The sequence below is a fragment of the Asparagus officinalis genome, chromosome 4 (assembly GCF_001876935.1).
Source record: "Asparagus officinalis chromosome 4, Aspof.V1, whole genome shotgun sequence".
NCBI lineage: Eukaryota > Viridiplantae > Streptophyta > Magnoliopsida > Asparagales > Asparagaceae > Asparagus > Asparagus officinalis.
In genome coordinates, this window is record NC_033797.1 from 94,116,141 (window position 1) to 94,180,018 (window position 63,878).

A 63,878-nucleotide genomic window follows, 5' to 3' on the forward strand; every position below is an offset into this window, starting at 1 on the left:
GAGATCGAACATCGTTTTCAAGTCCTTGATGTGATCTTCTTTATTGCGGCTTTTTACAACCAAGTCATCAACGTAGCATTCGACTGTTTTCCTGAGATGTTCTTGGAAGATCTTAGTCATCGCTCGTTGGTACGTGGCGCCTGCATTCTTTAGACCGAAAGGCATCACGGTGTAGCAAAAGACACCGAGGGGCGTTCTGAACACTGTATGCTTCTCGTCATCTGGGTGCATCTTGATTTGGTTATATCCTGAAAACCCATCCATGAAAGACATCCTTTCAAATCCGCATGTATTGTCGATAATGACATCCGTGATTGAGAGAGGAAAGTCATCTTTTGGACATGCCGTATTCAGGTCCCTGAAGTCAATGCAAATCCTGATTTTACCGTTCTTCTTCATGACTGGAACGATATTGGCTAGCCAATCTGGATGTTGCTCCTCTCGGATAAATCCTGATTCGATTAATTTCTTAACCTCTGCCTCGATGGCTTCCATTAATCTGCGACGAAAACCGTCTTTGTTGTGTTGACAGGTTTGGCATCCGGCTTGATATCGAGGCGGTGCATTGTCAGCATTGGGATCGAGCCCTGGCATATCTTTCATAGTCTGCAAGGCAAAGACGTCAATATACCTCCCTGATGCAGAGCAATTAACTCCTCTCTTCTCATTTGGGGGAGGTCTGTCACTCGATGAATATAGGCTTCGGGTTGGCCTCGTCACCGGCATGTTAACTTGGACTATTTTATCTTCAGTGGGGGGTTCCCTCTGTTCGAACCTATCACCATACTACATGTTCAGGTGATGAACCCACGGGTCTTCCCATGTTGGTATTTGATCGTCGTCTTCCATTGTGGACGGATCAGCTGTAGCCATGTTCGCCATTAAGGCTTTGAAGGCTTTCCCCAGACTTGTATCGGAGTCCCATTCTGAGGCATCTGGCGAATTTCCATTTTTGTATTGCTTAGATGATTGGTCATTAATTAACCAGCAGCATTCGTCTTCTGAAGAAGATTCATACCCTAACCCTCGTCCGTATTTATAATAATCATCGGGTCTCCCTTTTGGTACATATGCCGCTTTGGCTGGAGTACGAGGACCTCGATTGAAGTATAGACCTTCTCCGAGTGTGAAATCATACCCCTGCTTTTCCATGAGCTTGCGCGCTTCTGGACTATACTTGGATAGATGCCGACCAGGTTTGTCATCATCCTCATCTTCGCTTAAGAAATGATCTGGTAATGGGGAGCTTTTTCCTTTACCGTAAATCACCTCTTTAGCACCTCTTACTTTGTTCGGGATGACCATGGTTGTTCCGAAAGAATGCTGGAGGTGTTCCTTCGTTACATAGGATGATCGGATCGGCATATACAACTCAGGATTGTCGTACAGCTCTTTTATCACATCATCAAGAGACAAGGAGTACTCTAAATCATCTTTTATTGCAATATCGGCAAGTTGCCAGTTACAACCTCCATCTGACGATTGTTCATCGTCAAGATTGATTACAAAGGGTACAATGTCATTTAAAACAAAACCACCATTGTAATCGAATCCGGCTTCGGAATCAGCTTCTTCTCCGCTGTCCGTGCCTCGTTACCATAAAGGAGAGAATCAGTGAAATAATTCTCATACCCTTTGAATGGTTGCTTATCCGCGACCACCATCCTAACCTTATTATCAGTGTCGACATACTTTAAACACTGATGGAGTGTGGAGGGGATTATAACGTTACTATGGATCCAAGGCCGACCCAATAGTAAGTTACATGAAGTTTCGGCATCGATCACATAATATGTGACTTCCGTCTTAAAATCTCCCATTTGACACTTTATCCGGATTTTACCTAAAGGTCTTGACCCGCTGGTATTGAACCCGTACATAACAGTGCCTGTGGACGCCAACTTGCTAACTGGAATACCGAGGAAATGCATCAAGCGAAGCGGCATAATACTCACAGCAGAACCCGGATCCACTTGGATTCGGTTGACTTTGCTGGAGCCGATGTACCCGATGAAGTATAGCGGTCGATCGTGGTTCGAATTGTTCGTCTGCATGTCCTCTTTGGTGAAAGTAATGCAAGGAAGGTTTTTAGTCGCTATGTTGCACTATTGACTCAGCGGTTCTGGCTGTTCAGGCACCGGCTTGATTTGAGTCAGAAACACCTCTGAATTGGCCAAAGCTTCTTGCAAGGCCTCCCTGGTTTCCTTGGACAACCGCAGCAGCTCATACAGCGTTATCCGTGCTGGAATATTGGCTAGTTGAGCCATTATATCGAAGACTTGCGGAGTCTTCGAGCTTTCCGGTTTGTCTCTTCCAATCGGGCGACTGAAACGAGACTGCTTCGGATTCTGAACCTCCTGGGGATTCTTCTCTTTCGGTTTATTCACTGGCTGTTGTCGAGCCTTTGCGCCCGGTGTAGGACTCGTAATCACCCCCATCTCCGTGAGAGTTTTGGCTGGTCCCCGTTTATTCACCCCCTGCTCACTAGGTGGTGGATAGTTGTAGTGATACTCATTTCCGCTTCGGGTCGCAAAAACTTCTTGTTCTTCTTCAGAGAGCGGGAAAGCTAAGATTCTTTTGTCATCTTCTCCTAGGATAGCAGAGACTCTGCAGCAAGACTTCCCTTTCCCTTTGGACTTCTTCTTGGATGACGACCCGGCCCATTGTTCATCTTCAATCAGGTCGGGGTGAACCCAGAGGATTTCACCGTTTGGGGTTGTATGTGGCACAAGTCCTTTTTGGCGCTGTCCGTGCGGGTCATCGTTCACTGTCTTCACCCCTACTTTGGTGATGCGCTCCGGTTTGAACCATGTTGTGGGCACCGATCCAAAGCTGATTGAAACCGCGTTTGCTCCAACATTCTTTGACGGCTTCGGGGTTATGACGCCTACATCAATTAGTGCCTGGATCTTGTCTTTGAGGTGGTAGCACGACTTGGTAGGGTAATGGACTGCTCTGTGGTATGCGTAATACTTCGGATCCGTCACTTTGCTAGCCCCTTCTTGATCTACAATCGCCGGCAGATGGATTTTGTTGTTCTCCAACAGGTACTTAAAGGTGCCAGGAACTTCGTCATCCTTGAAGGAGTACACTTTAGGAAACCTCGGCTCCGAAGATTTCTGCTTCTGAGGCCGTTGTTGCCATTGCCCCCGAGGCTGTTGTGGTGCTTGTTGCTGCTGCTGTTGCTGAGGTTGCAATTGAAAGGTTTGATTAGCATCAACTGCATTAGCATGTGCCTTACCTTTCCCCCGTGGGACGAAATTCTGTTGCGGAGCATTATTCGCCTGTTGGCCTCTCTCCGCCTTCTTTCTTCTGAGGAATCGCTCGGCTTGCTCTCCTCGGACCTTCAGATCCTTCCATGTCTTGGACGGTGCTGTCCCCATTGCTTCCAACACGTCCAGTGCGAGGTTGTTGTGGCAAGTCTGGAGGATGAATTCCTCGGTGATCGGGTCCCGACAGTTCATCGCCTTGTTCCGGAACCTCTTGACGAAGGTGTTAACCAATTCATCGTCATTCTGTTTCTCATCAAGCAACGACCCAATGGATATCTCTGTATCGTCGAAGAAGAAGTTGGCGAGGAATTTGGTCTCCATGTCGTCCCAGCTATTTACGCTTCCTGGCTTGAGGCGGCGATACCAATCGAAGGCGGCTCCACGAAGAGTGCTGACGAATGACCGCACCATCAGAGGCTCATTGCCGGAGATAACCCCCAAGAAGTTAATTAGGTTGAACTTCGCCGGATATGGGATCGATTCCCACTCTCTTGGGTATGGACAAGGAATGCCTGTTTTCTTCATCTCTTGAGCGGAAATCAACGTGTTGATTTTGCTCTCGAGATTTTTAATCTTCAAGTTTTCACCTGTGTTTTCGCTAGCATTCTCGTTGCCACCCCCTGTATTGACCGGAGGATTATTGGCATTATGCGTCTCATTCGCATTTGTGTCCTCATCTTCCAAATTAACCGGGTTACGACGACTTGGCTCGCCTTGCTGGTTTGTCATTGCTTGGATTTGTTGGTCATGCATTTCTCTCATGTTTTGCATGGCCATCTGCATTTCAAACCTGAAGGTTTCCTGTTGCTTAGCTAAGGCGTCTTCAAGCATTTTGGCCACTTGCTCCGCACTTATCATAAGTGCCTCGCGGGGTTGTCCCTCGCTGGATACCATATTATCTGATGCAACTGCAGAGCCAGCATCAGATTCTTCATCTTCTGAAGGGATTCTTGTTCGAACCCTACCATAGGTTGTTCGCTTAATGGTTCCGGACTGCAGACGGGTTCTAGGCCGGGATGCTTTCAGAATCGATTCGAGATTGTCCCGCGCCGATGTCCCTCTGCTGGTCATGTTGGTGGTAACCCTCGGAAATTCTCCCTCTTCAACCACCGTTCTTCTTCGGCGGAAACGCCTAGGCCTTGGTTTTGGCATTTCGGTACTAAGTCTTTCAAAAACCGAAACTCTTTCGGGGACCGCCTTGATGCAGTTGCACTCAGACAATACTGCCCGAATGAGTTTGGAACAAGGACATTGAGTTTCCTGTTCTCGGGGATTCCTCTTTCTGGTTTTATTCGTACCCCCAGCACGATAGTACAATTCGTCTGCTTGACCTATCGTGTGTTGGCACGACTTCTCAGGTATAACATTATCGTCATTAGATGATAATGTTTCCTTCTGAGGGCGAACTGCCTTCTTTGGGCTTTCGAAAGTTACGCGCCTCGAAACATGCCTTTTTGGGCGTTAGTTCTCGGCGGGCTCCTGGACTTCAATGCGCAAGTTGGTGCGCATGACTGCCTTGGTCTCTTTGTCGTGTTGGAGGTGACGGCGACCCCCAGCATGTTGCGTCGTCCGGGGCTTTTTCATCGGGCCCAAACGATCTTGAACAGGAGCTTTGCCTCTCTCGTCGGGAATCGGACCGAGGCGCTCCAAGACTGACTTTTTCCTTCGGGATGATTCTGCATGATCTCCCGGAGAAGCTATTGGAATTACCGGCGACTTTGGTTGATTCACCGGAGGTTGAACTTTGGTTGGAGGCTGCTTCGGCCTCCACACTTGGCGGGTTGATGGCGGCTTCTTGGCCACTCTTTCTTTCTTCAATTCTTCGGCCTTCTGCACAAGGATTTTTGCTTGGTGGAACTTCACCTGACGCAACTTTGGCGTCAGCTGGGGTGAGAGCTTCGTTGGCGTTCTGAACTTCTTCAAACCAACGAGCTTTTCTCTTGGAGGAGAACTTCTTGGACTTGCGGGGGGAGGTAGATCCGGACGAGGATGAAAGGTACTCCTCGAACTTGGCCTGGTCGAATTCATACTCGACCTCCTCCTCGACCGGGATTGAGATCCGCGGCTGTGACGTGACGATCTCGGCAGCGAGATATGTGGCTCCCACTGTGGTCGCCAGATTGTTCGCGGTGAAAATTGCCTTCATTGAATTCATTATTATCTCAAGTAATTACTTTTTGGTTACAAAAGATCCGGTCTTTTTTAGATCCGGTTACAACGAAATCAAAGAAAAAGAAAAAGATTACAACTTTCCTTTCGAACAAATCACGAGCTCCTGTTTTGCGGTCGCTCGCTTGTGTGGGTTCTTTGCCAACGTCGGGGTTAATCCGTGGACCACCGTGAGATTTAGATTCGGTCGGATCTACACGATTTGACGGGTATTATTTCGCGAAGGAAATAATAGCCGGGGAGGATTATTTCACCAAGGAAACAATCGTCCAAATCTCGGGATCAAAGGCCAAGCTTTGATCCGGAGTATGATCTCGTGTAGATCTCAGATCTGATCTCTCTCTCGAACTCCTGCCTTTTGTGACGTGGATGCTCGCCGGGAACCAGATCTGAATATTCAAGTCCTCAAGTCTTCAAAACTCCAAGCTTGATTTTCAATTCGGCAGAGTTTTGTCTCTCAAAGTTCCAACCCTTTCAAATGAACCAAGGGGGGGCCTATTTATAGGCTCTCTGAACTGTGCCCACGCACAGAACTGGGTCGGCCACCTATGGGTGGCCGGCACTGGGCCGAGCCACCTATAGGTGGCTCGGCCTTAGCCGAGCCCCCTTAGGCATGGTTTTCCATTTTCGGTTCAGTCCGTGATCCGGTTCTGTGGTTTGATTTATCCGGACTCGTGATCCGGTTCTATGGTTTGATTTATCCGAACTTGAATCGTTAACCTGATTTGGCAGTAAATCCAATTCCTGATTTGGCAGTAAATCCACTTCTGATTTTGAGTCCGAAACTAATCTTGATTCGATCGTGATTCGTCCGAGTCCGCCCTTGTTGGTTCATCGGTTTGTGCCGAGCTGTGCTAAGGGACCTATAAGCAATTTTATACGCCTACAACTATTGGCTCCCTAGTTTGGTTCGGACACAGGTTCTTTAGCTTAGCATTGTAGAACCCGGGCCGGGCCAGGTCTGGGTCGGGCTTCACTGAACCAACCCGGACCCGGGCTTGGAGCCTGGCATGGCTCGATTTTCCAGGCTTTTCTCATGCCTGAGCTAGGGATGGGCTTGGTAGGTTCCGGGTCAGGTCCGGTACATAGGCCTAATTGGATAGCCTTACTTTGCCTTCTTGCTCACCAATAAAAAAGTGGAAAGGTGTGACTTATATACCCACATAGATTTATATTGGTTAATAATTATCCTTTTTACTGCTTGACTGTTTACACTACATACTACATTTGACAATTTATTGAAACATGACCATTCTATCACATAAAGTACATATAGTAGAAAATACATTTGAGATGAATGTAAAAATAGTTAAATTGATTCCTCTTACCAAAGAATGTTAAAACTTTTTATATTTTTCTAAAAATGAATAATCTAGTCCCGTTTTCGATTTTGCAAATCATTGATTGGAAAAGACCATGTTTAAACCTTTAGAACCCAAAGAAAATTTTTTCACGACCTATTTCAAATCACTATTTTTAAATTTTAATTACTCATTTTTGAAAACTATATTAGTGCATCGAGTTCCAAACTTTGTTTATTTAAAAGGCAACTCACAGGAAAGCTTGTTTATCCTATCAACTAATTTTTTATTCCCACAAATTTTATTAGTTAATTATTTAGATAAATCACAATTCACGACTCTATACTTGGAACATTATATGTATCCAAAAGAGGTATTTTTACTTGCATTGCTGGATGTATTCAATTCTAAAAAAAGATTTTCAATTTTATCACTCAAGAATTTGTTATCCTTATTTAAACTTGAATTTGTCTTTTTAGCAACTTTGTATTTTCTAGAAAGTTTTTCAAATTGACCCAATATTTTATTATATTTAGAATATAAATCAATGTATATAGGGTATACCTCACTATCAGAGCTCTCGTGTTCTAATTCAACAAAATTACTATCCTTTAGCCATGAGACAATAGTGTGCTCTTTTATCATCATCGTTTGAGCTACTCTCTGACTCGTTCCATGTAGTCACTGTAAAACTTTTGTCCTTCCCTTTATAATTCTTTTTATTCAGCTAACAATTTTACCTTAAGTGACCGGGTTTCCTGCACCGAAATGGTTTAGTATTAGAAACACTAGAATTATGTTTACTTATCATGCTTATGTAGTGATCTTCTTTGTCTTGCAAGAATTTTTGACCATCCTTTGATTTGAGGAAGGATTCATAGCCATTAAAATTTTGATCAACATAATTATTTTCATCCTTAGAACTTGAGCCTGACCCTTCCTTCTTTTTAGATCGGGATTTCTCCTTTTTAACTTTTAGGGCTAATGATTTCTTCTTGATATTATCTTATGAATCATCTTCTCTTTCTTTTAATCACCCTTCATAGGTAAGAAGATACCCTATAAGATTCTTAACAGATAGTTTAGAAAATTCTCTCTTTCGAGCTCTTTTCAAAGCGCCATGTTAATTTTCTTCAAACAAACCCTAGAATTCCTCTTTCGAGCTCTTTTCAAATTCCTAGAACCCTCTCCTTCAAATCTATCTTTTTCAATCTTATATAGCCTCTAATTGATTAGGAAATATATATTCTAATTATAGTGGAAGTTGAAGATAAAAGGATCAATGAACGGCTGTGATCAAATCAACAATTCTAGAATTTGTCGCTGTCATCATCAATGAGCCTTCACCAACATCTATGGATCCTTGAGAACAATCGATGGATGCTTGTAAATCATTGATGTGTTGGATTCCTATTTCTGGAAATCTATAATTTGTTCTTGTACACCATCAATGACCTCAGCCCCATCAATGGGTTCTTGATCTCATTAATGGGTTCAAGGCTGAAATCACCTTTTGTGTTGATTTTTGTGTTGTGTCACCTCGTATTCTTCATATACTAATTTTCACTAGTACTATATCATCACAAACAATTATTAGTACCAAATGAGAGTTTGTTATTGCTCAAAAAGGAACTATTGCACGGACTACATCCTTACATTGTTGCCCAAAATTTCTCATGCGAAAATGATCATCAACATTTTGGCTTAGAAATCAATGGCTTTTTGATTATTTTTCTTCTCCTTTTCTACCCTTAAATTGGTGACTACTAACATCATTTTGTTTATAAAATTAGGATTCTCTTCACTGCAGAAACGTAGTGGAGAGGCTACTATTTTGGAACAATAACCCTTGCTTGTCTAGAGTCTAGAGGATAATTATGATTCATTCTAGAGCATTATTTCTTTTAAGTAATAGAACAAGTATGACTAAACAATTATTACCTAAAATTTCTCTTGTGATAATGATCATCAACATATTTCTTTAAAAATCAATGGTTTTTTTAATTCTTTTTTGACCATAAAATTTGCATACCAATACCCTTCTTTTTATTAGATTTAGATTTGCTACACTGCAAAAAATAGTAAAGAGACCAGTACTTTAGAATAATAATCATTCATTGTCTAAATGATTATTATGATTCATTCTAAATATAGCATTCATCATATTCTTTGAATTGTATTAACTCTTAATATTCGTTCAAAGACAAATCACAACTATTTATTTAAGCAATCGATGATGATATTCAAGTGCTGACCTCTCCACTATTTTTTGACCATGGAATGGATCTGAAATCCTATTCAGTACTCTTAAAAGTTCGTTAAAGAATGAAAAATATGATTACGACTTTCAACCCTAACTTTTGAAGTCAGTCTGTGACTTGGACAAATAATGTGCAGAGACTTGGCACAAGAATCTAGCTCTAAGTTGGTTCAAGTTCATGCTATGCAAGAATGCTAGGATTAATTTGTAGCAAGAGATTCGTTAAAATCAACAAGCATGCTATTCAGTCGTAATGGAGGCCCATTCTTAACTCGGATCTAAACGCACGGTGCATTGACCAGACACAGTCCGACCCAATTGCAATAGAAACCTTGGAGGGTGTTTGGTGATTACAAAATTAAATAAAAGTGCCATAATTATTGGGAGATTCCCTCTTCAAATTTTTATTTATATTTGATATTTAGAAAGTGGAATTGAAAAGTAATTAAAATGAAGATGTTGTCATATTTAATAACTTAATCATTCTTTAATTAATATGTTTTAATCACTTTAATAACTTAATCATTATTTACTTAATTTGCACGTTTTAATCACTTTTCAGTTTTGAAATTCATTTCATTTTTAAACTGGTTCAGTCAAAAAAGTTGGTTCCGGGTCATATATACTGGGTTGAGCCGTTGGTATCAATCGAAACCTCATACCTTTTAAAATATTAAAGAATTTAAAATTTTAGAAAACGTTACCTTGGTAATTGCTTTATGCTAAGAGCAGAAAATTTTCAAAGACTAATCTTAATATTGTATGTTTTATTAGTAGGCAACAATGTAAACCACATGAAACATAATTCTCAAGAAATAAACTCATTATTTTATCATATTTTTTGGTAAGCTTTTCCATGTTCTGTTCTATGCTCCTAACTTATCTGATTCTATAATACTATAGTACATATATGTATGCATACATACATATCTGCATTACATATTACGTATAATGGGCTTATAGTAGCGATGCCAACAAGAGCTCAAACCGCCAGGGAATAAACCAGGATCGTACACATGTTAAGGCTTATGGGCTAAGTTACTGATTGCTCGGCTAGAATCTAAACACTTGGATACTTGGATATTATGCATTCACAAATTCCGACTTATGGGCTAGGGGTGGGCGTCGGTCAAGCCGGTTCAGGCTCGTGACCCAGCCCGATGGGTTCAAGGCTGGACCGAGTTTGACTCGGGTCAGAATTGGCCCGACCTATTTCTCTCATCTCGGATCTGGGATTGGAGCCGGCCTGGCCCACGACCTGCCTAGGGGTGGGCCTGTGACGCCCCTGGTTTTACACATATCTGCAGTTCAAGGTGAACTCAGAGATATCAAACATGTCATGCACCAGCACTGTGTACAAACAAGTTTCACCAATCACAACAATATCCTCTAGTGGAATCAAAAATAAAGTACAGGTACAAACAGACGAAAGAAAGAAAATAACTGCAACTGACATGATATAAGAAAAAAGTTCTCATAAATAAATCATGTCTCATGTCTCAATGAACAAGTCTGGAATACATCTGTCATCATGAAATATATGAATGTATCACGACATAGATCAACTAAGAATGTATCAAGGCTCACTGCCTTTATAAAATGAAAAAAATAAAGAAAACTCTAATAATTGAATATAAGACATGTCTACTGTGGAGTCTCATCTACTAGCTCATATGACGGTGACTATGCAAGCACTCCGTCATCATGCGACTCTCCGACACTCTGAACCGCCTGAAAGGAAAATAAAAATAAAAATAAAAAAGAACAACAACAAAAGCGTCAGAACGCTAAAGCAAGATCACCTCCATCCGCCCCAGGAAAGGGCTACTACATGTAGTGGATGCTCTATCTATTAAGTATAGTACACCTAAATCATTTTTTTCGTATCTAATGGAATTAATAATTAGAAATCTACAACACGAGACGTAGTACGTCGAGCGAAGTAATCCAAACAAGGAAACCCTAATGTATATATCATATGTCTTAAATAGTAGATAACTAACTATTAATCCCAAAGTAGAACTGAAAGCAAGAAATACTGGAAAGTAAAGCCTCATAACCGACGACAGCATATGTATTTCATGCACTTGCATAACATAATATTTCGGTTATCAATTATCTCAACAATGAGTCATGTCTCATTTAGCGTCCGCTAAATAATTAGCTATCAAGTTTTAAAAGTCATCACTTTCCTGAAATTCTTAACTAATCGCACTCCATGCAAAACAACAAATAGGTATATCAACCTTTGCGCATAACAATACGAAAACAAATTGGTATCTCAACCTCTGCGCATAACCATGCGGAAAATAATAGGTATATCAACATCTGCGTATAACCATGCAGAAACAAATAATATAGGTACATCGACCTCTGTGCACACTCTAGTACGGATACCATAATATAGGTTCACTAACCTCTGCGCATACTCTAGTGCGGATATCATAATATAGGTTCACCAACCTTTACGCACACTCTAGTGCGGATACCATAATATAGGTTCAACAACCTCTGCGCACACTCTAGTGCGGATACCATAGTATAGGTTCACAAACCTCAGAGCACACTAGTGCGGATACAAATATCAAGGGAAAAGTGTACTCGAAATAATACTTAACAAAATCCAACTCTAGGGTATCAACACGTGTACTACGACACTATTCATGTATAATTATGATCACATATGTACTATCATGTAACTCGAGCCTCGAGCTCGCATGTCAAATCAAAACAACACAATGTTAAGAAGACCAGCCTTAGTAGTCGACTACTAAGCTTAGTAGTCGACTACACTGAGTCTACTCAGACTTTGTAAAACATGAATCAATATTAGTAGTCGACTACACTATACACTAGTCGACTACTCTATAATCAGACAGATTCTGTAAAAACCAAACTAGACATTAGTAGTCGATTACTACTCTTAGTAGTCGACTACTAAGCAGAAACATGCATAGCTCCGTGTACATACAACTCTTAGCAATCATCACTTGTAAATCATATTTTAATACATTGTAAAAATAGTAATTACAAATCAAAAGAATCATCTCGATTATTATTTAAACACTTAATTCAACAATTTAGGTTTAATTTTCTCATTTATCAAGAAATTGACATGTAAGCCCTTTATATAACAAGTTTAGGTTTTAAGCATGATTAACACATATAAATCAAGTTACAAACGAAGATCTACACAACCCAATTGATCATGGTCATATTTCTATTATAAACAGCAAGATAAAACATCAGATCAAGCATTTTATTAAGATCTATCATCAAAAACCTCATTTTTAACACATCAGTTTTTAAATAAGCATGCAAAACATCGATTTAAACACTTTAAATAATTCATTAACTAAGGGTGCAAGTTTGGATGCAAGTGATCTTGCCTGAAACGTCGTGTCGAGCCTCTAGACATGCGTGCAAGATCCCTCCTCTACCTAACGCATGCGATCTCACCCTCCGCTCAATGATTTGCCTCGAATCTCCTCGAGGAACATCAAGAATAAGCTCTAGGGTTTGAGGGGAGATGACGGCTGTGTTCTTTCGTGAAATATCTAAGAAATTGGGTTTAAAACACACGTATATAGTTAGGTTATCAATAGGCTCGAAGAAAAATGAATTTGACCTAAAATCTACAACCTATCAGCCCAGGAAAATTCCTGATAGTCGACTACTCTGAGTAGTAGTTGACTATTAAAAGTTTCTAAAAATTATATTTAATATTTTGGCTGTAATTTTCACATCTAACCTCGGAATGAGGTGATTTAAGATTTGTTAGAAAGCTGTTGAAGATAGCTACAACTTTTTTTTTTGACTTTTCCCAGATTCTAATTGTATTGGTGTGAAAAATATGTAAACTCTTAACTGGTTATTTTTCCAAATTTCTTCTTCGTGCATGATTTGTGCATTTGCACTCATATATTCACACATATACATTGAATTGATCTCAAGTCAATTTCTACTATAATTATTCTGCAAACGTATTACAGAAGTATCTACATTTAACAATCTAGAATGTTAGTGCTCCCACTTAACCTCTAACTAAGCAGAACTAGTACGTCGGGTGAAAAATCTAAACAAGAAACCCCCTATATATATACCATATGTTCCAAGTGATTAGGAGTTAAGTCTTAATACCCACATTCTAGTGTTAAATATAAATATGTACGCTTCGACAATAAGTGTATAAACAAAACATAAACAAATTAATCAAATTACTTGCTCAAACAAGTGTGTGTAGTCGCGACGCATATCCTCCTCGTGCTCCCAAGAAGCCTCCTCAGATCCTTTCCGGTTCCATTGAACCCTAACCAACGGTATAATCTTGTTTCTAAGCTTCTTGTCCTCTTTGATAAGGATACAAATAGGAATCTCTATTATAGACAAGTCATCATTAAGCTCAATCTCTCGGGAATCTAACACCCGCTGCTACTCCTCATCATGTAAATGCTTCTTAAGCATCGAAACATGGAAAACATTGTGTATACCCAACATCGATGTTGGAAGATCTAGCCGATACGAAATGGCTCTAATGCGCTCAACTATCATGAACAGGCCAATATATCATGGGGCTAGCTTTCCCCGCCTACCAAATCGCTAAACTCCCTTTATCAGAGATACTCTTAACAATATATTGTCCTCAATTTGGAACTCTAACGGTCGTCGCCTGTAATCTACATAACTCTTCTGACGACTCTACGCTATAAGGATGCACTTTCGAATCACTCCTATCTTCTCTGTAGTTTGTCTCACACGTTCCGACCCAAGTAATAAGCTATCCTTTGGCTCTGCCTAACAAATCGGGGATCTACAAGGCCTCCTGTGCCTCATACGGATCCATATAAAGCAAACTCAATCAACAGAATGTAATCCTCCAAACTACCCTGGGAATCAATAACACATGCTCGCAAAATGCTTTTCAACACTTGGTTAACTCTCTTTATCTACCCATCCGTCTGCGGTTGAAAAATACTAGAATAAGATAGCTGACTGCCAAACGAATTCTGAAAACTCCTCTAGAGATATGAAGTAAATAACAGAGTCTCGATCTGAATACAATCATCTCTGGGATTTCGTGTAATCTCACGATCTCTTGGATAAATATCTTCACATAAGTCTCTTCTTTATAGGTGGTCTTAAATGGTAATAAGTGTGCTGACTTCGTCAGCCAATCAACTATAACCCTAACTGAATCGTTCTCCTTCTTCGATCTTGATAATCCTACAATGAAGTCCATAGAAGTATCTGCCCATTTCCACTTCAGAATAGGTAAAGGCTGTTGGCTTCCTACCGATCTTTGGTGCTCTGCCTTTACTTACTGGTAGGTAAATCATTTAGCCACATATTCTGTAATCTCCCTACGTATACCGCTCCACCAAAAGTGTCATCCTTTTACATCTTAGTTGTGCCTGGATGCACTATGTATCTGGTACGATATGCCTCAACTGTCATAAAATATAAGCCATACTCTCTAAGGTCTGCATCAAAAATACTTCCTAGACATGCTAGTGACGTGTCCACGTAGACGACAAAGGTCTATCACTTATCGGAATAGCCAACACCGTTGCTGTTATCAATTTAGCCTTTAAAGTCTCAAAGGCTTCCTGGCACTCCGTGCCCTAAACAAACTGTATACCCTTTTTCGTAAGGTGTGTCAGTGGCATCACAGTCTTCGAGAAGTCTTGAATAAACTTCTTATAATAACCGGCTAAACCCAGGAAGCTATGAATCTCTGTAACTGTAGTCGACGACTCCCAAGCAAGTATTGCCACAACCTTAGTAGGATCCACTGCAATGCCCTCTCTGTGACATGGCCAAGAAATCTAATCTCAGATAGCCAAAATTCGCACTTGCTAAACTTGGCATGTAACTGGTGCTTTCGTAGAGTCTGTAAAGCCAGACGAAGATGCTGCTCATGCTCTACCTCCAATCTCAAATAAATATGAATATCATTAATAAACACTATCACAAATTGGTCCAAGTATGGATGAAAATAAATCTGGTTCATAAGTTCCATGAATACCGTGGGTACATTGGTCATCCCAAATGGCATGACGAGAAACACTAAGGACCCATAATGAATCAGAAAGGACCTCCCGAATCCACAGCCGATGAAGAGCAAAATTAAGATCAATCTTCGAGAAGTACTGGGCTCCCTGCAGCTGGTCGAACAAGTCATAAATTCTCGATAGTGGATACCTGATCTGGATAGTGACCTTGTTCAACTTATGATAATCTATACATAATCATATGCTACCGTCCTTCTCCATGAAGAGGACCGGTGTTCCCATGAAAATAACTCCAAAGAATGAAACTCTGAGATAACAACTCATCTAGCTGAGTCTGTAGCTCCCTCATCTTAGTGGGTGCCATACGATAGGGTGCTCGAAATATCGGTATGGTGCCTGCTGCAACTCGATGTAGGAAAATAACCTCTCTCACTGGAGAAAATCTAGGTATGTCCTGAAAGACATCTGATACTCTGAGATAACTCCGATCTTATTTAAATCTGGACCCCAATCCTGGATCATCACCTCCTCTATGTATGCCAGCAATGACTCCGCATTCTGGTTTTCATATGAGGTTGTTACTATCTAAACAAACCCAACAGATGCTCACAACCTGTCTGCTTTAGCGAAATAGTCAATACGGACATGGTAGGATGATAACCAATCTATACCAAGAATGATGTCAAAATCCGACATCCACAAAACGATCAAATCGATGATGAACTCGGACTCATCTAGTCTGATGACACATCTCCTATAAATACTCTCTAATAGGGACATCTTCCCTAGTAGAGTAGAGACTAATAACAGAACATGTAAGGGTGTGCAACAAGCTGAAACCTATCCATAAAGGCATGAAAGATAAAAGAATGCGTAATTTCTGAATCAAACAAGATATAAACTGGAAAGGAAATCACGAAGAAAGCTCCATTCATACCATGATCACACAGTACGACTGCATAAACTCTGCCAGTGGCATGCGGATGCTGCTGCCGGTGGTGGGATATAATAGGACCATCTGTCCCTCAGGAATCTTCAGGATATCGCAAATCTAGCCTTCTAGCCCCTCAATCCTCGGAATAACATGTAGTACCTCTATCCCACGCTGCTAGTCGTAATCGTGGCCTTGAGGCTGTTGACCTTGACCTCTGTCATGCTGGTCTCCTGCTAGTGTACCACGACAATCCTTCATCCTACATCCGATCTTGTTACAATTGTAACATGTATCCCAAATCCTGCGCCACTACAACACTCACAAATCATGTTGTGTTCTCTTCTTACACTATCATTGATGCTGATGGTAAAAAATCTTTACCCCGCTGCTGGGTTTCTCTAGATCTCGCAATAGGTCTCTTCCCCTTGACATTGTCACCACGCTAATCATGACTCTATAATTAATTACAGGCATATCTCCCTACTTTAATCTGACTAGCTCCAACTGCTTGTCGATGAAGTAAACAAAATTCTCCCAGATAAGTGATATCCGCTGCTTCAGTGAAAATCTAAAATCGATGCCATTCTCTGATGCTATCCTCTATGCTGAATACATCTAACTTCTGCTTTGGTACTGAGTTGACGTTAGGAAATTTTCACATATTTCTTCTATTTATAGGCTGCACATGAATCCGGTGTGCTCCAAAACTATGATGCTCTTAGTGTCTGATGTCTTTCTTATCTTACAGAGCCAAGCCTCCTGCTCTGCAGCTCTATCCATAACTGGTTATGGTGATGGTGTCATCATTTGTATTACCTCTTCAATAGGCACGACTGATACAACTGGTGGTGGAACTCTTGAAAGTGGTACTGCTGGCGGTAATGAATATGCCACTTGCTCTTCGAGGGTGGCAAAATCTTACTGCAAACAGCGCCATGAAGTTGATCAGATACTGTAGAGAATAATGCGGCTCGGGCTCTGCTTGCCTAACTCTCCAAGTACGAGTTTTACCTCGACTACATCCTCATCCCGATATTTATAATATCAAGAGGAGAGCTTAATTGTCACAGTAAATGAGATTATATATATATATATATACATACATACATACATACATACATAATGTATCATAATACATATTCATAACACATAGTATTCACGCAAATACTTTAAATTAATATAAAATAATTATCCTAAAACTTTTTTTCGAAATTTTATGATATATGCATATATGGTCCCAACTCTTTTAGGATTTCTTAGCAGACTCTATACATGAATCCTAGAAAATTCTATTCTAGCTCCACGACTCTATATAGGAATGATCCTAAGGATACTAGAACTAGAGCTCTAATACCAAATGTGACGCCCCTAGTTTTACACATGGCTGCAGTCCAAGGTGAACCTAGAGATGTCAAGCCTTCTATGCACCCACACTGTGTAACAACAAGCTTCACCAATCACAGTAATATCCTCTAGTGGAATTAAAAATAAAGTGTAGGTACAAACAGGCGAAAGAAAGAAAATAATTACAACTGACATGATATAAGAAAGAATGTCTCATAAATAAATCATATCTCAATAAACAAGTCTGGAATACATCTTTCATCATGAAATATATGAATGTATCATGAAATAGATTAACTAAGAATGTATTAAGGCTCACTGCCTTTACAAAATAAAAAAATTAAGAAAACTCTAATAACTGAATATAAGGCATGTCTACTGTGGAGTCTCATCTACTAGCTCATATGACGTTGATTATGCAAGCACTCCGTCATCATGCGACTCTCCTACGCTCTGAACCGCCTGAAAGGAAAATAAAAATAAAAATAAAAAAGAACAACAACAAAAGCGTCAGAGCGCTAAAGAAAGATCACCTCCATCCGTCCCTAGTGGAAGGGTTACTACATGTAGTGGAGGCTCTATCTAATAAGCATAGTATACCTAAATTATTTCCCCCGTATCTAATAAAATTAATACTTAGAAATCTATAAATCGAGATGTAGTACGTCGAGCGAAGTAATCCAAACAAGAAAACCCTCATGTATATACCATATGTCTCAAATAGTAGATAACTAAATACTCAAACTAGAACTGAAAGCATGAAATACTAGAAAGTAAAGCCTCATAACCGATGACAGCATATGTATCTCATGCACTCGCATAACTGTTTGTGTCAAAAGTTGATTTCATTGCCAACGAACTCATTACAACCATTTATCGATTACAAGTTCAAAAGAAAAAAGAGAAAAATCAATGTTTTTATAAGATTGACTTATACAATAAAAATAAAATATCACAACTCTTTTCAAACTACACACAACAGCAGTTTATCTCTTGTTGTTTGTGTGGGATCTTTGCCTGTGCCGGGGACGCGTTAGTCCATAGACCACCGCGGATCAGATCCGATTAACAGAAAAAGTTAATCAAAGCTCCTACTTCATAAAGGAAGTAATCGCAGAAGTGGTAATCCCAACAAAGCGAGATTACAACTCTTCTTAAGATTAAGACTAAGCTTAATACGGAAGAAAAGTGGAAAAATAGGTCTCAGATCTCTTTTTTTTTATTGAAGAACTTCGCTAAGATCTGCTAACCCTCTGAAATTCGTGCTCCACTATCCAATTTGACAGCACTTCAACCTCTTGATTTTTAGCCCCAGAGAAATGAGCCCCCAGGCTTGTATTTGTAGGCTTCGGTTTTGGGGGTTTTGGATAAGAATGATGGATTCAGCCTTATCTTCAGTTAATAACCGTGTAACCACGTTTGGAAATGATATCTAGGTAGTTAGGAACTTATAGAATAGAAAAAATCTCATGAAAACTCGTCGAAAACCGCCAAAACACGTTTTAGGATAAAATCTACGCGAGTCACCCTCTGGTGGCTCGGCCCTAGGCCGAGCCACTGGCTCTGGCCGAGTTCGATTTGGTATGAATCGGTATGACTCGGCCGCCAGCGGCTATTCTGGTTTTCGAGTTCTGACTTGTTATGTCATTACGCGTATTTCGTCGTTTTGTTGACTTGTACGCTTCACCGATTCGTTTCATGTGTTTCGGTAGCATGGAGATGGCCGATGTGCATGCAGGCCACTTGGTTTACCATTTTGGTGGCTGACGAGCATACAGGCCACTTTGAGCTGACTGACGAGTGCGCGGGCTATTTGGAGGTGGTCGGTGAACGTACGGGTCACTTGGTTTACCATTCTGGTGGCCGATGAACATGCGGGCTACTTGGCGGTGGCCGACGAGCATGTGGGCCACTTGGCGGTGTCCATTCTGGTAGTTTGTTGCTACGTCATCAACGTTCGCCGATTCGCTTCATATGTTTATCGACATCGGATAATCTTCCTTGACTCGGATAATAACGTTCATCATCTTCTCTCTGTCTCGAATTGTGTTCGAGGACCTATAAGCAAATTTTGACATCTACAGATACCCCATTCAAAGTGTTTTAGTCTCACTTCTTTTATAAAAGAACCTGAAATGCTTTGGATGTGATAGGCCCAACCTTCAGTTGGTATAAAAGGGCATGTAATTGGCTTCAGTTCTTGACTTCTTCAGTCTTCAACCTACTAAGTATTTTGTAGAATAGATGAAGTTTTTTCGGTACTGCATTTATTGTCTGACCGTTGTTGAAGTAATGAACTAAAATTCGTGTGTAAGTTTCTAAACTTAGCTCGTGCCATTGAGTTGATTTTGAACTGGTCATCTTTTTCAGGAATTCATATATGAATGTGATTGAACTCCTTGGCATCATTTTAACCCGATTTTTTTTTCCTTAGCCTTATTTTGGCGAAATTATCGATGCGTTGACTGGCATGAACCTTTAGTGTAATGCGTTGACCGGCATTAACACAGTTTATACTCGTGTGTTTACTAGAATCTATACAGTTTAAGCTCTTAAGGTGTTGGAGCGTGGTGGTCTCTAATGTCGAGGTTGCAGGACCAACTTTTAAAGCTGATTCATCTGCATGTATGGATCTTATTCTAAGGTTGTTGGATGCTCAAGTTATGAGACCAACTAATGAAGCTGGTGCGTCAATGACTCTTGCATTTATAGGATTTTTAGCAAACCCTCAGCCATCAACGGGTTTGATGAGCCTTTACTGACTACCGTTTGAGTCGGGCTAACATACAAATTGTTTAAGTCTGTTTCGCATGTAACGTTGTGCTAAATGAGTTAACTCTTTTAGTGTTATGATATTGAATACGTAGACTTCGTCTTTCTTACGAGAATAAACTACCCGGCAATACATGTTAGGCGCTGACTTATCCCTTCTTAGGATTCGGAATAAAATTCCCCAGACTTGGATCCTGGTATCTTCTTCACTCGGTGAAAGACTAAATCGACAACGCGTGTACGCGTTAGGCGTTGACTCATCCCTACTTAGGATTCGGGATAAAATTTCCCATGCGTGCAAGGCACGGATTATGGTGTTATTAATAACAACCTACCATAATATCGAATATGTGGGTTTTTATCATTTTTACTGTAAAAGACTAACCGGTAACGCGTGTTAGGCGCTGACTTATCCCTTCTTAGGCTTTGGGACAAAATTGTCCAGACTTGGATTCTGGTGTCTTCTTCACTCGGTGAAAGACTAAACCGGCAACGCGTGTTAGGCATTCACTTATCCCTACTTAAGATTCAGGATAAAATTCCCCATTCGTGTGAAGTACGGATTTTGGAGTTGAAAGATGGTGTCTTCTCTTAGGGTAAAGACGAACCCAATACTAGAGAGGAAGAATTTTATATTCTATCTCCAGTTCTTCTTTTGGGGTAAAGACAAACCCGATGTGGAAGAGGAAGAATTTTATATTCTATCTCCCAAAGCTGAAGAGGAAGAATTTTATATTCTATCTCCCAAAGGAATTTTATATTCTATCTCCCAAAGCTGAAGAGGAAGAATTTTATATTCTATCTCCCAAAGCTAAAGAGAAAGAATTTTATATTCTATCTCCAGTTACAGGAAGAATTTTATATTCTATCTCCCAAAGCTAAAGAGAAAGAATTTTATATTCTATCTCCAGTTACAAAGAAAACTCAAAGTGGGATCTGTACTTCAAGAATCCGGAAAGGTGAACCTAAGAGTGGGATCTTCACTCCCAGAATTGAAAAAATTTGGATAATCCTAACTGTCGGAAGGTTTGATAATCGAACTAAAGGTGGGTTTCTCGTCTATCGAGAGTGAATTATGGTTTTGGCCCTAACTGTAGGAATGTTTGACCAAATGAAAAGTCTAAGACGATCCTAATTGTAGGAAGATTTGACCAATCGATTTAAAAGTGGACCTCTCATTCATGGAAGGAATCGAGGGGGGATTTTGGCTTTGGCCCTAACTGTAGGAAGGTTTGACCGAGTTAATCAGTGGGAGTGGGAGTACAAATCACAGTAGGGGTGTTGACTTGTACAAATCACTCGGTAGGGATTCTTGGCATCAAGTGATAATAACTTAACACGAAGGGGTTTGACAATTGTTAATGATTAGCAGATTAAAATTCCAAGCATTATAACTGGACTCTAAACATAGGAGTGTTGAGTGCATAGACACAGCGGGAGTTTAAGTGGATTAAACCAGGAAGAATTTTAGTGAACCCACCGTCAATTAATTTGATCAGTGCGAGATTTTTGTGGTGGAAAATTATGAATCGTCAAATACCAGTGGGAGTTTTTTTTGTGAGATTGATCCAACGAAGTGATCAAATCCCGTCTTAGCAAAAGAGTGCTTGGAAGTTGGTGAGATTGATCCTGATAATTGGATGCGTTTCACTCTTGGAAGCATTTAGAGTCCAAGTGGGAGTTTCTTATTCATCAATATTTTTTATAGTGACCAGGTTATCCCTAGGAATACACAATATAACATTCTTCCGGGAACTTCCCGTTGAATGAATTATCCACCCCCAGCTTTCTTTGCGAAACTGAGTCTATCATTGTACTCAGTTGTATGATCGGGTTATCCTTAAGAATATTATGTGTAATACTCTCCAGGAACATCCCGTCAAAGGTAGGAAATAGTTTAGACTCGTATACCTATTGGAGTATGCAGGGAGCAGTTAAACCTTATGCACCTGTTGGAGGAGTGAGAAGCAGTTTATACTCGTATACTCTTCGGAGTGAGGCGTTCTCCTTTGGCTTATTCCAATGTTATGACGTCGGCTTCAACCAATACTTGGATACTATTTTTAAGAGCGAAGTAAGTCTTGGTGGGATGAAGGATCCTCCTGTGGTACGCACAGTACTTTGGACCCAAAGTATTATTAGCTTCCTCCTGATTTGTGATAGGTGGTAGCTTGATCTTGTTATTTTTAAGAAGGGACTCAAAAATGACCGGAACGTCTTCGTCATTGAAGGAGTACTCTTTTTAGAGTCTCGGATCCGAAGTCTTTTGTTGTCTTCGGGGTTGTTGTTCCGACGTCTGATTAACATCAACAACTGTTGCAGGTGCCTTCCCCTTACCACAGGAGACGAAGCTTGAGTTCGGAGGGTTAGCCGTCGGTTGGCTTATTTCTGTTTTCTTCCTTCTGAGGAAGCGTTCGGCCTACTCTCCATGTACCTTCAACTCTTTCCAGGTGTTGGATGGTGATACTCCTATAACTTCCAAAGTATCAATGGATAGGTTGTTATGACAGGTTTGGAGGATGAAGTCCTCTGTGACTGGATTTTGACAATTCATCACCTTATTTTTGAAGCGCTTGATGAAGTCGTTGGCCATCTCTTCGTCTTCCTGTTTCTCCTCAAAGAGTGTCCTGATGGATACCTCTGTAGGCATATAAAATTGCTTATAGGTCCCCTAGCATAGCTCGGCACAAACCGACGAGCCAACGAGGCGACGAGATCAACGAATCGCACGGAAGCGACGGAATGAATCCACCCGCGTGCAGAATCAAGCTAATGAGTTGAGGAATCAACGAGTCATCCAACCGAGAGCGGACTCGGACGAATCACGATCGAATCAAGATCAATTTCGGACTCGAACTCAGAAGCGAATTTACTGCCAAATCAAGAATCCAACTTACTGCCAAATCAGATCATCAAATCAGAGTCTCAGGTCAACCGAAACACGGACAAACGAGACAACGGAAAACGACTCGGAAAAGTCGGAAAACACCGCCCGCGGGGGCTCGGCCAAAGCCGAGCCACCTCAAGGTGGCTCGGCCAAGGCCGAGCCACCCTGAGGTGGCTCGGTGGCCGTAGCCACCTCGGGTGGCTCGGCGCCAAGAGCCACTCTCGGGGTGGCTGCGCGCAAGGCCGAGCGGCACGGCCGCAAGGTGGCTCGGACCAATGCCGAGCACATGGGTGGCGCTCCGTGGCCGAGCACCTTGGGGTGGTCGGCCCATGAAGCCGAGCGCACCCAAGGTGGCTGGCACAGTGCTCGCCACTTCCCGAGGTAGGCGACAGTGGCCCGAGGTGCCGAAGTGTGCGCAGAGGTGGCGCGACAATTCTCTTTTGCAGCCACTGTCGCTGAGAGCCTATAAATAGGCCTAGAGATGTTCCATTTTGGCGGTCGAAACTTTCAGAGCCGAACTCTTGCTGGCGATTGAAGAGTGAACTCGAGCTTGAGACCAGAAGACTTGGCACTCCTTCAGATCTGATCCCTCAGCGACGGCATCCCACGTCAGAAAAGGGCAGGATCTCGAGAAGGCGAAGAAAGAAACGATCTGAGATCTACACGGGGGGGGGGGGCTGGGGGGAAGCTACCTCCGATTCTAAGCTTGGTCTTAGATCTGCGAGATCCGAGGCGATTATTCCTTGTGAATTATCCTCCCTATTATTCGCCTTCGTGGAATAATACCCGCATACTCGTGTAGATCCGACCGGATCTAGATACGCGGCGGTGGTCCACGGATTAACCCCGGTGTGCAGGGCAAAGAACGCCACACCAAGCGAGCGGACCGCAAAACAGGGAGCTGCGTGATTCGTTGCGAAAGAGCGGAGAGTTGTTAATTTTTCTTATTATTATTTGATTTAGTTGTAACCTGGATGCTATAAGACCGATCTTTTGTAACTCAAAAGTTGTTACTCAGATGACAAATTATCTCACTTATGAAGAAAGCTAGCGGTATTTTCGCACCCTCACGCTGAACCCGAATCGGCTCGGGCGACAGCGACCAGTGGGAGCCGACGATTCTCGCCAAACGAGATCGTGCGTCGCAGCCATGGGCGGATTGCATCCCGGTCGTGGAGGAGTCGAGTAGCAGTTCGACGCAGCAAGTTGAGGATGCTACGTGTGCCTCATTACCGCTCTATCTCCCCCCGCAAGGTCCAAGAAAGTTCCTGCCTCGGGAGAGAAAAGTTCGTTGGTTTTGACTGCATCGGGAAGCCACACGAAGCTCTCACGCCAAACTGACGGGAAGTTGCGTCGAAATGAAGTTCGCTACCGACCTCCAATAGGTCAACCCAACTCCGCGGAACGCCTGCTACTGTTCAGTGGCGTTGTGACTCTCTCAAAGAGAGGCCGCGCAGAGGCGTCGTACAACGCCCTTGCGCGCAATTCGCTAAAGGTCGATGGAGTCTACGGACGGAATTCGCGCCTACCGACGCGGAGTTGAAGAAACAGAAGAGGCAAAACAGCCTCAACACCATAATGAAGGGGGGGGTGGACGACTCTCAAGGCCGCCAACAATGGAATGGATCCGTGTCAAAACGGAATGCGTTCGACCGCTGGGAAGAAGCGCATCGCAAACCGCCGGGCGCACTATCAGCGCAGGCACGGGCTCAGACCGAAGAAGCCGCGTAGGGAAAGTTGGCAGAAAGAAGTGGGGCCAAAAGAAGGCCGCCACCGAACTCGCAGTTCTTGGAGCCAAGTCTGAAGCGCGCGTATCAGACCGAAAAGGCAGGCCAACTGCAGCCCTCCTAACCGAAATTCCCTCCGGTGAACAGTAAGTCGCCGAGGAATTCCATAGCTACTCCCGGGAGATCATGCGAAATCGCCTCCCGAAGAAGGAAGCCAGTCTTGAGCGCCCTCGGTCCAATTCCCGGATGAGGGCGAAGCAAAGCTAGCCGATCAAGAAACGGTTGGGCCCACTAAGAAAACCCCCGGAACGATCAACGGCCTGGGGCGTCTGCGCCGCGCACCTCACATGACAATGGAGGCTCAGGCAACTGCGGCGCCTATACTTTTGCAGCATTGAGCGTCCAAGATCCCGGCTGAGAATTCACCGGCACAAAAAGGCAAATGTCTCAAGGCCGCGTGACTCTTGAAATGTCCAAGGAAGGCAATTCGGCCCCTCAGATGGAATACATATGCATCTGATAGTGATAATGTTTACCTGAGAGTCGTGCTCCACACACGATAGGTTATCCGACTGTAAATATGACGAGTTGTACTAATCGTGCTGGGGGTCAGCGAACAGAACCGAAAGAGAGTCCGCCGGAGAAGCAAGAAACTCAGTGCCTTGTTCAAAGCTCATTCGGAGCGCGTACTGTCTGTCAATGCAACTGCATCAAGGTAGTCCCGCGAGAGAATTTCCAGTGTTCGAAAGGCCGGCACCGAATAGTCAAAACCAGGTATAGGGCGTTTCCGGCAAAGAAGAACGTGTTAAAGAACGGAGAACTTCGCAGGGTCACCGCCCGAACTATGAACAGGCAAAGAGACATCGACACAGATTGATTCAAATCGTTTCTGGAAGCGTCCAGCGTGTAAGCCCCGTCTGCAAGTCCGGAGGCCATCGCACGAGGAAGCTTATGGTAGGGTTGCGGAGCAAGATGTGCCGCTTCGGAAAGATGGAAGAATGCGGATTCTGCTCTGCTGTCGGCATCGGACAATACAGTGTCGCAGCGAAGGACAACCCCGCGAGTCATTTATGATAAGCAACGGAAGAAATGGCCAAGATGCTTGAAGACGCTTTGGCTAAGCAGAAAGAAAATTTTCAAAAATTCGAGATGAGATGGCCATGCCAGGGCAGGATGAGAGAGATGCATGAGGCAGGCAAAATGCCAGGCAATTCAGGACACAGCAAAGTGAATCGAACGCGCCGTAACCCGATTGTCAGGAAAGACACAGCAGAAAGGGGATGAAGCTCACAATGCATACCCTCCTGTCAATACAGGGGGTGGTAACGAGGCGATTGCAATGAAGATACAAGTGAAAGACTTGAAGATCAAAAGATCTGCCGAGAGCAAAATCAAACAATTGATCTCCAGCTCAAGAACGAAGAAACAGGCATTCCTGTCCGATACCGGCACGAAGAATGGGAATCGATCCCCCTATCCGGCGAAGTTCAATCTAATAACATTCACACGCCGTTCGATGGAAGGTTCCCCACCACCAGCATGTTTGATTTTATTTCAAAATCCGGCAACTTGGTATTATCTGCCGGGCAATGAGCCTCTGATGGTGGGTCAATTCGTTGGCACTCTGCGGAGCCGCCTTTCGATTGGTACAACCCGCTGCAAGCCAGGAACGTGAACGAGCTGGGATGACATGGAGACCAAGTTTCCTGGCCAAACTTCTTCGACGACGACACCGAGATATTCTAATCGTGATCGTTGCTCCGCGGAACAAAAAAGGAGCGGGAGAGATAGTCGACACCTTCCGTCAAAAGGTTTCCGGAACAAGCGATGAATTGCCGGACCACGATCACAGAGGAGATTCATCCTCCAAACTTGCCACAACCATCTGGGCGTTGGACGTGTTGGAAGCAATGGAACAGCACCGTCTGACACTTGGAAGGATCTGGAAGGTGGCGCGGTGAAGCCAAGGCCGATGTTTCCTCCCGAAGGAAGAGGCCGAGAGGAACCAAACGGCGACGGTTAATCCGGCTGGACTCAATTTCGCCTCTCGTGGTAAGGGCAAAAACACCTGCAGCTACTGGTGTGCAATCAGCGTCACAACAGCAATCCCGAAGGCAGCAAAGACTTCGGGTCGAGACTGCCAAAGAGAGTATTCCTTAAAGGACGAAGACGTTCCAGCCATCTTTCGAATCCCTCCTTGGAAGGTACAAGATCAAGCTACCGCCTATGACAAATCAGGAGGAAGGCTGACAACACTACGGACTCCAAAGTACTGTGCATACCACAGGAGGGTCGTTCATCCAGCCAAGGATTGGCTTTGCTCTCAGAATAGGCATTCAGCCGCTTGGTTTGAAGCTGGCGTCAGTAACGCTTGAGGTAAGCCAATTGGAAAAAAAAGAAATGGCAGACTTCCGATAAAAGTATAAGAGTATAAACGGCTTCTCAAAACTCCAAAAAGAGTATAACGAGTATAAGACTGTTTCTCATGCCCCGGCCGGTATAAGAAGTGTTAAACTAACTCCCTGATAGCTCAACAATAGGTATATGAGTCTAAACTGTTTCCCCCCACTTTTGACGAAGTTCCTGGAAAATATAGGCTAATATTCTTAAGGATAACCCGGTTAGGTAAGCTATAATAATGTCCGAACCAAAGTTCCGCAGAGGAAACTGGGGGTGGACAATTTATTGTAAAGCCGGGAAGTTTCCCAAAAAACACAACAATGTAATGAATAAGAACTGCCCAATTGACAAATTCTCACCGTTGTCTGTGCACTCAACACTCTCTCTGTTAGAGGTCTGGACGTAAAGTTCCCAATTGGTCAAAACCACTTCTTACAAGTTAGGACCACAATGCAAAACCCCTCTCGATTGCTCCCGATGAACGAGAGGTCCAGCAAATCAATGCGATCAAACGGCTTCGCACAGTTTAAGGATCGTCTTTAAATCTTCCATTCGGTCAAACTTCTAGCAGTTAGGACCAAACAAAATCCGCCTCCTCGATTCTCCAATGAACGAGAGGTCCACTTTGCAAATCGAGTGATCAAACCTTCCACAGTTAGGGTCACCTCAAACTCCTGTTTGCCAAACGCTTCCTAAGTTATGGGTCAAAACCATAATTCATCATCTCGATAAACGAGAAAGTTCTCTTTAGTTCGTAAATCAAAACCTTTCCGACAGGTCAGGGTTATCCGAAATCTTTTCGATACTCGAGTGGAGATCCGCACTCTCAGTTTCACCTTTCCGGATTCTTGGGGTGGAGATTCCGCACCTCGAGTCTGCCTTTCCAGTTGAAAGATAGAATATAAAATTCTTGCTTCTCTTTCATTGTCGGGAGATAGAATATAAAATTCTTCCTGCTCCCATTTCGGGTTTCGTCTTTGCCCCAAAGAGAAGACACCACCTTTTTCAAATCCCAAAAATCTGTGCCTCATAGGTAGCATGGAAGTTTTATACCGAATCCTAAAGGCAGGGAATAATCTGCGCCTATACACGCGTCCGGCGTTTTTAGTCCTTTTCCGTAGGCAAAAAGAGACACCAGGCGTTCGATCCATGGGTTATTCTATCCTAAAACGGCTAAAGTAGGATAAGTCTGCGCCTAAGAACACGCGCTGCCGTTAGTTTTCTTAACGGCGTTAAAAAGAACAGCTCGTCCCGCATATTCAACATTGCCGGCCAGGTTGTTATTAATAACAGCCAAAGAATCCATGCCTTAACACGCAATGGGGAAATTTCATGCCTGATCCTAAGAAAGGATATCCGACACCTAACACGCGTCGCCAGGTTTAGTCCTATTTACCGATGAAAAAGACACCAGAGTTCGATCCTGGGAGAAAAAAAAAAAAAATAAAAAAAGAAAAAAAAAATAAATACTATCCGCGAAGTGCCGGGGTAAGTATGGGATAAGTGCAACAGTCTAATACACGTTCTGGGTAGCCTATTCCCATAACAATGGTAAAAGCCTATGTATTCAACATCATAGCACAAAAGTCTAAGAAGACATTCACTCTCTTAGCAGCAACGTTACATGCGGAAGCGGATTTGTTGGACAAATCCGCATGCTTAACCCGACTCAAACGGTTATCGTAAGGCAATCAAATCCGTTAAGGCTTGGGTTAGCCAAAAATCCTAAAGTCAACACCTAAACACCGGTCGCGCGGGTAGTTAATTCCCGTTGAGAAAGACGAGTCTATCGTAATTCGAAGTCGTAGCAATCAAGTCTAAGGGAGTTCAATTCCTTTAGCACAACGTCACATGCGGAACGGACTTAAGACAATCCGCATGTAAGCCCGATTCAAACGGTAATCGGTAAAAGCATGACAAATCCGTTGAGGGCTGAGGATTTGCCAAAAAATCCTAAGTCAACGTCTGATACACATTGCTGTTTAGTCTTTTCACAGGAGAAAGACGAAGTCTACGTATTCAATATCGTAGCACTAAAAGAGTTAACTCTTTTAGCATAACGTCACATGCGGAACGGACTTAAAACAATCCGCATGCTAGCCCGACTCAAACGGTAGTCGGTAAAGGCGCATCAAACCCGTTGATGGCTGAGGATTTGCCAAAAATCCTATAAATACGAGAGTCACTGACGCATCAGCTTCTTTAGTTGGTCTCGTGACCTGAGCAACATACGACGTTCAAAACCCTAAGGTCTACGCCAAACAACGCGTAACCTTAGGTCAACGCCAGTCAACGCGTTGCGATCAAAAAGTCAACGTACGACGGTCAAAACCCCAGGGTCAACGCCGGACAACGCGTAACCATAGGTCAACACCGATCAAATGCGTTGCAATCAAACAGTCAACGTATGACGTTCAAAACCCTAAGGTCTACGCCAGACAACGCGTAACCTTAGGTCAACGCCAGTCAACGCGTTGCGATCAAAAAGTCAACGTACGACGGTCAAAACCCCAGGGTCAACGCCGGTCAACGCGTAACCCTAGGTCAACGCCTATCAATGCGTTGCAATGAAAAAATCTCACTCCGAAAAGTATACGAGTATAAACTGCTCCTTACTCCTCCAATAAAGTATATGAGTATAAACTGTTCCCTAAATTTTGTTGAGAAGTTCCTGGAGAATGTTTTTTATAAATATTTTTGGTTTGAGAAGTTCCTGGAGAATATTGTTTATAAATATTCTTAAGGATAACTCAACCACACTACGCCGGACAACGCGTTGTGCATAAAGACTCGACGCCACAATCAATGGTCAGCTCAAAGGAATCGACTTCAAGTTCAGAAAATTCCGACAAACGGTCAGACAATAAATGCAGCACCGGAACTCTTACAGACTTTCGACAAAGCACCGAAAAGCCTGGAGAATTGAAGGAGTCAAGAACAGAAGCCATTCCGAGGTCCCGTTATACCGACTGAAGGTAGGGACAATCATATCCAAAGTATCCCAGACTCTTCTATAAAAGAACGAGACTGAAATACTTTGGAGGGGGTATCTGTAGGCATATAAAATTGCTTATAGGTCCCCTAGCATAGCTCGGCACAAACCGACGAGCCAACGAGGCGACGAGATCAACGAATCGCACGGAAGCGACGGAATGCATCCACCCGCGTGCAGAATCAAGCTAATGAGTTGAGGAATCAACGAGTCATCCAACCGAGAGCGGACTCGGACGAATCACGATCGAATCAAGATCAATTTCGGACTCGAACTCAGAAGCGGATTTACTGCCAAATCAGGAATCCAACTTACTGCCAAATCAGATCAACCAATCAGAGTCTCAATCAACCGAATCACGGACAGAACCGGAAACAACGGAAAACGACTCGAAAAAGTCGGAAAACACCGCCCGCGGGGGCTCGGCCAAAGCCGAGCCACCTCAAGGTGGCTCGGCCAAGGCCGAGCCACCCTGAGGTGGCTCGGTGGCCGAGCCACCTGGCCGACAGTGGCCAGAGGTGGCCGACAATTCTCTTTTTGCAGCCACTGTCCTGAGAGCCTATAAATAGGCCTAGAGATGTTCATTTTCGGAGGTCGAACTTTCAAGAGCCGAAACTCTGCCGGATTGAAGAGTGAACTCGGAGCTTGAAGACCAGAAGACTTGCACCATTCAGATCTGATCCTCGGCGACCATCCACGTCAGAAAAGGCAGGATCTCGAGAGGAAGAAAGAACAGATCTGAGATCTACACGAGGCTACACTCCAGATCTAAGCTTGGTCTTAGATCTCGAGATCCGAGCGATTATTCCCTTGGTGGATTAATCCCTCCCGGCTATTATTCCCTTCGTGGAATAATACCCGCATACTCGTGTAGATCCGACCGGATCTAGATCGCGCGGTGGTCCACGGATTAACCCCGGCGCAGGCAAAGAACCCACACAAGCGAGCGACCGCAAAACAGGAGCTCGTGATTCGTTCGAAAGAGGAGAGTTGTAATTTTTCTTTATTTTCTTTGATTTAGTTGTAACCGGATCTATAAAAGACCGGATCTTTTGTAACTCAAAAAGTTGTAACTCAAGATGACAATTATCTCATTAATGAAGAAAGCTACGGTTTTTCCCGCGAACAACCTCGGCGTCATCATCAAAGAAATTATCGAGGAATGAGCTTTTCATGTCGTCCCAGCTATTGATACTTCCAGGCTTGAGACGATGGTACCAATCGAAGGTAGGCCCGTAAAGGGTGCTAACAAATAACCGGATCATCAAAGGCACGTTGCCAGAGATCACTCCTAAGTGGGACTTGAAATAAATCAAGTGTTGAGTGGGGGAGCCCTTCCCGTCGAATGGCGTGAAGTTGATCAGGTTGAACTTCGCTGGATACGGGATCGACTCTCACTCTCTTGGATAGGGACACGAAATACCAGTCTTCTTCACCTCTTGAGTAGACATCAGAGTGTTGATTTTGCTCTTGAGGTCTTTCATCTTCTCGTCCTCATCTGTATCGTGCTTTGGACGATTTCTAAGAGGAACAACGCGGCCACCCCCGGCATTGTCATGTTCGGTAGGACCACCCCCAGTGTTGTTGTCTTTAGTAAGACCACCTCCAGCATTTTGGTCAGCTGGAGGGTTTTCTTCATCGATGTGCTCATCCATATTTGAACCACTACCTGCTTGGTTAGCAATGTTGCGACGGCTGGATTTACCAAGTTGATTGGACAAAGCCTGAATCCGTTGGTCATGCTCTTCCTTCATCCGCATCATGGTCATTTCCAATTCGAACTTGAAATTCTCTTTTTTCTTAGCCAAAGCATCCTCGATGATTTTGGCCATTTGCTCAGTGTTGATCATAAGTACGTCACAGGACTTTCCTGGGTTGGATACCGTATTGTCAGAAGTGATTGCAGAGTTAGCATCTGATGCTTCATCATCTGAGTATAATCACCTATGCATTATCTGATAATCCCTTTGTTTAATGGTTCCCAATCGCCACCGGGTTAGACGATGCGATATAAGCGGGTTAGAACTAGAAGGTCGAGTTGACTTTCCTCTACCAGCCATGTTAATTATAACTTTTGGAAGTTCGTCATCTTAAACAGCTGATCGTTTCTTACGAAAACATCTTGGTTTAGTATTTGATGCTTCAGAGGAAAGCCTTTGGAATACCGAGACCCTTTGTGGAGCGGTCTTGGGGTAGCTACACACTGATAATACTACCCTGATAAGTTTAGCACACGAACAGTGAGAATCCACATCCCGGGTACTTCTCTTCCGAGATTTATTCGTGCCCCCAGCCCGATAGTACAACTCATCGGTATAATTACCAGAGCAACCTATCGCATGTTGGCATGACTTCTTAGGTACAACGTCATTGACTGATGAACACGTTTCCTTCTGAGGACTTATTGCTTTGTTGGCATTCCCAAGAGTCGTGCATTTAGAGCCACGCTTTCGTGAGCGTGGGGTCTTAACGGGCTCTTGGATTTCGACTCGCAGTCCGATGCGGTCAGTTACTAGAATTTTCCCTTATGAGAAGGCTTCATATTGTTATGAGGGCGTGAGCGACCCCTAGCTCATTGAGTTGCTCGGGGTTCATTCACTGGGCCCAAGCGTTCTTTGATCGAAACTTTACATCGATCCTCGTGCAAATGACCCAGGCGATCTGCCATCCTCTTCTTGAATTAGGATAAGTCCACGCTATCATGAGGCTCCACCGGAGGTGCGGGATTCATCGGGACAAGAATAGGTGCTGTCGGAGACTCGAAAATGGCCGTGTGAGATGAACCGGGGACAAAGCGAGCCTTGGTGGCTTAGACCTGGCGCGAGCCAGCATTTGGTGGCTCGGCCTTGGTCGAGCCACTCCTTGGTGGCTTGGTTTTGGCCGAGCCAGCAAGAGGTGGTTCACGCTTTTCGATAGTTCCAAGCGTTGTCTGAATTGTTCTTGATGCCATTTTAGACTTTGGCCTCCAGACTTGGCATAGTTTTGGTGGTTTCTTGACCACCTCTTCCTATTTTACATTTTGTGCTTCCTGCACAAGAATCCGTGCATACGCAAGCAGTGCTTGACGCCTCCTGTTGAATGGGTCCTTTTGACCTGGATCCATTCATTCGTTATTGGTTTGGAGGAGGGGCAATTTGCTTGCTGTTGGGGCCCTCTACGCCTTTTGAATTTTAGATCCGCTTTGTAGCAAATCCCATCAATAGGTTCTAAAGCATTGGCAAGTTAGAGCACAAGACGTTGGCACTGCCTTTAGCGAGCTCTTTTCGATAAAGTGTGCGCGCCTCCAGTGACTATCTCCTTGATTGAGAAGGAGTCCAGATCTGCAGATCTGATCTCGTTAGAGGTGGGAGGGGTGTTGCAAGGCGAGATTAAAATAGTAACAGGGGCCTTGATCTTCTTGCGCTTGCGAGGGGCAGAGGATCTGGAGGAAGAGGACGATAAATACTCCTCGAATTTCTGTTGGTTGAACTCGTACTCAACCTCTTTACTAACCGGGATCCGAATCCGTGATTGTGGCACGACAGCTTCGACAGAGAAGCTGTTGGCTCCCACTGTGGTCGCCAGCGTGTTTGTGTCAAAAGTTGATTTCATTGCCAACGAACTCATTATAACCGTTTATCGATTACAAGTTTGAAAGAAAAAAGAGAAAAATCAATCTTTTTATAAGATCGACTTATACAATGAAAATAAAAGATCACAACTCTTGTCAAACTACACACAACAATAGTTTATCTCCTGTTGTTTGCGTGAGATCTTTGCATGTGTCGGGGACGCGTTAGTCCGTAGACCGCCACGGATCAGATCTGGTTAACATAAAAAGTTAATCAAAGCTCCTACTTCATGAAGGAAGTAATCACAGAAGTGGTAACCCGACCAAGCGAGATTACAACTCTTCTCGAGATTAAGACTAAGCTTAATCCGGAGGAAAAGGGGAAAAATATGTCTCAGATCTCTCGAACTCTCTCTTTTTTTATTAAAGAGCTTCGCTAAGATCTACTAACCCTCTGAAATTCGTGCTCCACTCTCCAATTTGACAGCACTTTGCCCTCATGATTTTCAGCCCCAGAGAAATGAGCCCCCAGGTTTGTATTTATAAGCTTCGGTTTGGGGGGTTTTTGGATAAGAATGATGGATTCAACGTTATCTTTAGTTAGTAACTGTGTAATCACATTTGGATATGATATCTAAGCAGTTAGGAACCTCTGGAATAGAAGAAATCTTGTGAAAACTTGTCAAAAACCGCCAAAACACGTTTTAGGATAAAATCTACACGAGTCACCCTCTGGTGGATCGGCCCTAGGCCGAGCCACTGGCTCTGGTCGAGTTTGATTTGGTATGAATCGGCCTCCAACGGCTATTCTGGTTTTTTGGGTTTTGACTTGTTACGTTGTTACGCGTATTTTGTTGTTTCGTTGACTTGTACGCTTCACCGATTCATTTTATGCGTTTCGGTAGCATGGAGGTGGCCGATGAGCGTGCAGGCCACTTGGTTCGCCGTTTTGGTGGCCGATGAATGTACATGCCACTTGGAGCTGGATGACGAGTGCGCGAGCCACTTGGAGGTGGCCGGTGAGCGCACGAGTCACTTGGTTTGCCATTCTGGTGGCCGACGAGCATGTGAGCCATTTTATAAAACTTTTGCCATTCTTGTGTTCTAATTCAACAAAATTACTATCTTTTAGCCATGAGACAATAGTGTGCTCTTTTATCATCATCGCTTGAGCTACTCTCTGACTCGTTCAATGTAGTCACTGTAAAACTTTTGTCCTACCCTTTATAATTCTTTTTATTCAGCTAGCAAATTTTCCTTAAGTGACCGGGTTTCCTGCACCGAAATGGTTTAGTATTAGAAACACTAGAATTATGTTTACTTACCATGCTTATGTAGTGATCCTCTTTGTCTTGCAAGAATTTTTGACCATCCTTTGATTTGAGGAAGGATTCATAGCCTTTAAAAATTTGATCAACATGATTATTTTCATCCTTAGAACTTGAGCCTGACCCTTCCTTCTTTTTGGATCGGGATTTCTCCTTTTTAACTTTTAGGGCTAATGATTTCTTCTTGATATTATCTTATGAATCATCTTCTCTTTCTTTTAATCACCCTTCATAGGTAAGAAGATACCCTATAAGATTCTTAACAGTCAGTTTAGAAAATTCTCTCTTTCGAGCTCTTTTCAAAGCACCATATTAATTTTCTTCAAACAAACCCTAGAATTTCTCTTTCGAGCTCTTTTCAAATTCCTAAAACCCTCTCCTTCAAATCTATCTTTTTCAATCTTATATAGCCTCTAATTGATTAGGAAAGATATATTCTAATCATAGTGGAAGTTGAAGATAAAAGGATCAATGAACGGCTGTGATCAAATCAACAATTCTAGAATTTGTCGCCGTCATCATCAATGAGCCTTCACCAACATCTACGGATCCTTGAGAATAATCGACAGATACTTGTAAATCATTGATGTGTTGGATTCCTATTTCTGGAAATATGTAATTTGTTCTTGTACACCATCAATGACCTCAGCCCCATCAATGGGTTCTTGATCCCATCAATAGGTTCAAGGCTGAAATCACCTTTTGTGTTGATTTTTGCGTTGTGTCACCTCGTACGCTTCATATACTAATTTTCACTTGTACTATATCATCACAAACAATTATTAGTACCAAATGAGAGTTTGTTATTGCTCAAAAAAGAACTATTGCACGAACTACATCCTTACATTGTTGCCCAAAATTTCTCATGCGAAAATGATCATCAACATTTTGGCTTGGAAATCAATGGCTTTTTGATTATTTTTCTTCTCCTTTTCTACCCTTAAATTGGTGATTACTAACATCATTTTGTTTATTAGATTAGGATTCTCTTCACTGCAGAAACGTAGTGGAGAGGCTACTATTTTGGAACAATAACCCTTGCTTGTCTAGAGTCTAGAGGATAATTATGATTCATTCTAGAGCATTATTTCTTTTGAGTAATAGAACAAGTATGACTAAACAATTATTACCTAAAATTTCTCTTGTGATAATGATCATCAACATATTTCTTTAAAAATCAATGGTTTTTTTGTTTCTTTTTTGACCATAAAATTGGCATACCAATACCCTTCTTTTTATTAGATATGGATATGCTACACTGCAAAAAATAGTAGAGAGACCAGTACTTTAGAATAATAATCATTCATTGTCTAAATGATTATTATGATTCATTCTAAATATAGCATTCATCATATTCTTTGAATTGTATTAACTCTTAATATTCGTTCAAAGACAAATCACAACTATTTATTTAAGCAATTGATGATGATATTCAAGTGCTGGCCTCTCCACTATTTTTTGACCATGGAATGGATCTGAAATCCTATTTAGTACTCTTAAAAGTTTGTTAAAGAATGAAAAATATGATTACGACTTTCAACCCTAACTTTTGAAGTCATAGTCTGTGACTTGGACAAATAATGTGCAGAGACTTGGCACAAGAATCTAGCTCTAAGTTGGTTAAAGTTCATGCTATGCAAGAATGCTAGGATTAATTTGTAGCAAGAGATTCGTTAAAATCAACAAGCATGCTATTCAGTCGTAATGGAGGCCCATTCTTAATTCGGATCTAAACGCACGGTGCATTGACCAGACACAGTCCGACCCAATTGCAATAGAAATCTTGGAGGGTGTTTGGTGATTACAAAATTAAATAAAAGTGCCATAATTATTGGGAGATTCCCTCTTCAACTTGGAGGGTGTTTGGTGATTACAAAATTAAATAAAAGTGCCATAATTATTGGGAGATTCCCTCTTCAAATTTTTATTTATATTTGATATTTAGAAAGTGGAATTGAAAAGTAATTAAAATGAAGATGTTGTCATATTTAATAACTTAATCATTCTTTAATTAATACGTTTTAATCACTTTAATAACTTAATCATTATTTACTTAATTTTCACGTTTTAATCACTTTTCAGTTTTGAAATTCATTTCATTTTTAAACTGGTTCAGTCAAAAAAGTTGGTTCCGGGTCATATATACTGGGTTGAGCCGTTGGTATCAATCGAAACCTCATACCTTTTAAAATATTAAAGAATTTAAAATTTTAGAAAACGTTACCTTGGTAATTGCTTTATGCTAAGAGCAGAAAATTTTCAAAGACTAATCTTAATATTGTATGTTTTATTAGTAGGCAACAATGTAAACCACATGAAACATAATTCTCAAGAAATAAACTCATTATTTTATCATATTTTTTGGTAAGCTTTTCCATGTTCTGTTCTATGCTCCTAACTTATCTGATTCTATAATACTATAGTACATATATGTATGCATACATACATATCTGCATTACATATTACGTATAACATTAAAATATCCAATCAATTAAGAGCATATTTATCAAAACAGGAAATGATAGGGGAGAAGCAAAAAAGTTGTTAAAAATATGATAAAGTAATAGGAATATAGTTTATATTTATGCTTAACATGATACAACATTTATATTACCCTATTAACTTCTTAACTCTTTTGGGCCTAGGGTCCCTTTCATTGACCAAAAAAAAAAATTGTTGACTCCAAGACTTAGCACTTAACAGCCTCTCAACCCGTGGAACCCTTAAACGGGATAAATACATGGGCTTATAGTAGCGATGCCAACAAGAGCTCAAACCGCCAGGGAATAAACCAGGATCGTACACATGTAAGGCTTATGGGCTAAGTTACTGATTGCTCGGCTAGAATCTAAAACTTGGATATTATGCATTCACAAATTCCCACTTATGTGCTAGGGGTGGGTGTCGGTCAAGTCGGCTCAGGCTCGTGACCTGGCCCGGTGGGTTCAAGGCTGGGCTGAGCGTGACGCCTAGTGAGAAGGAGCCCCGTACCTGATTTAATCTCATCTGCGGGATCGTGGGATACGAGCCGGGCCGCCGCAATTTCGGGGAACCTTTTGCCTAGGGGCCGTATGGCCGCGGGTCGACCTCGGGGTCCGTCGGTGGCCCAGGACCTACGCCGCGCATGTCCCGGTCCCAACCTAGCGGGGCCCAGGACGATAAGCATGGAAAATCTGGACCGAGTGGCTCCGGATTCGCGGTCGCCGGTGTGTGTTTGTGGTGAAGCCCGACTGGGTTATTATAGTATATGTATATAATATAGATATATATTATATATATATATTATATATATATATATATATATACTATAGTATAATATATCATATATTATATAATATTATATATATATATAATATAATATATATATATACTGATATCAGAGCTTGAGACGAAGAGAGAGTTCGGGGGTATGCTGGCGTACCAAGCCACAAAAAAGTTATGCTTGTTTAGTTCGAGGTGTCTTAAATTCCCTTCATTTCATTCACAATGGGCATATCTAACATGGCAGGCTGCGGAAGCTCGTGTGAATCTGTGCTGGCGCGGGCCATGTTGACCATGAGTGCGAGGTATTGCTTTTACCACCCACAAACGGCAAAGGGATATCCGAAGGCACACATGGTGCTTGGGTTAGGCCAGGCATACCCATTATTTGGGAGTGGGCTATAGAGATATATATTAATATACTATATACTGATATATTATTATATATATATATGAAGAGGATATATATACTATATACTTATTATATACATAATATCCTTATATAATAAAGATAATATTAATATAGATAATATATATATATAAAAGTAAGTATATAATAAGTATAAGTATAGATAATGCAAGTTATACAGTGATAGGGCTTTGAGGTACCCTCCGTGTATATTCTAGACTTTATTGAGTTACTTATAAGTATATTTTATATAAGTACATATATATAATTATATATAAGTATATTGACTCTAGTGTATAAGTATATAACTATACTTAAAAAAGCATAACATAAGTATGTAACAAATACATATATAACTGCATAATACATATTTATAAATAAGAAATATATACTTATGTGATACACTCTCTCTCTCTCTCAAGTTATAACTTATAAGTATATACAATATATTTACATATAATATATATATATACTAATATGTAAGTATATAATAATATATACTTACATATAAATATAATAAGATTAATCTAATTTTATGCAATGTTTTTTTGTAAAAAAAATCATAAATAAAAAAATCTGGGCCACCCTGGAGCTCGGGCCTAGGCCCGGCCTGGGCACCCCCGGTCGGGATATGGGCTAGGAATTTTGCTCGGCCCAGGCTGGCCTGAATGGATAGGCATACCTATAACGGGCTGGGCCAGTTCAGCCCGCGAGTTGACCCGGCCCACATCCAACCCTATTATGGGCTGTTGGAATAAATGGAACTACAAGAAGACCAATTACATATGCCCCTATGTAAGAAATATGTCTCAGTAAAGGGTGCTAATGGATCATAAACTATGTATCATATCCGTATACACTTATCATATGGATAATATGAATACAGACATGAGATATGTCTTGGTACGTAAAACTGATATCCAAATTTTCCCAAGAAAAAAAAAACTCATATCCATATCCACCAATATTAGATACAGTGAGGGAAAGGGAAAAAGAAAATATAGGTGGATTCAAAATGGATATGAGAAAAACAAATAAGATTGAAGATAAATATAAGTCATATGACACAAGAGGGCCTATTAATAAGTTCATTATATCTAAAAATATAAGATTAGATCTATAGATGATCAAAATTAACCACAAACCCATTAATCTAACGATCTTAATAATTTTAGTTATATGATCAACATATATATTCAGATATTCAAATATGGATCCAAATTTCTTGCTGCATATCCATATTCTTAACCATGTCCTATTGAATATAGATTTTTAATATTCATATCTAATATAGATATATAATGATCATATTTGTATACCTTCTCCTCTCACTTTATATTCTAATACAATTGGTCTATGTTTTCAACCAAGCAAAGAAAAAATAATTATTATAATTTTTTGTTGAGCACTAGTTTGATCCAATTCATCATTTTTATTACAAATTTGTGATAGAGTTTTCTAACATGGTTTACACTATAGAGAAACTTTGTCAATTTTTGGGAAGACTTGGCTTGGAAACTCATCGAGTGTTGCTGTCGAAGAATGACAATGTTAGTGAGAATAAGCATGGAAGTATGATGAGGTTGGATGTTGTGACTCAATTGAGTTTGTGTAGATTTATATAGAAAAAGAAGGAAGGTTGGTGAAACATGGTTAGAAAAAAAGCATGTTGTTTCATCGACAGAGGTAGAGGCTGAGGCTTCACCCCATCGGGCATCATGAGACTCCTAAGCCGTGACTGCAGTGGACTTGGGAATCCATAGGCAGCTAGAGGTCTCATGGGTTCATTATAAAATGAAGTTCCCCATGCAATATTTCTTTCAAAAACACGTCTGAAATGTTGCAAGATTAGTAGGATTCGTGAGAAGTACAAATGTAGCAATGAGTACTTTACTATCGATGGTGTGGGATGAGGGGGTGATTATCCTTGTAATGGAAAGAAGAGGTGTAGGTGGAGCTCAAATATTACTCTCTTTACATATTAATGCCTATGTGAGGGGGAAAGATGGGGGAGATAAGGTGGCGGTGACATGAGTTTATGGACAACCTGAGAAATCTAGAAAAAAGGAGACATAGCATCTGCTATGTATGCTGAAGCAAGAATTAGAGGAATGTTGGATATATTTTATTAAAAAAAATGAGAAAAGCGGAGGGCGCCCATGTTCTGGGTAGCAAATTCATGAGTTTTTTTGGCATTAGATGATTGTGAGTTGAAAGATATATATGGGCTTTGTTGTCCCCCTTTTTGCATGAAAGGAGATATCATAAAACGGTGGGGTCCCCTTTTTACATGAAAGGAGATATCATGAAACCATGGGGTGTGATAGAGTAGCTAAATAGAGCGAAACACTCGTTCACATCTATTTTAGATCATAGACCAATCATAGGGACATTGCATGGTGATGGTGGGGGACATGATCGTACTACACGATGACAATTCTGATTAGAGGTGATGTGGGCCAACATGAAGAGGTTATCAAGTAAGGTTGGAGTGAGTTGGTGGACAAGGATCATGCATTTTTCAAGTTATAGAAAGATTGAAAAATTGCAGGTGGTAGCTTCGATAGTAGAATACAAATGTCTTTGGGCATGTTGGAAAATAATTGAAGGGAAAAAACGATTAATTAATGATGTCTTGCAGGGACATAATGGGAAATATGAAAAAGATGTTAAGTTGACAAGAGAGATTCAACGACTTTTAGCAATGAAAGAAACAATGTGGCATCAAAGATACTAATCGCTTGGGCTTCAAGATGGGAATAAAAATACATCATTCTTTCATACTATGGCTAATCAATAAAGGAACAAGAACTGGATCGATGTGGTAAAGTATGACAATGTGGTGTAGCATAGGGATGAGGAGATGATGAGTCAGGTTACTATAAAACTACTTTCAGCAGCTGTTCATGGCATAATGCTCAAGTCGAGAGATGGATGATATTATGGATTGTGTTGCACCAAAGGTGACAGGAGTGATGAATGACAATCTTGCTTGTAACTATAGCTGAGCGGAGGTGTTGGAAGCTTTGGAACAAATGCACCCATTAAAATCTCTAGGATTATTTGACAAAATATTGACTTTATTTTATCAAAAAAATTGGGCAATAATTGGGGTGGAGGCTACGAATGTAGTGTTGCCTTTTTAAATGGCTAGATTTTCTACAGAAAATAAATTACACTAATATTGTATTGATACCAAAGGTGAAGCAACCAAATTGTATCACAAAGTATCAACCAATATCTCTTTGAAATGTTCTATACAATATCACATCCAAAGTATTAGCTAATAGATTAAAGAAGATATTGCCAAAGATTATATCAATAGTTTTCGAGTCAAAATTTTACAATTGATTGATTCATTCGAAAGATTATAATTTCTCATTTCTTCATTAAAAAACACAAATTATAAGTTTTGATTCTACGAAAGCGTGTCAAAAGAGACTAGATCTTGGTCGTTAACCATGAGGACGTCATTGTTGCTGAAAATATTATTTGCTTTTTGTTTTCCACACAAATCAAAAGTATGAAGACATTGTCATGGAGGCCATGGCGACTTGGGCTTCGAACAAGCAGAGAAGGGTCCAGTCCACTTACTCCTTATTTTTGTTTGAGTGAGATCTTGACCATATGCCAATTGAGATAAGTCATGGATCATTGTTAACTATATGATGAGGTGAAAGATGTAAATGTTGTCCCTTTGTGAAGCCTCGTGCCTTGGAGAATGAGTAGATCTTAGTTGATGAAGACCAAAAGTTATTCTATTTCTCACGAGAGTTTGTTTGCAAACTCTCTTGTGAGAAGAAGATAACTCTAACTAGGAGAAAATTTGCTCTCGGGTGATTTGTATAACCCTTTGAGACGGTAAAACTCTCCTTAGGGAATAGTGGCTCTTGGGTGAATAGTAACCCTAGTGAAAAGGTGGTAGGCTGATGAAAAAACCCCCAATGAAGAGGAGGTATGTAACTGAAAGAACTAAGGAGAACCAAGGTTGCCCAAAGAACCCCCTAGAGAAAGAGTAGCTTTGCTGGAAAAGAGGAGAGCTCAAACTCAATGCAATGAGGACTTCGATAGAAGGTTGGAGATTTTAGAGCCCTTTGGATGTGGGCTAAGGGTCTCCATTTATAGAGGAGCCCTTATTCACGCGATTATAAGGGGTATATGTGGTATTAGATTTACACAATCTACTTTGGCAGCTTTTTAGTGTATGGGCACTGAACAGACATTGACGTGACATACTTGGCAATAACTCTTGCAGATTTTGTCAATGACACAGTGTTCGTAGTGTTGCGTAAAATTTTTCATTAGTTCCTTTTTGTAGCCCTACATACACTTTGTTTAGGAATTTTGTCTTTTAGTGCTCTTATGCCTCAAATCTGCTAAAAATTTGTCTACTTGTTTGATTCTCTATTTGGGGGGATATTTACAAACCATTAACTTTATCCGAGCTTAACAACACATAAAGCCTAACACTGCGCAACCTTAGCACCGCGTAAATATGCCTTAGTCTACTTTTGCGCAAGTTTTGATCTGATTCTCACTTTGCTTAAATTCCAGACTTCGTGACTTTGTGTCATTTGCTCGTTTTAGGCCTGTTTCATTATGTTGAACTATTCGAACACTTAAGAATGACTGTTATACCCCATAAACCTTCTTGTGGTGTCATAGGGTGCTTGGTCGACGGTTTGACATTTTTACCGTTCTACAAGAACCCCCAAAAACATTTTTGAAGTACAAGTTTATACACATAGCCAATTTTGAAATACTTCAAGGAATTCCTGATGTAATATCGAACCGTTCGGAGATGACTTCTAGAACTAGTTGGGTGTACTCGATCGGTGAGTGAGTCAGAATGCACCAATTGTTAAAATAATCACCATTTAGAGGTGTGATGTTGAACATGATGACTATTTCATCCTGGCATTGGTGTATTGTTGAATGTAAGAGTTGTACTACTAAACTTTTCGACAGTGCTGCTATAATAGATGTGATGTTAAACATAACATGCAACTATCTCAGCAGATGTGTAATGCTGAACCTAGGTGTACTGTTGAACACGATGGATCCATCAAGGTAAAGGTATATTATTGAGCCTATGTGTATTGCTATACCCACTAGGGTATTTTGGAAGAGGTTTACAGTCGAACCTTCCGAAGGGACCGCTATCATAAGTGTAGTGTTGACCTTAACAGACAGTTATCTCTGTCACGATCTCAATTTTCAGACCTCGACGAATGTTGGTGCTAGACTAAACCCATTAAAAATCTTTCTCCAAAAATATATATTTACCAAATAATCACCAAAATAATCTTATCATGTGAATTAAATTCACCATCAATTATTCTCCAAATTTCAAAAGTCAACATAAATCCAATTATCTTGAGATAAACAAGTAGTCCTCAACTTGAAATAAAACTCAACCTAAAGTCAAATATCCCATTATTACAAACTTTCAAATATCAACTAAATATAGAAGATTTTATTTATTCTTCACTTAGAAAAAATAGCAATCTGTAAATTTTCCTTACTCCTTTCTAAGAATTTAGAAGCCACCAACTCCACCTAATCTTGAGTCTTTGAAAAGAATGAATACAATACAATGAGTTCACAACTCAATAAGTTTATAAATTCATACAATAAACACTAGTTTTGCAAAAATTAAAATATTTTGACTTGATGAGAAAAATATTAAAATAATAAAAAATTATCAATGAACTCTCATATTCGATGCAAATATTTGAAAACTTTCAAAAATCATGTAATGGAAATAAGCAAGTAACGTCTCAACACGGTCAACAGTTAAATACCCCGGTTGACATAGTATCCCCAATTTTATTAATCTAGTTGTATTAGGATATAGAGACCCCAAACTTGGATTTAGCGCTAAAAATAACCTTATAGAGGAATACTGAGCCCCGTTTAGATGACTTACTTATGCCTAACATATACCGATATATGAACTTCAGATGCATATGCTTTAAGAAAAATCAACAAATATAACCAAATATTTTATAAAAAATTGCCAAATGCGAACCAATAGTGAAATCTTTCACATATGTATTTTAACTTATTACTATATGAAAAGACATGATTGTTAACAAAGAAATAAGCATAGGCTTATAGCAAATATCTATGTTTGTCACATCCAAATCAATAATTAATATGCGAGTAAAGTCATAGAAAAGGATATAATCCACATGTACTTAATATGATTTTATATTGAAAATACACAGTGCATAACGTATAAATTCACCACTTACCATAAACCCAAGGACTATCGAAATACCATTCTCAACGCCTCCATGAAGTCGCTTGGAACCCTAAAGAATAATTTCAAATGAATGAACAGTTAATACTATTGCAAGCCATCGACTCATTTCCTAATGAAACATAACTATAAACTTTATCCTCTTTAGTCTTAAGACATTGTCCAAACTTTTAAGCATTAGCAATCTGCCTTTTGCCAAGGGAATTAAACTCATGATTGACAATAGCACATATCTTCAGCTTAATATATAAGTACAAGAAGGTGCTTTACGCATGACCATGACCCAAAAAAAACACAAAAAAATACGCATGACCATGACCCAAAAAAAACACAAAAAAACAAAAAACAAAAAACAAAAAACAAAAAGAAAAAAAAAATCTCAACTCATCTCGGCCACAAATTAGAGCAAGATCCAATTAAAATATTATACTTGCCCGACATTAGATCAATGCATGCACTTTCTCCTAAAGGTGGGGCAAGAAAATACCTCATTTTATGATCAAACGCTCATCGTCTTTCCTTCTAAGAATTTTTTAAACATTTCTTACGCAGCTCCTCTTTGATAGGTATGCAATATTTTTCTTTCTTCGGGAAAAAAAGGGCGAATCTAAAGAGGCCAGCGACTTAGGTTTTCTTTTTGGGAAAAATGATTCCAGCCCCCCAAAACACAACAAAACGTCGCTCCCCCCCCACCCCCAAGACTTTTTCAACGGTGCTTTGCCCCCAAAATCGCCCGCGATTTTCTTCCAGCCCCCAAAACGAATCCCCAGGCGTAACTCCGTTTAAACCCCACTCGAAATACCTAAAATACCCTTCCGTTTAAAATTTCCCGTTATGAGTTACCTCCTCATCCGTACCCTGTCATCTCTTTCTTCTACAAGCAAACCGACTCCAGAAACCCAATTCAAAACCCTAGCCCTAAATCAACCGACTCCAACGCAAACTGAATCAGAGCAAAGGGATCAAAATGGCCGGCGATTCAACCCCCAAAGCCAACCTCCATGCCGACCACAGCGAAAGCGATGACGCCCAGCAGTTCGAAATCTCAGAAAGAGCCCATACAACTGCAGTGCGGACTGAATCTGAAGCTGGAGCTGCGATTGCTAATGTTCTAGAGGACATCGTAACCAGTCATTCTCAACCCAGAAGCCCACCTCAAAATTTAAGTGTAGGCCCCCGCGAAGGTCTAGAGGGCAGCACCGGCACCACCGGCGCGTCCAACGATGCCACTAGAGCGCTCCATGGTCTACAGAGAGGAGAAAAAGAGAAGCACGAGGCAGCACCCAAAATGTAATTTTTACCGTAAGTTTTATGTTGTTAAGGTTATGATTTGATTGATAATGCTCCTAGTCTGGTGGGAAGGTCCAAAATTACGGGTGTCTGTTAGCTGTTGAGGTTACTGTTAACATGCAAGGTTCATGCTTTTATTGTTGAGGTTGTTGTTTGGTTGTTGAGGTTAGTCTTTGGTTGTTAAGGTTAGGTTTTGGTTGTTAAGGTTATGGGGTTGTTGTTAAGGTTATTGGTTTATCTGCAAAGTTTACAGCATAGTTTTTATGTTTACTGATTATACTCAAAAATGCTCTTTTCTTGTGTTTTTGTTATGTAGAAAAAGGGCAAAGCCAACTATTATGTTGCGGCCAACCGCCAGCTTCAGTGCTTATCATGACTTCATGCGGAATTTGGTGATGCGTATGGGGCCAAGGTATTTTACGGCCTACGAAGATAGTGTATTCAGACACTACGTCCAATTTGGCCCACCTGGTGTCGATCTTCCCACCTTTGAGCACATTTTGAGTCAGTGGGACAAGAAAAGCAAAATATTCGTCTTCACCGATAGGAATGATGGAGAAGAGATTGCCTGCTCATTCAACCTTGAGTGGGTAATGGAGCATACATGGTTCTCCAATGAGGGGCTTCATGTTGACCACAATCGGATAGGAAAAATAGGATTTAGTCCAGGTTTTTTGACAAACCCGAGGCCGGGGGTTCCAATAGTATAGCTCCCCCAAAGGAGGCCCCACCAGACGCAATATGGAGGATCTGCTCTTGACACTAGTACTATCTTTTGATCGCCGAGATGTGAAGGACTTTATCCTGCTACAGATCCTCTATCAGCTAAGCATGATTTGGTGTCCAAGCAGTGCTTCTGGCGTTCCTAGGCATTTATTCAAGTACGTCGACAGCATCGAACAGGTCAATAACACTGCTTGGGGGACCTATATATTCAGTGAAACATCTGACACGATAAAGAGGGCACTGAAGGGTCCTGAGCCAGGGAAGATGACTTTATATCTGCAAGGGTGTACCCCTCTAGTTTGTGTAAGTAATCATGTCTTTTATTACTGATTGTGAAGGTTAGGGTTATGTTGTTAATGTTACAGTTTGGTTGTCAAGGTTACGGTTTGGTTGTTAATATTGTTGGTCATGCTCTTCCCTCATCCGTAGCATAGCCATTTCCATTTCAATCTTGAATGTCTCTTTCTGCTTGGTTAGAGCATCCTCGAGAATTTTAGCGATTTGCTCGGTGTTGATCATGAATGCCTCGTGGGATTGTCCTGGGCTGGACACCGTTTTGTCAGAAGCGACTGTAGAGTTGGCATCTGATGCTTCATCATCCGAGAATAATCCCCTCTGTATTCTCTGATAATCTCTTTGTCTAATAGTTCCCGATCGCAACTGGGTTAGACGATANCTTATTAGCCATATTTATTGTGACTTCCGGAAATTTGTCACCTTGAACGGCCCATTGTTTCTTGCGGAAACGTTTTGGCTTGGACTTAGTCGCTCCGTTAGATATCCTCTCAAATACCGAGACCCTCTACGGAGCGGTCTTGGGGCAGATACATGCTGATAATACTACCCTAATTAGTTTGACGCACGGGCAGTGAGATTCTATTTCTCGGGTACTTCTCTTACGAGACTTGTTCGTACCCCCAGCCCGATAGTATCACTCATCGGTCATATGACCGGAGCAACCTATCGCGTGTTGGCATGACTTTTCAGGTATAACGTCGTCATCTGATGAACACGTTTTCTTCTGAGAGCTTGCTGCCTTATTGGCATTTTTAAGAGTCACGTATTTGGAGCTACGCTTTTGGGAGCGTGAACTCTTGACGGGCTCTTGGACTTTAATTCCTTGTCTGAGGCGGTCAAGTGCAGGGGTTTTCCTATTATAGAAAGGCTCTAACTTGTTGCGAGGGTGTGTGCGACCCCCAGCTCGAGTGGTTGCTCGGGGTTTAGTCACCGAACCCAAACATTCTTTGATTGGAACTTTACCTCGATCATTGTGCAAAGGACCTAGGCGATCTGTCATCCTCATCTTGAAACAGGACAAGTTTCCGTGGTCGTGAGACTTCACCGGAAGTGCGGAATTCATCGGGAAAGAAACAGGGGCTGTCGGAGGCTTAAACGGGACTGCGGGAGGTGAACCGGGTGCGAACCGAACCGAACCGAATCGGGTGCGAACCGAACTGAACCAGGTGCGAACCCACTCGTTTTTGCCGAGCCACCATTTGGTGGTTCGATTTTGGCCGAGCCACCAGATGAAGGTTCACGCATTCTGACAGTTCCGGGCGCTGTTTGACTTTTTGTCGACGCCGTTTCGGACTTTGGTTTCCATACTTGGCGTGGTTTCTGTGGCCTCTTGATCATCTCTTTTTGCTTCAACTTCTGCGCTTCTTGTACGAGAATTCGTGTGTGCGCAATCAAGGCGTGGTGATTCTGAATGTGCTCCTCGAGGGTTGAGCGGGTCCGTTTGACTTGGATCCACTCATTCGCTGTTGGTTTGGAGGAGAGGCCATTTATTTGCTACTGGGGCACTCGGTGCCTTCTGTGTTTCAGATCCATCTCATAGCCGATCCCGTCAACATGCTCCAGAGCCTTAGCAAGTCGGCGCACAAGTCGTTAGCATTACCTTTGGCGTGCCCTCTTTGATAGGGTTGGCATGACTTCTGCAATTGAGTCCTTGATGGAGGAAGGGTTCAGATCTATAGATTCGGGCTAGTTAGAGGCCGGAGGGGCTTTGTAAGGCGAGATTGCAATGACAACTAGGGCATTGATCTTCCTGCGTTTACGAGGGGCAAAGGATCTGGAGGAGGAGGACGACAGATACTCCTCGAACTTTAGTTGGTCAAATTCGTACTCGACCACTTTTTCAACCGGGATCTGGATCCTTGGTTGTGGCACGACAGCTTCGGTAGCGAAGTTGTTAGCTCCCACTGTGGTCGCCAGCTTGTTTGTATCAAAAATCGTTATTTTCATTGTGATTGAATCTATTACAACTTCGATCGTTTATAATAAACTCAAATAAAAAAGTTAACATTTTTATAAGATCTCCTTATACAATGAAAATATAAAAGATACGACTCTTGTCAAACAGCGCAACGAATGTTTATCACCCGCTGCTTGCGTAGGAACTTTGCCTGTGCCGGGGACGTTAATATCTGTGGACCACCGCGGATCAGATCCGGTTGACAGATAAATGATCAAAGCTCTCACTTCACGAAGGAACTATTCGCTGCAGCGATGATCTCGACCAAGCGAGATCATGGCTCTTCTCGAGATTTAAGACTATGCTTAAATCCGGAGGAATAAGGGACAGGTCTCGGATCTCTCGAACTCCACTTTTTATGCACAGGAGATCGCCAAGATCTGCTAACCCTTGCTATAAATTCGTGACATCACTCTCCAATTCGGTAGCGTTTCGCCCTCTTGATGTCCGCCCAAGAAATGAGCATCCTAACTCGTATTTATAGGCTTCAGATGCGGGTATTTGGATAAGAACGAGGGATTCCTCATTATCTATGGTTAGTAACTGATTAACCATAGTATCAGATCAGTTGGGAAGCTCAGAAACAAACAAATCCCGTGAGAATCCATCAAAACTGAAAAATCACATTTTTAGATCAAATCTGGCTGAACCGTCATCTGGTGGCTCGGCACCCTGTCGGCCCCATTGGTGGCTCGGTTACTCTGGCTCGCACCAATTTGGTGGTTCGGCCACATTGGTGGCTGGCGGCCACCATTTCTGTGCGATTGGCCAGCCACCATTGGTGGCTCGCCTTACCATTGCGTGGCTCGGCTACCTGTCGGCCACATTTAGGTGCTCATCGGCCACCCTGTCGGATACATTGGTGGCTCGGCCACCATTTGTGGCCGGCTACCTTGCCGCGCACCATTTGGTGGCTCGGCTACCTGTTGGCATCCATTTGGTGGCTCGACCCTTGTCGCCGCCATTTGATGGTTTTGTCCACCATCGGTGGCTCAGCCACCCTGTCGGGCACCATTTGTGGTAGGTCATGGTCGGGCAACTCTTTTGACCGAGTCCTTTCAATGCGACTCGACCGCCAAGGGCCTATCGTCTTGTTTGCGATTCTGATGACGATGAGCGTGCGAGGGCCACTGGGTGGTGGCCGAGGTGTGAGACGTGGGGCACTTGGAAGCTGTGGGTAACGAGGCGCGGGGCACTGGTGAGGTGGTCGGGAGGCCGGACCAGTTGGTTCGCCATTTTGTTGGCCGAATGAGCGTGCGGGCCACTTGGGTGGTGCCGGTGACACTCGGCCACTTGGGGCTGGCTATGAGTACACGGGCCATGAAGGTAACGGTGAGCGTACGGGCCAGGTTTGCTTCACCTTTTGGTGCCGATGAGCAGTGCGAAACCACTTGGTGTGCTGGTAAGCCACGCAGGCCACTTGGAGCTGGCTTGGCTGAACGGACGTGGCACTGGGCCACTTGGAGTAGCCACCGTGAGCACACGAGCCAGTTGGTTAGCATGTGGTGGTCGATCGAGGTGTGGGCCATTGGTGATGGCCGGTGGAGCCGCGGACCACTAGGAGCTGGCGGAATTTGTGCGGATGGCGTTGCGGGCCACCTGGTGGTATGCCGGTGAGATGCGGCTACTTGGTTCTCCGATTTGATGGGTATGAGCAGCAGGACCACTTGGTGGTGGCCTGAGCCACGCGGGCCATTGGTCACAATTTGGTGGCGGATGGCGGCGGCGGCATTTGATCGGTGGCCGGTGAGCAGCGGTCACTTGTTCGCCAAATTTGGTGTGATGGGCGTGCGGGGCCACCTAGGTGGATTCGGACGGTGAGCATCGGGCCACTTGGTTCACTGATTTGATGGCCGATGGGCGTACGGGCCACTTGATGGTGGCCGGTGAGCACGCGAGTCACTTGATTCACCGATTTGGTAGCCGATGAGCGTGCGGGCCACTTGGTGGTGGCCGGTGAGCACGCGGGCTACTTGGTTCACCGATTTGGTGGCTGATGAGCGTGCGGGCCACTTGGTGGTGGCTGACGAGTGCACGGGCCACTTGGAGGTGGCCGGTGAGTGCACAGGCCATTCGGTTTGCCGTTTCGCTTCATGTGTTCGTCGGCGTCGGATAATCCTCTTAGACTTAGATAATGGTGTTCATCACCTTCTCTCTGTCTCGAGCTGTGTGTGGATACCTATAGTCATTTTTAGATGCCTACGGTTAGTGAACGTGACTTTTATAGGCTAAGATTTGTGCTCCACGTTGGGTTAGCTATGATGTGACAGCCACCAATTAGGCATTTAATGCTATACAGTATCTTGTAGACTTTTTGTCCATGCTGGGTTATAAAAATCAAGCAGTTTTGAACTACTCCAATCTATGCCGAGCTACATACATGTATCATTGTACTTTCAAATCTGGAGCATTTAATATGGAGATTTAGTGATTTGATGTTTGACAATGATCGTTGTCCTTGAGCTGTCATCCCTATGAACCTCACGCCCATCTAATGCTACACCCATTTTGAGGCCACGCCTGTCTAAGACCATGCCCATTTGAGGCCACACCATTTTGGGGCCATGCTTATTTGAGGCCACACTTGTCTAAGGCCACGCCTATTTGGGGTCGCGCCCATTTGAGGCCACACCCAGAATCTTCTTTGTTTAGTTGATTTCACCCCATTTGACTTAGGATTTTGAGATCACCTATCCTTAAACTAATTTTATGGACTCTCTCGATTTTATTGAGGATATTGGTCACATCAAATGACCAAAATACCCTTAGTGGTGTTCGCACTTGTATTTACCTGATTTCGTTGTACTCTTTGACCACCTACTTTAATTACTCAAAGTTCTTCCTACCCGAGAAATTAATCACCAACAATGTGCTTATGGCATATGAAGCTGTTCATTGCATGAAATCAAATAGACCGGTGCAGTATATAAAATGGTAATAAAACTTGATATGTCGAAGGCATATGATACTGTTGAATCCGATTATCTTCTTGCAGTGATGGTGAAGTTGGGTTTATCGAATCATGGGTACGCCTTGTCCTTCTCGCTAATGATAAACTGTAGACCTAGAGGTTTCTTTAAGCCGAAGATAGGGTTGAGACAGGATGGTCCATTATCCCATATTTATTCCTCTTGTGTATGGACGGCTTGTCAGCAATAATACAGATCGAGGGAGGCAGATGTGGGCACTGTGAAGGGGATTGAGTTTGGTACGTATAACACATTTGCTATTTGCTAATGTTAGCTTGCTTTTTTCCTAGGTAAGTACGCATGATTGTGAGAAGATTGGAGATTTTTAAATAACTATGAGCATGTGTACATTCAGGACAAAAAGTAAACATTGATAAAACAAGTCACTTTTTTTAGCTAGAATACACCATCTCAGGTAAAAGAGCAAATTCATTGCAAATTGGGTGTTATAGAAGAAAGTGAGCTTGGGAAATATTTGGGATTGCCTAGGGGCTGTTTGGTTGTTGTTGGTAAAGTTGTGTATTTATGACACAACTTGGAAAGTTGTTGTCCACCTCATCAATTTTACTTTTATATTTTTCTTTGTTTGTTTTTGATTCCATTGGAATCATAAATTGCTTGTTTGGTTTGTAAATGTAAGTTTAATTGTTTGTTTGGAAAGTGTAAAAAGTGGTCCCTACTCAAATGATCATATTGGTTGGAATTATTTTTTATTATTTTTTTCTGACTTCAATGTCAGCTTTCTCCTAAAATCATGTCTTTTTTTTATGAAATCACTTTACAAGCCACATCAGCATATGAAATCACTTTACACTATTTTCACAACTACAAACAAACAATTGAAAGTGATGAAAGCTGACATTGGGACCCACTTTTTTACACTTTCCATCCTTTTACATGGTAAAAACATACAACCAAACAGCCCCCTACAGTTATTGGTTAGAGGAAAAAATAAACTTTCGGCTGGTTAAAGGACAAATTATGGGTAAAGCTAATGGGGTGGAAGGAGAAGCTTCTGTCCAAAGAGGGGGTAGGAAAATTCTAATTAAAGCAATCTCCCAAGCTATTCCTATATATGCCATAAGGTGTTCTCTGCTACCTAAATCTCTTTATGATGAAATGAGACTCATGGTTGTGATATTTGTGTTGGGGTTAGAAAGCAGATGAAGGACACATTCATTGGATTGCATGAAAAAAGGCTAAATACCCATATTGGTATTTTAATTCAACCCCATTTCCCAACAAGGTATTTTAATTAGGAAATTCGGCGATAAGACATTTTAATTGAATAAAATTACCATTTAGGTCCTTTTTCTTGTCGGCGGCCAATTTTCCGGCGAGAACTCAACACGTGTGTTGCACGTGGGGCTTAATATGTGTTTAATATATTGATGTGGCTCTCTATTCTGACGTGGAAGAGTGTTAAAATCTAGACTCTCTCTCTCTCTCTCTTACTCGCTCTTTCTCTCTCCTAGGGTTTCATCGTTCGAGATGAGAAAAGAAACCCCAGCACTGACCCCTTCATCATCTCAGAAGCAGAAATCTCCTCTCTGTAAGCAAGCCCTTGGGGCTCAAGAGCAAAAGCCCTCTGCCTCCCAGGCCTCCGTCGAACCCTAGGGGCAATCCTCTCAAGAGGAAGCTCACTTTGGAAACCCTAACCGAGGGTGGATCTCCAGCTTCGGTTCCATCGGTCTCATAGGAAGCTCACTTTGGGGATTTCGACTGAATTGCTAAAAAAAACCCTAGTTTACAGAACTTAGAATGGAGGATTAGTTGATTTTGGTAGTAATTTCCCTTAATTTGTGGTTTTCTTTGAATTTTTATTTGATTAGGTGATACAGAGCCACATCAGCATATTAAACACAGATTAAGCCCCCACGTGCAACACACGTGATGAGTTCTCGCCGGAACAGTGGCCGCCGACGAGAAAAAGGACCTAAATGGTAATTTTATTCAATTAAAATGTCTTATCGCCGAATTTCCTAATTAAAATACCTTGTTGGGAAATGGGGTTGAATTAAAATACCAATATGGGTATTTAGCCCATGAAAAAATGTACAAATTGAAAAACGAAGGAGGCATGTGTTTTAGAGACTATGAGCTTTCAATATGGTGATTTTAGCTAAACAAGGATGATGTTTGGTACAAGATCCACACTCCTTGTTTGCTAATGTGTATAAAGCTAGATATTACCCGTATGTGAGTTGTTTTCGATACCAACTTGAAATACACCCTCGTATGCATGATTAGAACCTCTTGAAGGAAAAAAGGTATTATCTAACAATACAAAGTGGAGAGTTGGCGATAATATTAATATATTTACAAATAGATAGCTTAGTATAGAGGGCGCATAATTGTGGGTGAAATCAACTCCGGTATTTATCACCCACTAGTACAAAAACGTACAACCTAGACAGAAAAAAAACGTCTAGGTTGTTGGGCTCTGATACCACTTGTTTTGCGCGGCGGAACAAGCTCAAACACCGAGAGAGAAAGCCAAAATCAATCCAAAATAACGGCACAAACTCAAACACAAAAATTTAACGTGATTCGGCAAATTGGCTACGTTCACGAGGCAAGAAGGGGATGGGTTTTCACTATAGAGAAAGAGAGTACAAAATAGAGATTACAAGATTACTCAACTAACCTCTCAAACAAATCTCTCAAATCTCACAAACTAAACCCTCAAACCAATTGCTGAGAAAAAACTATCTTTTCTGTGCTCAAAATCTCCTTCAAGCTACCCAAAAAATGATCAATATGATCCAATAAACCCTAAACAAATCGTGTTCCTATTTATATAAACAAGAAACCCAAACAGAACAGTAAACCAAGCCCAGGCCCAAAACTGCATCGGGGTCGACAGTGGCCAACGACAGAGAACAAAAATGTACTACAGGGTATCGCAGTCGACCGTAAATCCACGCACGGTCGATCGTGAAAAGTCCAGAGACTTTTTCATGCTATGTGCACGATCGCGGTCGACCGTAGCGCCACTCGCGGTTGACCGTGAAACATCCAAAATGTTTTTTGCTTTAATTTTCCTGAGCTTCGTCGTCTTCTTCTCCAATTCTATAATTCTCCACCTCGGCGAAGTTTTCCCAAAACTAAGCCGACACCAACACCAAACAAATGTCTCACTTATTGCATCCAGTATGAAGTAAAACAAATCATAACAATGGACTCAATCCATAACAAGTCAAAACCCAAATGAGAATGCGAAAAAGCTCCAAAACGTCGGTATCAACCCATCAAATCGGCTGCATCAAAACTGACTACCTACGTATCCTATTGCCAAAGGAATCAAGTCTTCAGGTAGTTTTCCAAATGACCTTCAAATGTCCTCAATCAAATAGAAAAGTTCTTAAATCTTCACCAACAAATATACGGCTGATAGTTCTCCAAATGGCCCCAAAGTGAAATAAATCAAACACCTCCACCTGAGGTGAACCAATGGCCGTATCCAAATCATATCCACCAGCTATAATCAAATCAACCAACTCATCATCTGCATCCAAATCTAAATGATGCAGTATGATCTGAAGTATGTGGAGTAATCTCCACCTAATATGTAGTAGCATCACTCTCCACCCACTGTGATACATCTAAGGTCTGTCCAAAACTCTCCACCTGCTGATCACTAAGCTCCCTCATCGAAGCCTCAACCGAAGTGACACTACCATACCAAACATTAAATGGAGTTTTACCTCCAATCGCAGCAGTCGGTAACCCTTTAATAAGGTGACACGAATATGTCAAAGCCTCAGTCCAGAAACTCTTCTGCAAACCATTGCTTGACCACAAACACCGATCCTCCTCTAGCAAAGCATGGTTCTCCAAATTTGCCATCCCATCTAGTTTCCCCAAGATTTCATTTCCAACAAAGTATCTCAAAATGTCGTGAGCTCGGCTCAAATGCAAAAATAGGTCCCTCTTGTACCTCCAACCAAAATCGGAATAAAGTACCTTCACCTTTCTACCAATCTCACACTTCTTCAATCTGTTGGAGACTACTAGGATTTTATCCAATCAGGATTTGGTTGCAACCCAAGCATGCCTAGAACAGCCACTAACAAAGTAAACCAAACATCTATTACTTCCCCATAATGCCTCCTTGGAAGGCCGCCAAACATTCACATGAACTCCATCTGAAAGACTCTCCGTGCGGTGAATAGAGGTACCAAACTTCACATCGGTCTTCTTGCTCACATCAAAGTGTTCACTGAACTTCAAATTGTTGGTTTGTACACTCATCTCCAAATCAATACTGGAATGACAATGCCCCAAATACCGCAGTCTAGTCGAATCAACAGAAGTCGCCAGCTCTCCACCTGTCACCGAACTTCTAATCAAATAGAACATGTTATTCCTCCTGACGTCCTTCATCACAATCAAAGAGTCTTCCATGATCTCGAAAACCATGTCCTCAACACGAACCTTCTGACCCTCTCCAACTAAAACCCCAATCAAGATCAAGTTCTTCCTCAAAGAAGGAACATATCTCACATCATGTAACTCTCTAACTGCAGGATGCCCTACTCTAGACTGTGACTTCCAATTCTTTCGGTTTGGATTCTTCTCTCTTGTGACCAATGCCTCTGCTACAGACTTAATTGAAGTCTCCTTATCCTTCTTTCGAAGCTGATAATTTACAAGTACAGCGGTGATCTCACTATATGAAAGAGATGTCTTTCTATTAATAAGAGTAAGGACGAAGGTCTCATATTCCTCGTCAGGTAAGGAACTCAACAACAACAACGTCTTATCCTCATCTTCTATCATAACATCCACATTCGCCAAATCCGGAAGAAGCTTCGTGTAGTGGTTCATGTGATCACCAATGGAGGTTCCCTTCTTCAATTGGAAGCGATAAAGCTTCATCTTCAAAGGCAAGCGATTTTTCACACTTTTGGTCATATACTTGCTCTCAAGGGTCTCCCAAATCTTCTTAGCCGAAGTCTCATTCATCACATTATACTTTAAATCTTAAGTCAAACAAGACCTAATCACACCATACGCTGTCCGATTCATCTTCTTCTAAACGTTCTCTTTAATATCATCTGGTTTGCCATCCAATTCCAAAGTATCCTCTAAATTTTACGCATTCAGCGCATCCAATACCTCACATCACCATAATCCAAAATTGTTCGTGCCATTAAACTTCTCCACATCTATCTTCATAGAGTGGATATTCAAATTTTGAATGGTCTTCACGCTAGAAGCACCACCCTCAATACCCGAAGTACCTTCTTTCCCAGTCATCTTCCTCAACACACCAATAAACAACACGAAACAAACTAAAGAATAGATCAAAAACTGATAAAAGATAGAATTTTTACCAAATAGATCCCATCTTTATCTCCAAACGAAACCCTAGACGAGCCTTCAAAATGATCTACTCCTCAAAATAGCCCAAGCGTAGCCCGATCTCTGATACCACTTGTTAGGCTCTGATACCACTTGTTGTGCACGGCGGAACAAGCTCAAATACCAAGAGAGAAAACCAAAAAACAATCCAAAATAACAGCACAAACTCTAACATAAAAGTTTAACGTAGTTCGGCAAATTGCCTACGTCCACGGGGCAAAATGCGGAAGGGTTTTCACTATAGAAAAAGAGAGTACAACATAGAGATTACAAGATCACTCAACTAACCTCTAAAACAAATCTCTTAAATCTTACAAACTAAACCCTCAAACAAATTGCTCAGAAAAAAACTTTCTTTTTGTGCTCAAAATCTCCTTCAAGCTACCCCAAAAGTGATAAATATGATCCAATAAACCCTAAACAAATCGTGTTCCTATTTATATAAACAGGAAACTCAAACAGAATAGGAAACCAAGCCTAGGCCCAAAACCGCATCGCGGTCGACCGTCAAGCCAGTCGCTGTCGACCATGGTCAACAACAGAGAACAAAAATACACTACATGGTATCACGGTCGACCATGAATCCATGCGCAGTCGACTGTGAAAAGTCCAGAGACTTTTCCAGGCTATGTGCAAGTTCGCGGTCGACCGTGAAACATCCAAAATATTTTTGCTTCAATTTTCCTGAGCTTCGTCGCCTTCGCCTCCAATTCTACATAGGTTGCACAGATTTCTGTCTAGGTTGATCAACCTAGACGAAAATCTATCTAGAAAAATGCGTCTAGGATATTTCTGTCTAGTTTGAGGCAAACAAGACATAAATCCTTCTAGGTTGCTCAAATTAGACGGAAAGTAATCTAGACGGACATGAAATTCCATCTAGGTTGTTGAATTCTGTCGAGGTTAATTATAGCAACCTAGACGGAATTTCCATCTAGGTTGACTTAACCTAGATGGAAATTCCGTCTATGTTGTTCTTTTTTCCGCAAAAAAAATCCTTCTAAAACGTTCATTCCCTGTACATTACATTACATTCACGATATACACATAAGTACATGATTCATGTATATTTAATATACACACCAATCCAATATAATCAATATTCATATCCAATACACACATCCAACAATCCAATCAAAAATACACATCCAACAGTCGAATCCAATTTACACATTCAACTATCTACATCAATATCCATTTTAGTAAAAACTTATATTATCTGAATATTTACAACATATACACTAGCAATACCAAGTTCATCCATAACACGAGATGAATAATATAAAGTACACGACATGAATAAAAGTAGAGTACTATTACAAATATAAAACTGTTCGTTGTATTAAAAATACAAAAACCTCACATCTCGTCGTCGTCGGCAGCGTCTCTATCCCTCGCACGAAAACGGGTGTTGCTCCCTCCAATGCCTCTAGTCTGAAGGTCCAATTGATTACATTTTAGAATTATGTGAAGTTTGATAATATATTAAACAAAAATGATTTTTAAATATACTAGTCTCTTTTTAAACAGTCAAAACCCAAATGAAAACTGAAAAACAGAAACCCAGAAAAGGACTTTTGAAATATATATAGCATCTTACTTGAGTTTCTAACATTGATAACAACATAAACCTGTATGGAAAAAACATCCTCAAGCTCGTAGAGCATATAACAGGTCAATATACTCAATTAGAGCATACAATGGATAATTAGATGATTAGATGTGTAAGTTATTTGAGTTCTGCACCAAACAAGAGGCACCAAGGACATACAAGATTAAACAGAGAAGAAATAAATACCTGAGGCCGAATGATGCGATCCATCTCTAGCATTATACCTTCTACCGAGCAACTTTCTTCGCGGCCCTTGTAGTTAGAGAAAAGATGAAAAACATGCAACAGATCATACGTAATTCGTGGGTAAGTTGAGAAAGGCTCACACCTGTAATGGGTTAGAAGTAAATTGTCCATTTCAAATTAAAGATAAGGAAACCATTATTTGGCAATATAGGTAGATCAATAACATCTCACCGGTCATGGAAAGGACCAATTAATCTGCGATCGTATATTGCAGCCAAGGTGTTGCTTGCAGTTGTTGGAACTATGTTCATAACCCAAATGGGCAAATTACTCAATGCCACTGAAAATCCCCCATAATAAGCATTCATGTCACGTTTCGTACCTCCATCTTATTGACACCTATCAGTCTCCAATAGTGACTGACTTGTTCTTGCCAAAAAGCATTATTACGATCAAATCGCTCCGGAGTAACCCTTACTGACAAGAAACATAAAGTACAAGATTTCTGGGCATTTATGCATACATAATGGACAAGTAACATAATGGCCTGTTTGGTTCACCAAGGACTAGGAATAGGATTAGGAATCCTATTTAATTTATGGATTCCAATCTAATCCATAAAAATTTTATAGACAAGTTTGAGTTTTATGGAATCCCACTTTTTTTGGCTTTTAATGTTTGTTTCACCCAAAGGATTAGTAATCCCACTTTTAGTAGAATTGTTCCAATTCCTAATACCATGTTTGGTTCAAGGAGTCAATTTTTCTTGGGATCGTTACTGTAGCAACGGCCATCTCAATTTTCATTTAATAAATACTGTAGCAACTGATTTAAGCCCCCAAATCATATTTCCAGCAGCAAACACCGTAACAACATTTACATATCACTGTAGCAATGGAAATAAGCCCAAAAATACAGATTTTCAAGCATCAAACACTGTAGCAACGGATGAAAGCCTCCAAATTCATATTTCCAGCAGCAGACACTGTAACAACATTTACATTTCACTGTAGCAATGATAATAAGTCCCAAAAACCAGATTTTCAAGCATCAAACACTGTAGCAACGGCTGTTTCTTAGGAATCACTGTAGCAACGGCTATTTCAGGGGTATGGTGTCTATAAATACACCTTGAGGCCTCACATATAATCCCATCTTTCTCATTTTTCAACACCAAAAAAATTCCCAAGCTCTTCAATTTGCTGCAGGATGATATCAGAAGGGTGCTGGCAGAATTATGAAGTTTATTGCGACTGCAATCTCCGAACACCGATGAAAGTGTGCAAGAATGGAAAAAATAAGGATAGGTGTTATTGGGGGTGTGCAAAATTCCCAAATAAAGAATGCAATTTTTTCGAATGGGCTGAAGAAAGAGGAGAGTCATCAAGCACCCAAGGAAGCCAATATGTCAAAGAAAATAGGTACGGAGATAAATATATCTTGCAATCAAAGAAGCTGAAGAAAGAATTGAGACTTGTCGAAAATCAACTACTAGCTTGGAAAATTTCTGCAATTTTCTTAGCAATTTTTTGTGTTATTTTAATTATTACAAACTTCATGTCATGTACTTGTAATTGCAAAAACTATTGAGGATGTAATGAAAACTGTTGTTTGAATTGGGTACAAATTCTAATTGATATTGTATGGCTCAGTAATAGATCAACTTGTCATCATTGATTGCCCCACCTATAACTTACATGTTTATTACAGATTGCATTATAAGGATGAATTGCCTCGCCTAGACATTGTCAATTCAATGTAGGATGCAATCTCATCCCCTCTTACCTCATCTGGATATAATAAACGATATAAGTTAGACTGCATTCTCAGTAAACGCTGATCATCATCATTGCCAAATATCAAGTGCAAGGAGCTACACAAGCTGAAAACCAAACCGCAAATTAATCCACAGGCAAGGAAAACCAAAACAGCTCCCACAAAGCAGCAATCCCCATTACAGGAGCTACACAACTACACAAGCTCAGAACAAAAAAGCAACAAACCCAGCAGCAAGGAGGTAGACAACCTACAACGAAAACAACAACAAACCCAAGTCACAGGAGCTACACAAGCTCTGAACAAAACAGAAACAAACCCAGGGGTCAAGAGCTACACAAGCTCAGAACAAAAAAGCAACAACCCCAGCAGCAAGGAGGTAGACAACCTATAACGAAAACAGCAACAAACCCAAGTCACAGGAGCTACACAAGCTCAAAACCAAACCGCAAATTAATCCACAGGCAAGGAAAACCAAAACAGCTCCCACAAAGCAGCAATCCCCATCAAAAAAGCAACAAACCCAACAGCAATTAGGTAGACAACCCACAACGAAAACAGCAGCAAACCCCTGATCTTTTGAGCTACACAAGCTCATAACAAAACAGCTCATAACAAAACAGCAAGGAGCTACACAAGCTCTGAACAAAACAGAAACAAACCCATCGACAGGAGCTACACAAGCTCATAAGAAAACAGACTCAAACCAACCCAGACAGGAGCTACACAAGCTCTGGACAAAACAGAAACAAACCCAGGGGTCAAGAGCTACACAAGCTCAGAAGAAAAAAGTAACAAACCCAACAGCAAGGAGGTAGACAACCTACAACGAAAACAGCAACAAACCCAACTCACAGGATTGGACCCAAGCTCAGCACAAAACAGGCACAAACCCACCCAGCAAGGAGCTACACAAGCTCTGAACAAAACAGAAACAAACCCAAGGGTCAAGAGCTACACAAGCTCCGAACAAAACAGAAACAAACCCAGGGGTCAAGAGCTACACAAGCTCTGAACAAAACAGAAACAAACCCAAGCAACAGAACTACACAAGCTCTGAACAAAACAGAAACAAACCCAGGGGTCAAGAGCTACACAAGCTCAGAAGAAAAAAGCAACAAACCCAACAGCAAGGAGGTAAAACCCAAGTGCACTTACCCATTTACCTGATATCAAAAGCAATATTGGATAATTCAAAGAACTCATTGATCATTCCACGACCATACTTACCTGCACCAAATCATAAAGTATATATTACAAATCATCATTCCCACAAAATATATATTGCAACATTAACAGTTTGCAATTAACACAACAATATCCATCAAAATATAATGGTATCCAACAAACTAGCTATCCGACCAACCTTGGTCGTTAACTAATTTGGTGATGTACCTCTGTTGACCTTCCTTGGATTTTATGAAAAACCTCCTAGCTTCTTCAACGCTTCAGCCAACTGCTCAGTCCAGTGAATAACGTGTTGATTTCTCATTGACTGAGTGTTCGCGGTGAAAATTGCCTTCATTGAATTCATTGTTATCTCAAGTAATTGCTTTTTGGTTACAAAAGATCCGGTCTTTTTTAGATCCGGTTACAACGAAATCAAAGAAAAAATAAAAATTACAACTTTCCTTCAGAACGAATCGCGAGCTCCTGTTTTGCGGTCGCTCGCTTGTGTGGGTTCTTTGCCAACGCCGGGGTTAATCCGTGGACCACCGCGCGATCTAGATCCGGTCGGATCTACACGATTTGACGGGTATTATTTCACGAAGGAAATAATAGCCGGGGGGGATTAGTTCACCAAGGAAATAATCGCCCTTAATTCTCGGGATCAAAGGCCAAGCTTTGATCCGGAGTATGATCTCGTGTAGATCTCAGATCTGATCTCTCTCTCGAACTCCTGCCTTTTGTGACGTGGATGCTCGCCGGGAACCAGATCTGAATATCCAAGTCTTCAAGTCTTCAAAACTCTAAGCTCGATCTTCAATCCGGCAGAGTTTCGGCTCTCAAAGTTCCCCCCTTTTCAAATGAACCAATGGGGGCCTATTTATAGGCTCTCTGAACTGTGCCCACGCACAGACCCATGGGTGGCTCGGTCTTGACCGAGCCACCCATGGGTGGCTCGGCTTTGGCCGAGCCACCCTTAGGCGTTGGGTTTCGTCGTTTTGCGTTTTCGGTTGAGTTCGTGATTCGGTTGACTTAGACTCTGATTTGTTGATCTGATTTGGTAGTAAATCTGATTCCTGATTTGGCAGTAAATCCACTTCTGAGTTCGAGTCCGAAACTGATCTTGATTCGATCGTGATTCGTCCGAGTCCGCCCTTGGTTGGATGACTCGTTGACTCTTCAACCCTTGGCTTGATTCCACACGCGAAGTGGATCTATTCCGTTGTTTGCGTGCGATTCGTTAACCTCGTCGCCTCGTTGGTTCGTCGGTTTGTGCTGAGCTATGCTTTATACGCCTACAGATACCCCCTCCAAAGTATTTTAGCCTCGTTCTTTTATAGAAGAGTCTGGAATACTTTGGATATGATTATCCCAACCTTCAGTCGGTGTAACGGGACCTTGGAATGGCTTCTGTTCTTGATTCCTTCAATCCTCCAGGCTATTCGGTGCTTTGTCGAATGTCTGTAAGAGTTCTGGTGCTGCATTTATTGTCTGACCGTCTGGAATACTTTGGATATGATTATCCCAACCTTCAGTCGGTGTAACGGGACCTTGGAATGGCTTCTGTTCTTGATTCCTTCAATCCTCCAGGCTATTCGGTGCTTTGTCGAATGTCTGTAAGAGTTCTGGTGCTGCATTTATTGTCTGAC

The 63,878-nt window shown here is 41.7% G+C and overlaps 1 protein-coding gene and 1 long non-coding RNA gene across 2 annotated transcripts; both read right to left on the bottom strand.

The window, feature by feature from the left end:
* Positions 17,542–45,448, bottom strand: LOC109836235. Its single transcript, XR_002245879.1, has 3 exons — positions 45,370–45,448; positions 44,875–44,934; positions 17,542–17,753 (listed from the first exon to the last, which is right to left on the bottom strand). It is a non-coding gene; the product is annotated as an uncharacterized LOC109836235 (long non-coding RNA).
* Positions 58,744–59,629, bottom strand: LOC109836342 (probable methyltransferase PMT7). Its single transcript, XM_020404205.1, has 3 exons — positions 59,518–59,629; positions 59,287–59,428; positions 58,744–58,922 (listed from the first exon to the last, which is right to left on the bottom strand). The coding sequence occupies exons 1-3, from the start codon at positions 59,595–59,597 to the stop codon at positions 58,848–58,850; spliced, it is 297 nt and encodes a 98-aa protein (XP_020259794.1). The 5' UTR covers positions 59,598–59,629; the 3' UTR covers positions 58,744–58,847.

What these genes read in the sequence shown, in the direction of transcription:
- LOC109836342 (XM_020404205.1), bottom strand. Translation starts at nt 59,597, where the DNA reads ATGAACATAGTTCCAACAACTGCAAGCAACACCTTGGCTGCAATATAC. An exon ending in ATTGGTCCTTTCCATGACCG is followed by an intron (nt 59,429 to 59,517) that starts GTGAGATGTTAT and finishes AACCCATTACAG; the next exon opens with GTGTGAGCCTTTCTCAACTT. An exon ending in ATCGCATCATTCGGCCTCAG is followed by an intron (nt 58,923 to 59,286) that starts GTATTTATTTCT and finishes TTGGACCTTCAG; the next exon opens with ACTAGAGGCATTGGAGGGAG.